At 38.8% G+C, this 60,948-nt stretch overlaps 1 protein-coding gene across 2 annotated transcripts; it reads left to right on the top strand.

Annotated features, from left to right (window-relative positions):
* Nucleotides 1–208: 208 nt before the first annotated feature.
* HTR7 (5-hydroxytryptamine receptor 7) lies at nt 209–27,646 on the top strand. 2 transcript variants are annotated; one of them, XM_049809616.1, is made up of 3 exons: nt 209–830; nt 25,292–26,038; nt 27,543–27,646. In XM_049809616.1, the coding sequence occupies exons 1-3, from the start codon at nt 304–306 to the stop codon at nt 27,547–27,549; spliced, it is 1,281 nt and encodes a 426-aa protein (XP_049665573.1). In that variant the 5' UTR covers nt 209–303; the 3' UTR covers nt 27,550–27,646. The 2 variants fall into 2 exon arrangements, with proteins under 2 accessions (XP_049665573.1, XP_049665574.1); XM_049809617.1 differs by lacking the exon at nt 27,543–27,646 and having other exon boundaries at nt 25,292–27,266.
* Nucleotides 27,647–60,948: the final 33,302 nt, after the last annotated feature.

Genomic DNA, 60,948 nt, shown 5'->3' with positions numbered 1-60,948 from the left:
TCGGAGGAAAGCGGCCGCGGGTGGGAGCGGGCGGTGGGCGCGGGTGGGCGGGGAGCGGCCGCCACCCCCGCCCGCCCGCCCCTCGCCCCGCGGGCCGGGGGCGATGGCGCCGCGCCCGCCCGCCGGCCGCCCGGGGAGCGCCGCGGGCCAGCCCGGCGGCTCCGGGGGAAGTTGAAGGCCGGGCCCCCCGGCGGGCCGCTCCGCCGGCTGCGAGGGGGCGGGCGGCGCCGGGTGCCCGAGGAGGAGCCCGGGCGGCGGGGAGAGCCGGCGGGCGGCGGGGCTTCATGGGCAGCTCACGCCAGCATGGTCCTCGCCCTCAACGGCAGCCGCCCCCACGGTAACCTCCGGCCCGCGGTCCTGGAGGACCCGCGGGCGCTGAGCGGCGGCAGGATGATCGCCGGCTCCTGGCCCCCGCGCAGCCTGGCGAAGCTGGGCCCGTCGCCCCCCCCGTCGGCGCTGCCCACGGCGAGCCCCCTCCCCGCCAACGACTCCCAGTGCGGCGAGCAGATCCTCAGCTACGGCAACGTGGAGAAAGTTGTCATCGGGGCCGTCCTCTCCCTCATCACCCTGCTGACCGTCGCCGGCAACTGCCTGGTGGTCATCTCCGTCTGCTTCGTGAAGAAGCTGCGGCAGCCCTCCAACTATCTCATCGTCTCGCTGGCCCTGGCCGACCTCTCGGTGGCCCTGGCCGTCATGCCCTTCGTCAGCGTGACCGACCTCATCGGCGGCGAGTGGATCTTCGGGCGCCTCTTCTGCAACGTCTTCATCGCCATGGACGTCATGTGCTGCACGGCCTCCATCATGACTCTCTGCGTGATAAGTATCGACAGGTGAGACCCCCGGCGCCCCGCGGCCCGCCCTGCCCTCCCGCCGTCCCCGCTCTCCGGGGGCGGGCGACCGGCACCGCGCCGCTGCCCGCCGCCCCGCCGACCGAGGGCGGCCGCCGGCGCTGGGGACCTGGCCGCCAGCGGTTCCTCCAGGGCTCCCTTTTGCCTCCTCCGGGTCCCGCGGAAATGAGCTGTAGACACGCTAGCTAACAGCGCGGAGGGAGGCGAGCGCAAGCCTCGCAGCCTCTCCTGTTCGAAGGAGCCCGCCGGAGCGGTGCGTGCTGCCCGCCGCTGCCCCGGCCCGGGTGCCCGGTTGTGCCCCCGGGTAGCTTCCCGGCTATCAGAACAAGGCTGGAGCTAGACCGTATACGTTCGCTGTGGCTCTGGACAACGAGTGGGGCCTCTGCAGCCGCTTTAAAGTCTGCAACGTGTGCCTTTAAACTGCTTTATGCAAGAGCTAGATTTGAGCTGATTCTTCCGGAGCTGGTGCCGGTGTAACCTCACTGAGTTCGGCCGAGTTTTACCAGCTCAGAGAAGGCGCAGGCATTATAGCTTATTAGGGTTTTATCATTGTTCTAGGACAAATCCCAGAACAGCTCCATTTCAACTAACAGAACCGCTTTTGACAAATAGTGTGTTGTTTGAAGGAAAAATTGCTTTCAAATATTTGCTTTTTAAAAAAAAATGTCTTCTGCCCTCTTAAAAACGAAGCCATGCTGGTTGACATTTAGTTCCTTCCGAAAGATACAGGCACTGGAGCAATAAGGAGATGTATACAGACTGCAGAAGAGGATCTTAGGCATTCCTTTCTCGTGTTAAGGCCGCACCTGAGATCCCACATTTGCCCACGTCTAAGCTCTCCTCTGCAGAGGAAGGCTAAGAGATTCCTGTATTCCGTGCAGGTCCCATTCTAAAGCAAGTTGCAGCCTGTAACTTCCCTCTTCCACGGCCTAAATCCACGCCAATAATTTTAGCATCTAGAGGGGGATTGTTTCCATTACAACTCAAGGCAATTAGCAGAAATTGAAGAACTTCCTAACTACTCTGTAGAAGTAGTTTATCAAGTCTGATATCCAACAGTAGCCTTGACCGTCTACTCCAGAAAGTTTTTGGAAAGACCTCTGCCTTAGGTTTCTGCAAAGAAACAGTCTTTCAAAAGAGTTTCCCACAATAACTGGAGGTTGTTTCGTGCCAAGGAGCGTCACAGTTTATATTAATTATTTCAGAACTATAATTTCTGTATAAGCAGCCCCTGCTCCGGTGCTCTTTATTTACTGACTTCTGTAATGGCTAGCAGTTATCTGAATGCTGCAAAGTATCTTGTAGCCATGAAATCCACAGACAGACTTTAACTGAGTATCAAAGGGTGGGATTATTTTGTTGTTGTTGTTCCTCTTGCCTTGAAATTTGCTGTCTTTTAATTTAATTCCAGTATTGTAAGAAAATATGAATAGGCTTATCTACCTTCCCAGTGTTATTCACTGGTTTTCTATCCTACTTATTTTTAGGACAGGTGATTTCATTTTTTCACTCTCTCCATATAAAGTATTTCCATTCTTTGATTGTTCTTGATGTCCATCTCTGAGCTCTGCACCTCCATTTCCATAAGCTTTTGAGGACAGGTTAACATAATTAAACTTTCTTACCCAAGTAAGGATGTGTGACTGGTTCACACTGTAGCACTGGAGTAATTTAATTTTACTTTTTTCATCTCTTAACATTTAAGGTGACTGCTATATGCTGAACAGGGGCTTTGACTGAACTGCTTACAGTGATGATTATGTCTCTTTCTCTTGCGGTCTTCTTTCCGTTCTCCCTCCACTCCCCTGTCCCCCCAAAATACCAACAAGAGATATGGCTATGTATTTAGAACAGAATATAACCTATTATAAACGAATGATTTTCATTAACAAGTTCTGGTTTAAACCAGAATTATTCTCCTCTTGTCTTTGCATTACTACTTCTATCCCTGAATGTTTTATTGAACAGGATCTCTTCATAATTAATTATATTGTTGTCTACTTCCTACTTGAAATCAAGATTCTGTGAATCACGATGCTATAACCTCTGTCACTGCAATCCGTTATATAGTTAAGATAGGTGATATCATAAACAAAAGGAGACAAGCCAGCAATTCATTAGCAAAATGTCTCTACCACTTGGCAATAAAGAATTAAAAAATCTCCATGATTTGTAATCCTATTTAAAAATAAATAAACTTATACTGTTGTAACACTGCTTAGTCAGGCCAAAGATTAGTTTGGGATGTTAACTAATCTTTGAATAGCATATATGTACAAAATATGCAAACTGGGGAGAAATGATGAAAATTAAATGTGAATGATGAAATGTTGCCAGTGGAGCATTGATTGTGATGGTGCTCTTTTACCAGCAGTTGTTCTTACACTTCTGTAGTTAGGAAAGCCTTGGATGATCAGTGAGGGAGATTTATCTCTGAAAATGAGTGCCTCTTGGTAAAGTTTTGTATGTGGTGCAGGAGCTGCAAATCACAATATATATAGTGCGTTAGAGGGCCAGACCATTTTCACAAGGACCATTTTTCCATGGGTTTGATGGAAACACTTGCATACCTTACATTATCCAGAAAGAGAAGATCTCTGATGATAGAGCACTTATTAACTCGGTGCAAAGAATACAGATACAAGATGAACCAGGAAATCCAGAAGCAGGGAAGGAGTGAATGAAATTCACCATCCTTCATCTTGGCCACTATCCTTGGTGCCATTTTGATAACTTAAACCTTGTAGAACAATTAAGTGTCCTAATGTCACACAGGAGACATTTGTTTAGGGAAAAGGGTTAAGACAGAGCAAAAAGGAACATTTTTGAATAATAATTATGAATTGCACTGCCACCTGGCTCTTTAGGACAGTTTAGGAAGCCTCTGTTGTGATCCAGTAAAGTCTCTTCTGAAGAGAAAGATGAGGCTGTCGCAGGCAGTGCAGAGACAACAAATAAGTTGGGTATTTTAAATTTTTCTTTGTTAAAGCGCTAGGTTCTTCCTGAAGCAGATATGAGAATCAGTTGAAGGTAAATAGCTGAAAGAATGTTATTGTTCAATTAGTCTTAAAAAAAAAAAGAAAAAAAAAGTTTGTTACAAAGTGTTAGGCAAGGTTTGTAAGGAGAGGTAATATCTTTGGTAAACAAACAAATAGAGCTGGTAAAAAAGAGGCTTTGAGGCCCTTCCAAACAGGATAAAATGAGTAAATTGAAGAGGCTTTTTGATTTGTTTCCCTTGCATAAATATGTGCTACTCAGCTCATGCCACTGAGAGACCTGAAATGCCAGCAGCTGGCAGGCCTATTGCACACAGAGATATTTTGCTGTACGGCCCTTAGTAGCGGATGCTTTTTCCAGCTGAATTTATCAGCTGGAAAGCTCTGAAAGATGCAGATTAGCAGGGAGTCCACAAATGGGCTGGTTTCATGCTATTGAAAAAAAGCTCATCTTTTTCTCCTAGTCAGACACATCAAGCACTACTCATGCTTTTTCAGTTGCTTCTACTCTAAGTTGTGTAAATGTTAAGACTGCAAAGTAGATGCTAGTATGCTTTTATGGGGATCTCTAACTTTGTACAGGATGCGCAAAAAAGAAGCTAGTCTGAAAAGGTCATTGTATAACCACGAAGAACTAAACTCTTGGAGATCATGAGATAATGTCCATAAGGATACCAAGTTTTAGACTATTATGCTTTTCTTCAGATCATATCTTTCCTTTTATTTCACAACATGAAAACCTTCACAGATCTTTATCAGGGTCACCTGAGGTAAGCATGTTATTTTTGAGGTATCCCTACCTTATTTAAGCCTCCACTTTGGAAGAAGACTGTCTGCTTACAGGCAGGTCTGTCAGAAGTAAAACAGATGTGATGGAGAGACAAGAGTATCTCTCCCTCTTCAAATTTCGTAAGGATTAAACAGGCTAGACAGCTTGATACCTGGACAATCAATACTACCTTCACTATACTCACCATTCATAATATGGGAGGTAGCTCTGGTGAAAGGTAGGAGTTACGGAGACTTTGGCAGGATAATTGTGCCTCGGTGAAGAGTAGCCTTCTTTAAGCATTTCTTATTAGTGTGTTTGGGTTTTTTTCTCTTAAGGCTCCACTTTTCCGGTTCTGAATGAAATAAATTATACCACATTTAGATTCCTTTACATTTAAGAGTAAGTGAACATTGGGAGTGAACTATGAGGGACGGATGCAAACCACATCTTAGTGGGTGAATGAACATATAAAGGGAATTAATTGAATTTAAACTGGTGGTGTTTGCATGCTGATTCATCATGTTCTTCTGACCCAAGATAGCTACAGAAATCCTGTTTTGGAAAGTATCCACTGCATAACTGCATAAGTAGCAATTTTTAATTCAATTTAAAAATAGCTCTTTGGCTTAGAAAGTGACGAAGTAACATAACTACTCAGATACAGTTGACGAATTATAACACTTTCCCGACACCCACACAAGTAATGAAACACTTTTTGGGGAACTTTTCCAGTCTGTATCTTAGCCAACAATTTGTGAGTATTCCAGACTTCCATTAAATTGATGAGGATTTAGAATTTGTATGCAAATGATAGCAAAGCGGGCCTTTTTCTTGATCCTGAGATTTTCATACACAAGGATCAGTTCTCTCTCTCTCCCTGTTTAGTATCTGTTGCCACACTCCAGGTAAGTATGAGTACCTATGCTTCACCTTAGAATATGTCAGTCCCTAAAAGCTCACCCATTTCCAGTGTCCTTGGTGCGTGCCTGGGAACTGAACAGGCCTCAGAGTGCCTCACAGGAAGAACTTGGGACTAAATTTAAATAAAGACTTAAGCACTTTCAGTAGAATCCAGGTGTCTAAATTCTGCCTACATCCAAAACTGATAATGTGACCTGAAAACCCTGTCAGCGATTTCCTAAACCTAATGGCACCTAAGAGCCCCAGGTATCTTCCCATTCAGTATGAAACTCTTCTTCTGCTTTCAGGCCATGGGTGGAATAGGCTGCGGTCTGTTCTGCCAGCCCTGCTCAGTTCCTTCAGAATATACATGTAGAATACACTTATAGAGATAGATATGAAAAGATCCAGTATGTAACATATTTTGGATCTAGAATAAATATAGGCACCCACCAGCAGTGCCCCCCATGAGATTTTGTTCAGAATATATATTTAAACAGAAATAACTGAGGAATTGGGAAAAACCTAAAAGGAACTATAGAAAAAGTGTGTGATGGAGTTACTGCAATTAAGGTCTATATTGCAGAAGAAAGTTTTGGAATCAGTATGGCAGCTAATTCCTAACCACCACCACCAGCACAAGAACCATTCTTTCCATTATTCAGCCTGATAAACAACTCTTTCTGAGTCTGTAAATAACTTGTCTAGCTTATGGAAAAAAAATCTGTAGATTGATTATTCTATTGCTGTTATATACTGGATGCATTTAAGTAGTGTTACTGAAAGAGAGTCATGAAGTGTGGAGATGCAGGATAATCTAGAGGTGGCAGTGAAAAGTGACTGCAATTGGTAACGTTCCAAGGTATGCATGAATGGGTAGTTCAGTCAGTACCAGGAGATTTGCAATTGCACTGCATTTACGTGAAAGCCTTTTTCTGAAATTGGATGTTGCCTTTTTCCCCCGCATTTGAAACTATCTTCTGTTTGCTCCTACCAGGATTTAACACTGGATGAGTTTTCAGAAGTGATTTTGGGGTCTCTAATTCTTGGGGGTTCATCTAGACATTTCAAAGGAGCCTGATAGTCAGAGGTAAGGGAACACTAATTCACATTTTTGCCAAGCTGGGCATTCTGGAGACATTTAAAAAGTGATTTTTTTTGCTGTCAGGGTCACAAAAATAGTTTCCATAAGTGAGGTTGGATTTGCTTCAAGATTCATAGGAAAAATACAGTTCTAGAACCACTCCTTTTAGTTTTTGAAGGGAGCTTTCAGAAATATCTCCTAATGTAAATCACAAAAATGCAAATACATATCATACTGGCATGGTGTAGTGTCACCTGTGTACATTGGTATCAAACTATATTTTCCTGGAGTGTTTTTCTTGAACTGAATGAGTATAATAGAATGAAACATCAAAGAATTTGTAGTCATTATACTGTGTTTGAAGCAAGGTTATTATATCACTGGTAGCATGCTCTCACAACCTTCTAGAGGAACAGAAATTAATCAAGGGATGTTCTTTGACTTTTCTAGAATAATTTTCTCTGAAACTTATTGATAAAAATCCCTGTAAATTATGTAGGGAGAATATCTGATTTCTTTAAAAGAAATCCAGTATTATTTTTCATATTCTTGTTGAGTTTGAAACATTTTATCAGAAACATTTGTGGCAACTTTTGGAACATAATATCCCATTTCATCTGCAGTTGATATTGTACATATGGTGCTGTCTTTCATCTACAAACACCTCTTTTTTTTCCCCTCTCAGTATATCACACAAAGATCTGGTCCTTCCTCTGTGGACTAGGAAATCTGAAGAGCGAGCTGGCCATTGTAGGCCTTGCATGAACATAAAAGAGCTTGAGAAACAGTTTAGTCTGCCAAAGCGCAGTTGTCATACAGGAAAGACTGGGGAGGAAAATTACAAGTTCTGGTATCTGAATGTACAAAGCACGAGCATCATAAAGCAATGCTCATTGCACTTTTGTCCTAATGGTCACTACTATTTGTAAGGTGAGGATAATTTCTTTCAGCTGGAAAGCTTACAAGTTTTAGTTTTCCATGTTGTACTGGATAGCCAACTATTTCTAAATGATTGACTCATAGTATATCTATTCCTATGTATACTGAAGATAGAAAAAAAAGACTAAATTTTCTGAGCAAACTCTTACAACAAAGGTTAAGTTTTCCTTTCCAAAAGACTCCAGTAATTAAATATGTCATAGGGAAAATTTGTTTCTATTCTGTTTGAACTAACACAACAATATTAAAGAGTGCAGCAGCTTTGCTTTTCTTCTTATACCTTGCTGTTTACTCAGGAGGCTTTGTATAGAACATCTAGATTATCTGATGATATGGGTGGTTCTGTACATGCTAGCATGTATACAAAACAGGTAGTGATTCACCTCTAACAGTAAACAAGTTTTTTGGGTAATGTACAGACAAGAATGAAATTTCTAATAGTGCCAGCTGTTCTAATAATATGCAGAACTGAGATGTGCAGGGAAATCAAGTCAGTACTGAGTATATTCTTTCTGTCTTTATCCTGGCCGCTGCTATCAAATTGTAAGCTAGCACAAGAGACCTCTGAGGGGGGTTAACATCATCGTGGACAGCTATTTCACTGCAAAATGGTCATGATTGTTAAAAAGCAACCCAAAACACAAACCCAAGGAGGGATGTTACAAAAATAACTTTTTTTAAAGTAAAGAGAAACCAGGGTGAAGTCTATTCTTAGAGGTACATTGTGTCTTGATGAGAAAGCTGGCAGCAAAGTTTTTTCCTGAGATACATCAAGGAAATGGGTGTTTTTTTGGTACTGTCAAAAACTTGAAACCAAGTGTTTTAGCTTGTGGAAGTGTAAGTTAAAAATATAACCACAAGGAAAGTTGGTTATCCATTTTCGTTTACAGTTTTTTATGTTCCTTTAAGGAGATTGTGGGAAGTGGAGGTAGAGCCACATGAAAGGTAAGACTTTTCTGACATTGGAAGCTATTTGTCCTGTAGGGTGTAGCAGGTTGAGGAGCAAGCAGCAGCTTGCCTTGTGTTAAGTGGTCAAAAAACTGCTCAGGGACCAAGGGAGACTGGGCAGAGTTTGTCGTATGTGAGACATTCACTGAGTTGGGTAAAATCAGAACTGGAAGCAAAGGCTTGCCTGCAAGGGCACTGTTCTTGTGGGAAAATTGTGTACAAATCTTTTTACTCCTAACTCACCATGTCATGAGTTTTCTGTATTTAAACAGCCCAATTTTCTAGTTTGCATTTAAATAAACTTTGATTTTTTTTTTGAGTTGAAAACTCTTCAGTCTTTTGGGGAGAGCTTGTTACTGGAGATCTAGGCAGACACATCATGAGGTCTCCTCCCAATAACCTGGCATACAGCTGTGCCATCTTCACTCCCACTGAAGAATACTGATCAGTAACCTTGCTGGCATTGGAATCATCATTTCTCATCAGCTATACAAGTACCTGCAATCAGAAATATGGCATATTGCTGCTGCAAGTTAAATTGAGCCACAGATACAGAGCTTTTTTAAAGTACATTATTTATAAAACTGTCTGCTTTTCATGAGAGATGTGTTAGAGACTAGGGACAATATATTTCTACATATGGTTTGCAGATCTCCAGAGAGGGACACAAAAGGCAGAAAACCCAAGTCTGTTGTCAGTAGTGTCTGTTACTAGTTAGAGGACTGTTCCCATACTAGAAAATGTAGGGATTTTAAATCAAAGTAGAGAATAGCGGCCTAGAAGATTTATTCTGGTAACATGTATTTAGAAATTGGCAATAGGCATAAAAATGAGAAGGTGAAAATGGAAGGCATGAGCACAGATAGCGGAAGTATATGCCATTATCTAAACTTATTGTAGAATTTGCAACGTAACTATCATCATGAACACAAACCATGAAAACACGTTGTGATTATCATGAAATATTTCAGATGCACAGCAACATTTGCCAGAAAAATTTTCTGTAAGTAGTTTTCCATGTGGGGTGTTAAATTTTGTTTATTTGCTGTAGAAGTTGACATTTAACAAATAGTTGAAATACTAAATCCCTGAACAAAATCAGAGTATGTTCTCTGGCCACAAATTACTTGGAAATATTTATACCCATGACCCAAAACAGCTGCTGACAAGATGCAAAGCTTTCCTTTAATAGTCTAATAAGATGTTTTGATGCTAAAAAAAGCACAGCTTTGGCTCTAAAGACTTAATTTTTGAATTGTTATGTACTGCAGTTTCCCTTTTACTTTAAGAGTCTGAATTCAGAGACCTACTTCTTAGCACAAGCAGTTTTAGCAACAATACCGATTGTAGTCTCTCAAGAGTGTATTGTCCTATATTAAAAAGCTATTTTTGCTAAATAAGTTTGGTCATTAGCAGAACACAATCTTCATTTTTTCAAAAATAACTGAAATTAAAATAGCACAGTGGACTGTTTGCCTGTGAATTAAACAACACAAGAAGGAGCTTAACACTTCCAAAGCCTGAAGCTTCTACACTGCTGCCCAAGTGTTGAATTGAAGGGAGCATCTTATCAAATATCCCAAACACCTGCAGTTTGCAGTGAGCTCCCTGAGATCTCCACAGGCTAGCTGTGGTAATTCATCTCACACTGGTGCCAAAGTTCTGCTCCTTAAATTCAAATGCATGTTTGAAATTGTCAGCCGGGCAATGAGGACTGATATTATTGGAAGCTGTACGCATAGCAATAAACCTTAGGTACTTTAGTCTTTATCCACATAAAGTTGATGCCACCACATCTCAGAAGAACCTGAGAGTTGCCATCTTGCTGCTCAGAAGGAAAGGCAAATAGGAAGGAAAGACATACTTGCTGAGAGATGAGAAGAAGGCCTTCCTTCCGCTGATCCCACTTATTTCACTGCTTTCGTGTGTAGTGTAGCACCTGTAAAATGAACAGAGAAGAGGGGTCTGGGATCCTTGATAATATCCAAATCCCGTTATCTTTAAAGACTTTGTAGGAGGAGATGGTTTATCATCAGCTCTATCTATTTCTGTTTTAGCATAAATGTGTAACTCTAAATCCTGAGGAACACGAAAAGGCATTGTAAAAGAATTGTGACAACCCCCCCCCCCAGCTGGACAATGGTCATCTGTGGATAACCAGCAGTTGAATCTGGCCTCAAATTTTGTCATTCTGTACAGAAAGCCCAGGGGAAGAGTGCCAGAAACTCCTTTCTTGACAGGAGAAAAGCAAAAGGTTTATTCTGTAGACTGGATGTACTATGTTTTCATGCCTGTGAAGCTGGTGGTAGCAGTTTGTGTTGTGTTGAAATTTGTTCTATATTTGAAAAATATTTAGTGTTGCAGATTTTGCATGATTTTAAGAAGGAGGAAAATTACGAAAGATGCTGCTGAAGGAAAAGAAACTTGTTGTGGGCAGCCCTTATTCAACAAGACAAAGAGGACACATTATCCTGGCTAATCTTTTTTTTCAGGTTTCCTGTCTAGCGATCAATAAGCTTACTTGGAGCTGCCTTTGCAAAAGTAGACCTGGTGACATCTGAAATGGGGAGTATGGACTTCTGGATTTGGATTAAATTTTACTGAAGCCGCAAGCTGGAAAAAGCCAGCTACGTGGAACCACAGCCTGGCAGGTCTGAGCAAGATCCAGGAGGTTGAAAGTTCGTTGGAGTAGAGGACTGGCTAGCTGGAAAGAAGTAGTGTCCGTTTGGCCATTACGTTCTTCATTCTCAAACCTGCTGGTAAAAAATGAATAAATGTTGACAAATGAACTATTAAATAGTGTGGTAGTGAAGGGCTGAACATACAGTTTTATCCACTGCAATTTGGGGTTTGCTGCAGTCATTTTTCATCACTAGATGTTTCTCCCCTTCAGTCTTCTCCTTTAGTTAAAGGGCAGCTGGGACTGTGTATTTAAGGATTGAGTGATTGCAAGGGGAAGAAGTATTTGTGAAGTAATATTAAATTCCTGCAAATTTTCTATTTCCAGTTTATAGAGGAGAGCTTGATCTGACCAATTTATTTATTGAAATTAAATTCCAAAATATCACTGAATGAGACATTTTCTGAGGAAAATGACAGCAGGCAGGAGGATTACATGTGAAGGGAGAACTTTGGATCTGGTGTATAAGTAAGCTGTAAATACATATGTTAGTTAAAATGAGTGCTAAGGAAATAAATGACATACGGTTAAGAGATGTATTAGCTACAGTAGACCTCACATTGATTGACATGAAAGATGATGAGACATGATAACCTCATTCTGTACCACATACTGAGCAGACAATATACTGCTAAAATACCAAGAAATGGTAAATAAATATCTGTTTGTATAAGTTACAGGGAAGGAATCACCTTATTATCTTCTGATAAGTCCCCATTCCAGAAGTTTCTGTTGGAAAGGACTGTGAATAGCAGTTTTCTAAAAGGTTCATAAACTGCAGATATAGAATTTGATCTAACCTCCTGCCTGCCTTCCTTGATACCTTCCCCTCATGCTGTCCTCTCTCCAACCCACTGCCTCCCCTTCCAAAACAGGTTATGATTTCTTCCTATGATAGGACCTATTCATATTAGGAAGCGAGACATGCTTTTACTACCGTGGAGGACAAGCAGCTCCAGAGTCTGCATCTTTAAAAAACTACTGGTATTGTAGGGGATCAGAATGGGATGTTCTGTTATAAAAATATTTTATAAAATTGAGATGATTTTGCTAGAATTTTTTTTTTTTAAGTAACGCAATTAGAGTTACTTTCCGGTGATACCCTCTTCTGATATTTCAGAAGAAACTAGTTTTGTATGTGAAAAGCAGGGTTCAGTGCACCATTGCGGTTCTAACCAGTCAATTCAAGATAAAAAAACTTTGGATTTTTCCTCCATAAAATTCAGAATTAAGGCCAGTTTTAAAGCTTTTCTGAAACACGGCGTGGCTTTTTTCATTGTTCACACAGCACTGCTAGATACCTGTCAGTATGTGACTTGGAACAGAGGTAGCTTATTCTTCTAGTGCTTTGACTAGAGTCGTACTTAGTCACTCATACTCTGGAAATTTATCACAAACTCCCTACCTCATGTTTTGGGTAGTTTGGTTGTTTGGTTGTTGTTTTTTTTTAATTGACTCAGCCTTACAAAAATTCTTTGCTTTGTTTGCTGCTATTCTCAAGTAAAGCATCACTGATCTAAGTTAGTCAGCCAGAATATACTGGTGTTTGAGGAGATAGTGTCCTCTTTCACCTTGGACTTTTTTATGAAACAGAATTACTTAGATGCTTTGGCTGCTTCAGTACCTCAGCTACAGTCCCAAACTTGCCATTTATCACTTTTATTCCTTTAGCGGGTTTTCTGTTTGCTTTCAGACCTATTTGCATTAAGCATTCCTTTGTGAGAGGATTACGTTAGTGAAAAGTGTATTTTACGCTGAACTACAATGACAATATTTAAAAAATGTTTTCCAGGAAAGGAGTGAAATTAAAATCCATGGTGCCCACTTTCTGGGAACAGTAGGTACCTCTAGCTGACGTTTCGACAGGTAATATTATAGTAAAACCCAGACTCTATACAGACTCTATACAAGATGCTTTGCACATCCCAAAGTTTTAGAAATATGACTTCTAATTAAAGCTACTTAAGACTTAGATTTTCCTGTGTCTCTAACACAGTTTATTGATATACTATGGTTTTTTTCCTGCTGAGCTTGGGCAAAAAACCTAAAACTTGAGGTGAACATTTACAATTTTTACATACTTGATCCAGCAGAACATAGCAAAATCTTTGTGTGATTTTTGAGAAATTCAGATCTGCCTTCAGGCCAATATAGTTATGGACAAAGCCAAAAACATCCAAGTAGATTAATTCTGTGTTGAGGTTCACCCATAGTGACCACAGAGGTGTTCATTAGGGCTTTTGCAATATTACTATCATGGAGAAGCAAAGAGGAGAATTTGGACCAGGTCCTTCCAGTATTTTTCCTGTCTCTTCAGAGAGGAAGAGAAAGAAGGGGGAGGAGGGAAGAGGTATTCTAGAGGGGGTTGTTCCTTATGTGCTTTGTCAGGAGATATTATGTTTAAATTGTTTGTATTCAAGGAAGGAAGAGAGGGGACATAAATATCAGCACATTTAAATAGCTATTCCCCGAAGATATTTTGTTTTAATATAGTGGTATTATCAGTTCAATGGGCTGTGATTTTTCATTTCATTCATCACTTATACTGTGGAAGTTTCTGAAATGCTTCATTTAATTGTACTAAAGACATCAGTCATGATTTTCTAGTTAAAGTTGTAGGAGGCTTTCATTTTGAAACACCATTATAACTTTCAAAATAATTCCTTTTAAGCTGATGTTTAGTGTCAATCCAAGCGTGACTCATGTAGTGAGCTGGAGAAAATCACCTTAGCCATTTCTACTTTACGGGAGTCTGACGAGGATTTTCTTTTTTAAAAAGACAGTTTTTCATAGCTCTGAGATCAAGCCCCCTCACATTTTAGTTGAAGGTATCTGTTAGCTTACCTCAAGTAGCACAAAAACCCCTGGTTGTGCAACAGAAGCACCAACCTTGGCTTGTGATGACCCAGTGATCAGGGTCTATAGGCTTATTTTGTTGTTCTGGGCAGGCCACTTAAGCTGCTTCTAAAGTGACAGCCTGGCATGCTCAGGGCAAACCCTGATATTCAGGTTCCCTCATCACCCAGAGCAGAGCTCTCTGCGGCTCCCTGTGTTTAGGCTTTCTCCTGCAAAAAGCAAGGGTCTGGGTCTTATGCCAGTGTGGTGCCAGGGAACAGCCAGAGTGCTCGGCTGGGCGCAGGGACTTGGGAGTGCTGCGGTTTTGTACTGTTGAACTGGACATCCCTGTACTGTTTTGGCAACCTCCTCCTCCTGAGAACCATCTAGAGGCCTGGTGTCCCGTCCCCGATCTGAGTCTCCACCACTTGTCCTGAGAAACTCTCCAGGCTGCCTCAGCTGCACCCACATAGGCACCCTCCCACGTGCAGGCATGTCTACAGGCGCTTCAGTACCCTTTCTGAAGGTCCCTCCTAGACTTTGCTCCGGTTCCAACTTGCTTGTAGCACATACATCCTGGGACCCACCTCGCTGCCAGATGCAAAGGAGTCATCTGGGGTGTGTGTGTGTATGTGCCCGCACACACATGGAAGAAGAGGATGGCAGACTGATATATTGGCCAAAATACAGACACAGATCCTGTGGCCTATCAGCCTGCCTCATTGCTCATCTAAGGGATATTTGTGCTGCTGTCTGGCAGAGTACAGAACTGAGAGAAAACACATTGCAATTTTTATTACAGCCTACTTTTGTGCTTGCACAGAACAGGACGGTTCCAAGACTGAGGCATGTCTGGTGGTTGTCTCCTGGCTCATCTCCTCTGGCCTGGCTGAAACCAGCAGGCTGGCCTGGAATCATGAGAGCTCGTCTTTGCCACAGGGCATGACCGGTCAGGATACGGGAGGTTGAACGATCTGAGCTCTGTTAATAAGTTGCGAGTTTGAGAACTAAAACCCTTTCTGAAGGCAGTAAGGGGGAAAAAATAATAGGTAAGAAGTACTGCAGACTCTGACAAAACCCTGAAATCTTCATTGGCTTTGGCAGTACCCCTGGGCATGAGGGAGGTAAGACAGGGGGAACCCAGAAGAGGAAAATGAGGGCTTTCCAATTCCTAATCTGCAAAATGTATTATTTTCCATTGCTCTGTTTTCTTTTGCTCAGGAACTGCCTCTGTTTAACAGAGTAGGGATTTCATCTCAGCTGGTGCTTCAAGAAACCACATCTTTTCTTAAAGTTACTCTCCCCCAGAGGAAAGGCAAAGCAGCAAATAAACCTTTTATTATCAGCAAATATTCTGCCTATCAGCTGGGCAACTTGGGTTATCCTTATGACATCCAGCTCTCATGCTTTCCTCTACTGGTTAGCCCATAGGATCAAATTAAGTTCAGGGACTTGAACCTTATCTTCAGTTGCATAGGTGGCTCAGGCCAACGAGCAAATGAGTCATCTAAGGCTTTAGATCCTCTAAACATGTAGGCATTCAGCAAAAGATTATGGTTAATGCCTGTCTTCTGACAGACTGTAATTGCCAGAAGGACAGTGAGGTTTATTGTACAGGAGATAGAAATGCTTGGGAGTAAGCATCAGAACATGAGATTAACTCCTCAGGAACTAAGGCCATCGTAAAGATGACTTCTAGTGTTAAAGCATTCCTTCCCAATTTCTTTGTTATAAAGAAGAAAGAATAGAGCTATGTAATTTCTCCTCCAGTGCCTTACCAGCACCCAGTGGTCCACTCCTTCATCCAATCCATTCACTGTTTCAGATTATCTAGACTGATAAAAGGAGGAAAAACGTAAGTAACTTCCAGTACATCTCTTTTTCTCTTGAGTCCCATGTAACACCATTAAGCAATATTTCAAGTCAAGCCTTATTCCTCCTCAGTAGCTTTTGGACTATATGCATCCATGCTCAGGGTCTCCTCTGCTGCTCCTCAAGCTCACTGCCAGTGCCACCTCCCTCCAGTCATGGCAAATTATTTACTTGTCAGCCTCAGATTAATTTTTCCTTTTCAGATTCAACCAGTTCTCTTCTACCATACATGAGATAAAACCTCTTTCCTAGCTTTCTTCCAACCTGAACTTTTTTACTGCACACCCAAACTTGAAAAAAACATTGCAATACAACCAGACAGAAATAAATGAGAATGTGACTTCTCTTTAATTCTTTTCTAGAACAAAGCTTTTCCTGTCTTCATCTTCTCAGATAGTATCAGAAGGCTAAAATATCTTTTTTTCTTCCTCAAAAAGGGGCCAGGCATCTTGTAATAACTTAATAAAATGAGATACTGCATCGTACACATAAAGATGAAAAAAAAGTTGCATCAGTGGCAGACATTAGCCTACATGTAATTAGATACTCAGACAGGTACAACAGGTGATATGATGCAAATGCACTGCATTTGTTTCTATGAGTCTAAAATATTTTGGAATAATAAAAAGGCACTCAATGAGGAATAAACTGAAATGTGAATTTTAAACAAGATAGTGTTTTCTGATATAAATCACCTTACTGAATATAGCAATTTTTGAAGATGTTTTGCTTTTCCTTTTTCTCTTTAATTGATAAAATGACTTAACTAGTGTAAATTATACCGTCAGGTATGAAGCTGTAACAGTGTACAAGGGCCTGGCCTTCTGTACTTGTGAAGCAGTTGTGTATATACTATGATGAATACTATGAAGAATTTTTCGGTGAAGCGAGACATTGCTTAAAAAGCCTGAGAAGCCCTTCTCTAGGGAATACTCCTGAATTGTTAGTAATATGCATTGTGAATTGTACTTTATCCTATATTTTGATTAATATAATTTTTTACTTTTGAAAAGAAAGAAAAATTTAGGAAGAGCCTTTTGAGTCTGTTCTCACTTCTTCTTCCACCAAAAAATTAGATCCATGTTAAATAAAGGGAACTTGCAAATCTATGGAGGGGTGAAAGGGCAGAAGTGGGTAGTGTCCCCCCTGACACAGTTACACATTTTCTTTTAGAAAAGCATGAAATTATTTTTTATTTTTCCTCAGCCTTGCACATTGTTGAACAGTGTAAAGAAAAATGGATTCTTCCTATGTGTGACTTGCCCAGATTTAGAGAGCTTTTGAAGTGTTACAGATTATCTACCAAGAAGTGGGGTGAGAAGCACTTTCGAGCTCTGTGTATAATTGATCCTATTGCACTCAGTAAGCAAACTACACTTATATACAGGAAACCAGAGATGACAAAACCCACAAAGATGGAGTTCAGACATTTTGAAAAAATTTAAAAATAGGAAGTCTTGCATTACAGTGTGCAACTTAATTCTAAATATTTTGTTGCCAAAACCTTTTCAGTTTTCAAATGCATTTAGATTCTAGGAGGCTGGTGAAGGATGGAATGGGCTGAAATCCATTTCCCTTCTTATGTGTCCTACCTTTACGTCACTGGTGAAGATAGAAGAAAGGAAAATATACAGGTACTGTTTTCTTCAAAGGCAGTTAATGAGAGTGTTTAGTCTATAATATAAAATATTTATTTGGGTAATTACAAAATATTGGCTAGGAAATACATATTATCTAACATTCAGGCAGTGTTGCAAGACAAACATCAGCAACTGCATGTTTCTTCCAAAAACCATATTATTTGCAGTGGAATACTAAAGGCTACTAAACTGTTTTGTCAGGAAGCTAAGAACAAGGCAGTGACCAGTGACAAATAATTTGACAGTCATGCAGGGGTAAAATGAAAGACAAAGGATGAGGACAGGTAAAAGAAATTTGCCAAGGTCTGAAAGGAAAGAGGACTATGGTTTCAGAAATTATGACTAACGTAATAGAAGTTGAATGGAAAGACATTGCACGCCTCTTTCTGGCAATACAGTTGTTATGTATTTCTTAGAATGAGAGCAGAATACATCTCCCCATCTATGGGATGGATGTCTTAGATCGGTAGGCAAAAAAAACAAGAGAGAAAAATACAGAGCTAAGAGAGAAATAGAAATAAGGCAGGGCAAGAAAGTGAAGTAAAAATAGAATGAGTTAAATACAAGAATGAAAAATGAGCTAAAATAAATAAGAAAGATATGAAGCTGTAGAGTTACGCAATATGAGAGGAAGAATGTCCATGGAACTACAGAGAACTAGAAAGAAACATAAGAGAGGAGAGCATAATCTTCTACTATGCAAATTACATTCCTTTAGAATGAACAGATATTTAATTTTGATTGACTTAATCCTCCCTCACTGCCAGAAAAGCCTACACTTCTTGAGTTCCATCAAAAATAAACCCCTACAATGATTTCTGAGAAAAAGAAAAATCAAATCAGAACACTTACTATGTACAACAGAAGTATAGTAGTGTATTCAATATGTATCCACGGTAACAGTGGGAATGAATGTCTTCCTCTTGTAAAGAGAATTTAAGGAATTACCTTTAATTGAGAGCAAGAAGGGGGATAATGGAAAGTGTTAACCTTGCTGAAAGCAAAACAAATATTTCATTCTTATTCTTCCAAGTATCAAAATTAAAGTATCACTGTTTCAATAATAAGAATAATGTTGAAACTGTATGAAACATGAAGCATAAGCATCTAAAACAACAGATACCAAAACACACTTTTAAGATCTTTCACATTACCACATTCACCATCAGCTGAGAAGGATGAAGCTTTAACCTTTTCTAGCAAATGTAATTAAGATGTAGAAGCTGGCCACTGCGTTAAGACTTTTTATAAACTATACACTAATTCACTACATAGAAAAGATACAAAGTTTAACTAGATGGAGCACAGAACTAGTTGAACAGTCTTCTTTTCTCCACTGCGTAATAATTTGATTTTGTTAGTTCTGCTGCCTCACTCTAACATTGCACAATATTTAATGTTTAGGTTTTAAAGTGATCTAATTCATATTCTGAAAGCTGTCATATATGCAATGAAATCAGTAACTTTGTTCACTTCTGGGAAGGAGAAAAGTATTTTACTCCCTCTGAAATATCCTCCTCTTCCCAGACAATAAACTGGCAGTTATCATGATGTGGTTATGAGGCCAGTCTAACGCAGAAAGGCAGGTACCAATACTGTCATACAATAATTAACAAGGTAAGTCTTCATATTATAACACCATAGTTGTGCACTATAATGCTCATGTCTCAGCACTTCATTTCTTTATGTTTCTATCCCTTTCCTTCCATCTCAGTTACTGAAATATGTGATGGGAATAGTATTTCCCTGATCAGTTTGTATACCTTACTCTATTTAAAAGCACGTCTGTGGACAGAGCATCTCCTGCTTAGCGTAAACACAGTATCTTTGAAAAGAAGAGAACAATTTCTGTTAAGCGGTTTGACATAGCTATAACAGAAATAATACATTTGATCACTGTTTCAGTATGCTACATTTACATTTAATTTGCTGTTTAACGCATCAAAGTATAAGAAAAAAAATCTAGATTGATCACTATACTAGGGAGAATGTTTCTGAGCGCTGGTTAGCTTTTAGGAATGGCATCATGCTCCTATTCTTGTGAAGCATCTCTTAGTGTTGCACTGAATTAAACAGAGAAATTATGAAAGATCATGAAAGAGTCACAGCCACTGAAGGAAGATCAGTAGATTAGCATCATTCTTCAGAATAAGTTATTGCAGGTGAATCATTAGACAGGATTCTATAGCTGTGGGTTGGCAAAGAAACTAATACAAGGAGATATGTATCAAAGCTGGAAAGCTGCTGTAGAAAAAGAGCACAAAAGCAAAGAAGTAAGCATTTTTATGTCTTTGAAATAAAACAGTTTTATGACACTCTTAAAATACAATAATAGGAAGAACTGAAAGAACCTCAGGTCAAGCACAACTCCTAGCCAAATTGTAAGTGGTAACAGAACAATATGTTGAGACTCCTGGTTGAAATAGCTATACTTCACATCTATATCATTTCCAGTGTAATGTTTCTAGTTCTATTCCCTAGTAATCCAATCTTTGTAAAAGCAAAGTCAGACAGTGAAAGATGCTAATCTGATTTTGGAATAATAGTCTGTTAGATCAGGTCAGTGAATTCTGAGAAAGAATTGTGGACTAATTAGAATGGAATTCTATCTGCCTGAATTTGTTATTGGGTTGAGCAGGAGGCTTCAAAACCATTTTAATGCTTTTAGCTGTTAGGATTTCTATTACTCTGTGACTTTGCTCACAGTGAGAAGCAAGTCCTTTTACTTTTTTTCTTTATCTTTTAGCCATATAACAGAGGTAATAAAGAAAGATTTTGGACACAGGATGCCAAATTGGACCTTGCTATTACTATTTTCTTTCTGTTGTTGAAGTTGATGTAGCTGTTAAGTCTCAGTTTGCTTTCTAGATATTTCAAAAGGTGTGAGGACTAGACCCATCTCAAAGTTTCCAATGTAGCTATGAACAATTCACCATTTTTACAGCTTAAGAATTACAGCTATGTTTAGCTTCCTCAGGAAAAAAAACCCAAACAAACAACAAAACCCACAAAGAAAAGGAAATGAACTTTTCTGCTAATGAAAAAAAAAAAAAAGTCGGGTTCACACCACAAAAAAAAAGTCATGCCTGGTTAACCTGAAATACTACCATGCCTGGTACTGCTGATATATTTTTTTTTTCTTGGGAGAAAACCTGTTATCTTCTAATACATTTGTAGAATTACTAATCAATTCAGCTACAAATGGAGAGTTATTCATGTGAAGGTGATGAGAAAGATCTTCCTGAAAAGTTCTTCTAGTAGATGCTAAGTAGATGGCTATGTGAACTTGCTTCACGGTAGTGCAGATAAAGAAAACTACTCTTCACGACTTCCTAGATTAGAGTATGAAATAAATATATTTACAAGAAAAGAAACCATATCAAACTTTTCATATTTTTAAATATAGTAAAATCTAGTGGGACACAGTGGCAGTCCAGTTTCCAGTTTGATAATCACTGTGCAAGCAGTAACATATGACAGCTATCACAACAAGAAAATAGCTAAGGCAAACATGAATGGGAAGAGGGAATACAAATTGTCACAGAGAGATAAAATGATGTGCCAGAAACAGACACCAGGGTCTGTGGATGCCTGTTTTTCCTCTGACATATACCATTCTACTTTCCATATGCATTACATCTCAACACTTGCTGTAACATTTTATATATTGAGCACACTGTAATAAGAAATGTCTGTGTGATCTACAGTTCAAGTGGCAAAGGAGACTTTTCTTAGCCCTATAGAATAAAAAGTATTCTCTGTGGTCATTGTAATGCATCAGTATCAACAAAGCCAGAATGAAAAAACCCACAAACTGAATGATCCCAGAAGCAGTCCTATATAGTTTTAATGGTTTTACATTAAGTTGTCTGTAACGGTTGCCTGTCATTAAATGGTAACAATTTAGAGGTAGTGGGAAAGAATACTGGATCACAGGGAGTCAGATTTTTATTAAGCAAAAGGAAAGAAAGGACTTACTAATTTACCTTTTCCATTGTTGGTGGTCATTGGATGAAAGTGGCGACCGGCAATTGTGTATGATAGCTGATGACAGCACCCCAAGAAGGAGCGAGCTCTTTACCCCCCACCCACGTTTGAACAGAGCTCCAGAAATCGGTCAGCAAAGGATAATTTTTCCTCCCTGGAGCTGAGCACCCTGTGCGTGCCTCACACCTGAATGGGACTGTGGCATAGGATTCAATTTCTGGTCCTCCCACATGGAAGAGGAGACACTGAAGAAATCATAAGAAACCAACCTGGAATGGGGACATGCTTGTATGTTTACACACATCCATTTTAAAAGAAATTTACTTTGTCCCTCGCCATTTGCCTAGTTTTTGGTCTCTGCTGTCTGCTCTTATTTTGAGTTCTTCAAGCAAGGGCCTGCTTTCCAGATTTCAGTGATGTAGTATAAAAAAAGTTCCCATCACCTTTGTTGTTGTTGTTGTTGTTGTATAGATACTAGTGCCAGGTTCTCCCTTCTCATTTTTCTCCACTCACCCAGCAGCCTTTCCTCTTGGAATGGCAGCAGGACCATGGCTGGAGTTTGCGTTGTGCTTCTCATAGCCTTGCCTGACAGTCGTTTGCTCCTGCACTTTGATGTTCCACATACAGCATCAGGCACCACTGAATAAGAAATGCCATGACCAGTTTATAAGAAATAAGGGCTGTGCGTCTGCAGTACTGTGCTTTTGGGGAGTAACCTAAATGTAGTCCTCACTGTGCTGAGTGTAATATGGATAGATGCCCTGTCTGGCAGAAGCAAGAAACTGGTCAAGAAACTCAGAGAAGGAAGAATAGGAAATAGCATTGCCCTTCTTTTTTTATAAGTGAGAACTGGGGCACAGTTTCTTCCCCACCAAGGTCAAAATGAACATCTGTGGCACGGAAAGGAAACAAATCTCAGAATAACAAGTCTGAGACACTTCTTTCTTGTGGGGGATAGCTGAGAGACATGAAATGGGCTTTTTAGGGAATTTGACTTCATTCTTTCCCAGCAGTTAGGCCTTGAGGTGTTAGGTATTTTTGAATGAGATATGAAGTTCAGCTGATTTACCTTTAGTCTTTTTTTTTTGTTTTTGGAAGATAGCAATTAAAGGTTAAGCATTACAAAGCATATTTTTGCAATGAACTTGACACAATACTTTTGAAGTTCATGAATCTATTAAGTCTTGGACACTCTCTAGTGTATTAGACAACAGTAGTGAATTACATTATTTTGAAGTTGCAAGTAAGTTGTCAAGGGTAATGGATTTCATATATAGAGATAAAAAGATAATGTTCCTTCATTTATACCTGCTGACTTCTTTCCCTATCATACTACGTTTAGCAAAATGGATAAGGCAGAAAAGATGCTGGTGCATTTTTATGTTAATTAATGTATTTTAATTTCAAATAGCATTTTTGAAGCTCAGATAACTTCCAAAAAAGTGGTGCCAGGGCAAAACTAATGAATTTTAATTCTTTTCAGTATACTTCTGCTTTCATGAATTCTTTTTGTAACATTCTGATGCATGAGAACACATCAGAATAGGCATTCCGAGCATGCAACCAACAGATCTGATTTTTACAGAAATCCCATTTAACTTTTTTAGCTACATAATAAAGCTCATCTCATAAGTGTGTTATTTTTAATGACCAATTGGGTCGTAGCTAGAAGAATACATACTTCAGGAAGGTGGACCAACTTTTAAAAGATTTTTTTAAAACAACAAGTCATCTTTCTGCACAAAGGATGTGTTTAACTGTTTTGTAGCTAAATCATGCTATTCAGACAAATTTTAAGGGCGTGCCACTCTTGTCCCAGAAGGGCTGCAGGTAATAACTTAGCTTTGCTGCAGTTATGTTACTTAAAGCAGTACGATATATCCCTTAGGTAGTTAAACTCTTGAAACTTCACTGCATTAACCCTGCTCTTCTACATCATGGAGTGCCTCCGAAATCTCTCAGCTCCTTGGGAGCGCAGTTTCGGCCATGATACTGTAAAGCAGAAATCTCCGTGGACTCTACAGTACACCCACGGTCGCCGGAGCTGGTCTGGTGACTATATTTTAATGATGATGGTGGGGGGCAGAAGAAACAGTCTTTTTTTAATAGCATGGTCCATGTATTGCACTGCTCTAATCCCAGACAATTTTAATAACAGTTCTTAGCTCATGGCCCCACCAGGCACAGCTTCACTGGCAAGATACTGGCCTGCTGTAATTCACTTCTGCACGGTGTAGAGAATAGGGCACAATAAACCAGTTCTGTCCTTTGTGTAACACTTGCCATAGCAGTAATATAAAATCAATGACATTGTTGAGAGGGGTTGTTGCTGCTCATCAGAACAGATCATGAAACGATGCTTCTTTTTACTTCCAGAACTGTAGCATACCTGGGTGCTTGTATAAAGCAGCAGCACTGGCCATAATTTACTGCATTGCAGTAAAATCAACAATGCAGCATTCTGCAGAGCCAGGGAAATACTCATATTTGATTTGCTAGGTGAATAGAGAAAGAAAAAATGCTCCCCCAAAATATTTTTAATCATGTTATTATATTTCTTGTTTGTGACCCTCCAAAACCTTCACTGTGTAACTAAACACTGGTACCTCTTTAAACCATAATGTTTTTCTGAAACCTCATTTGAAACCATTTCTTTTATGAGTAACAAAGTGAATCACGCTGATTTTTCTCGAAATTCTTTCTTTTGGGGGGAGGAAAAAAGAACAATTTGAGAAGTTAGCAGTGACTTATAGGTAAGTTCCAGTTGAAGAGAAACCAAATTTCAAAGTGAAAATGTTAGATGTAAAAAAAAAAGCATCTAATTCCTTCTAAGAGAAACTTCCCATAGCTAGAGAGGAAATAAATTTTCTGTAATTGAGAGTAAACACAAACTTAGGATATTGCTGTCCAGCTTTATAGGGCCACAGTAATATTTTTTTTAATTAGAAAAAAAAAATATCACTTATGCTATGAGAACGTGGGAAGTGTAGAAGTTGTCAACAGACTTTTTTTTTTTTTTTATGAAAGCTTAACACATTATAAACACTTTTCTTGTCTGTTTAAAATTTACCACCCTAAACTTAGCTTCTGGTAAAACTATGGTTTTTCCCCCCACAGGCTTCTTGAACTGACACTGTGATAGATTGTTATTTTCTTCAGTAAAAGTTAGGGCATTGAATAAATATAATTTCTTTCTAATTAAATAATGATGAAAAGAATTATTGTAGTATTGAAATAATCTACTCTTGGCATAAGTTTGCAGTTTGTTGTTCCCATCCAAAACATGAAGGTAAGAAAGACAACTCATCATCTCAGTTTAGTGGCAAGGATCTTCATAACTGCTGAACATAGAAGAAGAATGAATACTTGCTTGTTTTAACTTAACCATGCACTCAATAGAAAAAGTGGTAGGCTTTGTGGAATAAGCATTCATCTATACTCCAAGATTTCATAAGTTAGATAAATAAAATTTAGGCTTCAGAATTTCCTTAAAAGCCAAAAAATGAGTTATCTTCATGAAGATTGTACAAATTCATTAAAATCACACTCTGTTATGGCTAATGGGAGATTTCCTTCTAGAATAAAAGAACTTTTATACAGAATATCAGCACTATACATTTTAATGTGAAAGACACATAAATTTACAAGTTTGAAATAAATGCAGAGAGAGGACTGAAAAACGTAAAATAGAAACCTTAGCCAAAGATGTTTTCCTTTAGGGCAGACTACATGAAATAACTGTTATCAGTTAACCACTGCACTATATAGTAACTCTACGTTATCATTCTAGGTACCTGGGAATAACGAGACCTCTTACGTACCCTGTAAGGCAGAATGGGAAGTGTATGGCCAAAATGATCCTGTGTGTATGGCTCTTATCTGCCTCTATCACTATACCACCGCTCTTCGGTTGGGCCCAAAATGTAAATGATGAAAAAGTTTGTTTGATCAGTCAGGACTTTGGCTACACTATTTACTCCACAGCAGTTGCATTTTATATTCCAATGTCAGTGATGCTTTTCATGTACTATCAGATTTACAAAGCTGCCAGGAGGAGTGCTGCTAAACACAAGTTTGCTGGTTTTCCCCGGCTGGAAGAAATGGAAGGGATTTCTATGAACGGAACTGTAAAACTGCACAAGGAATCTGAAGAATGTACTAATTTTTCGCGGCTCCTAAAGCATGACAAGAAAAACATTTCCATCTTTAAAAGAGAACAGAAAGCTGCCACTACACTTGGGATTATTGTTGGGGCTTTCACTGTCTGCTGGCTGCCCTTCTTCCTCCTCTCAACTGCCAGGCCCTTCATCTGTGGTACAGCATGCAGCTGTATCCCACTGTGGGTTGAGAGAACATTTCTATGGTTGGGTTATGCAAACTCTCTCATTAACCCTTTTATATATGCCTTCTTCAATCGGGACCTGAGGACAACTTATCGCAACCTCCTGCAATGCAGATATAGGAACATCAACCGGAAACTATCAGCTGCAGGGATGCACGAGGCTCTGAAGCTTGCAGAAAAGCCGGAATTTGTTCTGTAAGGTCACTCATCCTGTACTATGATAATTTATTGTTTTATCACATTAGTTTTTTTCCCTGCAGATTTGAAAGAAGAGTTATGGGACAAACCAGGCTTCTTGAGCACTGTTAACACAGTTATCAAGAAACTGGGAGGTAGCAAGGCTGATTCTTGTACAGCCCACCAGTCCTAGCAAGCCTGGAGAAGCAAGACTACCATCTAAAGAATTTGGGTGTAAGAGGAATACTGGAAAGGGGGAGGATTAAAGGTGGTGCGGGATGTTTGAGTTGCTAGTGAGGAAAGAGCAAAGTTGGCCCAACCCATTTGTTTGGCCCTTGGCCCCAACCAACTTTTAGTAGGTCTGAATGTTGGATGCATCTTGTATCCTAGAGATTTTTTTCTGTAATAAACACCTGAGAATGGTGAAAAGTTTGGTATAATTCATTGCTTTCCACTTTGTTATTATGAAAATAAACCATTTAAGAAGAAACTGGATCAAAGAAGCTATATTGCTTAGAAATACTCTTTATTATAAAAAACATAGGTCCATTAAATGTTAATTTACTGGATTGCCTGGAAATAAACTGCTTTATGAAATTTAATGTTGCCTTTGCACAGCAACTAGGGCACTGAAAGAATACGTTACACTTCCAATATGAATACAAAAGTTTGAGTAAAGTCACATGGACCAACATCTACTGCTGCATACAGTCATGCAGCACAGCTAGCTGCAGTGCTGCTATACCGATTATACCAGGTAAAGATCTTGTCCTATATTTCTAACATAACAAATATGTCTTATTACAGTTTATTTCAGGAGCTGTGTGGTCTTTGTCCAACTTTTCTTTCTTTAATTCTCTTGGCTTTGTCAGTTGAGCCCTTCCTTAATCTAAATGGAGACCCTGCCTGTGCTCAAGTCATTTCTGTTGATGTATGACTAGTCTTGTTCCACTTCAGTAGTTAATTTATTGCCTAATTGAAAGCTCTTCTAGCTTCCTGGGATTTCTTTCCTTTCTGAAGTCAGTAAGGAAAAAATAAATGTAAGACATTATGACGTTCAGAGACATCTAGACAATCCTTACAAACTGATTTTGGTCATCACTTCTGCTTAAAATGATTTAAAGCTTTGCCTTGTGTAAGAATCAAGATAATTTACTGTTTCTAGTTCTAGTTGTTTTCTTCATCACTGCAGCTCATCCAAATACGTGATTCTACTTCTCCTGACTTTGGTAACAAAGATCTTCTCTCACTGGAGCAGGGTCAAATATTATAAGAATATTTGTATTTAAATTTTAATAAATGCATTAATTATATTAATATATTAGTAGTAATGTATTAATATAAAATGCACTGATTGTGTAATATATTACTATAATAACCTAAAATAATAATAAACTTAAAACAACTCATAAGAACAAGATGCATTTTCTGGACCAAGTTTGCACTGCACACCATGGTCTGGATGAAGCACAGGGTACATTAATGAACGAAGACTGTTTCAGAGCTCGATCTGCTTTTTCAGATATTGAGACATCGATGAGGAGACAACATGTTCATCATCAAATTGCCTCAGCAGCAAGTTACACTTCAGGCTAACTTCTGTCCCTGTTTTCTCAAGTATGAAGCCAAAATGACTTAAATGAATTCAGTGATGTTAATTTGGACTAAGTAGTGAGAAGTTTGTGCCAGATCCCTTGCTCAAAGCATACAGACATCACTGCAAACACTTGAGCTTCTAAGTGGCAGATACACAAGGCCTGGATCTATGTGCTGAGCTGTGTGTACTGAAAGAAGCTTAAGCCATTTTAAATGGATTTATACACTAGGATAGATACAGTAGGAAGTATATTTTGGCCTCATTTTTAGAGAAGAATCATGGGTTTGTAATAGTAAGAGGTAGGCTATATCCCAGCTTCAAAAAAGTTTTCTAAAGAAGTTTCAGTTTCATTTAGAACAGCCAGATTTATTTTAAACATTCCAGAAGTATTAGGGGCAGAAAGACAAGAAGAGATTTTGGCCCAGAATATCCACAAGCTCTGTATTATGGAGTAGAGCTCATGTTAATTCAAGCATATTTTCCATATTTGACATGAAATTAATGATGTTCCTGACTTTGTTAGCTATCAGAGTAGCAATTTTTGAGTTCCTAGCATAACAGGAGCTTTCACAGGCCTTCTGTAAATTTTTTCCCTATATGAGGATATATAGGAGAATATACAAATAAACGTATCTGTGAAGATTCTAAGTGGTATTATAAAACTCTGAAGCTGATTTCAGAATTCTGGGCAGAAGTTTCAGCCATCTTTATTCTGCAGGAAAGCCTGAGAAGTTGTGTTTCCTCCAAATAAGATTTTTTTTTTTTTTTTCTCCAAATGAGATATATGTCTTACAAGTCAGAAATTGACATTTGCCCAACTGTCACTAAAGGCAATTGCTTTCCTCAGGGAAAGCATCCTGCAGGATTCCACCTCTCCTCTGCCATCTGTTTCAGGTAATGAGAGCCCAGGAAAAAAAAAAAAAAAAAAAAGAGTTGTTAAGGGTTGTGTGTCAATCCTTGAGGTTTTTGGAGATAAACAGCCACCTTTCATATCTGGATATGTTTGGAAAGAAAAGAAAAATAAAAGAAAAACCCAAGTTTCTTCATACAGCCAAACCAAAACAGAGCTATGTGGAAAATGGAAGCTGTTGTTAGATGGAGCTGTATTTGACGGAAAAAGTAAAGAAGTTGAGAATATTAGAAGAATGTCCCATTACCCAAGGACACAGGTTACACAACACTGACAAGAGGAGAAAGTTTTCACAGACAGAATTCTAACTGAAAGAGGTTTAGATAAGGAGCACAAGGAAACAAGTGCTTGGGTTCAAGAACAGGAGTTTTTACTTTTAAAAAAAGATAAATAAATAGAACTGCATCAAAATACCTAACTGCAGCAGTAGTATTTTTTTTTTTAATTAGATAATTCACCACTCATCTGACAAAGGGGTAATACATGAATGGGTGAATGAGAAGTCTGCATCATCACATGTGCAGCCTGGTATGTGCTAGTACCAAACCCTAGAAGAGATTGCACTCTTGGTCTGTGTGCCCCTCCACATGTTTCTAGGATAGAATCAGATAGATGGGGTTGTAAAAAAAAAAAAAAAAAAAAAAAAAAAAAAAAAAAAAAAAAAAAAGGGGGGGGGGGTAATAAAAAAATTCCCCAAACCAGCCAGAGCACAGGGACACCAGCATAACACTAACTGCGTGAAGACAGAGAAAGAGAAAGGTGAGACATCAGAAGCAAGACATGGAAGCCATTCTAAGGTTCAGGCTTGTGATTGGGTAGTTACTTTTGGGAAAACATGCAAAAATGTAGAGGCAACAAGGGTACATACCCAAGATTTTGAGGCTAAAGATGGAAACTTTTCTAAAATATGCTTGTACAATCCCAGTGAAAAGACTGTTGCTACCTCATTGCTTAAAGGGGAGCTGGGCTGTGCAGGTCAGCACTGCTCTGGATTTATCAAAAGTCTGTTTTTTTAAAAAGAAATTTTTAATAGCAGCATGAAGTGAATCTTGAGTTCACGTAAGGACTCTTGAGATGTAAAAGCAATGAAATCTAAGCCAATCTTTCTTTTTAAGCAGTGCATATTGTCCAAATCCACACACTGTAGTCGCAGAAGGATGTGGACAACAGTGACAGCTAACCCTGTAACCCCACTCCTGGGAGGTTTGGCAGATTTCAGCCATCTCATCCTTAAGTCACAGTCTGAGATGTGAGAAGTCCCATGTTAGCTACAGAGCGTGAAAGACTTGAAATATTGGGCAATCTCAGGTTTTCTCTGAAGGAAGCTGTCACTTTGTGTAATTCTGACTGTTTGACAGGAAAGGTTGGAGTTGGTCCTTAGGTGTACAGGGCAGCACAGTCTGGAAAACAAACAAGTGTGGAAAAAGCTATCCTAGAGAATAGGACTGCGCATTAACTATAGTGCAGTTGGATTTTCCTGAGGAAATCCCAGCCGGATTTCCCTGAGAAAACGCAGTGCAGCATTTACTATTAGCTGTAGTACCCACATGCAGCATCTCCAATTAGAAAGTGTAGTCATATTGCTGTACACCCTAGACCATCCATCTTTCTGCCAGCCACTAGTTCTGAAATTGGTTTCTAGCCACTATGTGATTTCTGGATAGTGATGGTGGCAGGAAAATGGAACCAAATTTTGCTTCCATTTACTAGACTGACAAGTGTTTTAAACAGTTGCGCTTAGTTTATGCCCATGTTGCACTTATGTTTGCTTTTCAGGATCTCATGAGGCTGTTCAACATTTTTGCTTCCTCTATAGCTCTCAAGTGGGAATTTACCTCTCCTTATTCAGGGAGGGAAGGAGTCACCACAATGCATTTTTAGGTTAGAGCTTTTTTTGCTTTTCTGGTTGGCGTTTCTGGGGAAAGGTAGCCAGCTATATTGGCTCGGGGGATGATCGCTCAGCTATACCATGCCTAAACACTGGAATTAACAAGGTGATACTGGGAAATGCTCAGTCAGCAGTTTCAGAGTGATTACCATAGTCTGTGCTAGGAGCTGAGGAAATCGGGAAGCAGCTGTTCAGCTGCTGACAGCATTTGGACCACCTCTTCATCCAGCACAAGCAGTCACTTGGCCACAGCCTTCAATTGCAGCCCAAGATCTTCAATTGCTGCCAGAATTACCTAGGTACCAACACAGAGGGGTGCCAGTCAGACCTTCTTTACTCTATACGTCTCTTTGTTCACCTCTAAAGCGTATGTAAAGGTCCTCAGGAGCAGCCACTGAGTGAGGCAGTTTCCTAAAAGTTTTAGTCACAGCTGTGCCTGAGATCTTTTCCTGAGCTCTCCTTTCAATATCACAAACACATTTCATCTAAGATAAACGTCAGCTGTGGCCAAAATAAAAGCCAAAGAGCAAAGCTCTGAAAGGGACCTCCCCCCCCAACCTCTTACACAGCTCATTATATGCTATTAATCCATAAAGGTAACACTAGCTCTCAATGGATCCCAGGAGAGGGGGTCCTGGATGAGCTTTCTCTACTTGAAACAGTCTTTCCATAGCATGCCTCATGCCAGTAATATAGCAGCCAATGTACAGGTTGTACTTTACCAGGAAGACCCTTACATCCTGCTAGTCTCATCCTTCTCGGATGCACCATATTTATGTCATATTTCCTGAATAAGCAGGGTGCAAAGCATCTTACTGCAAGGGCTCTAGACGAATAGACTTAGACTGAACAATTCTCCTCAGTGTAAGCAATACCCTTGGAGCAGAATTTGAGATAATGGTTTTGTGAAGGGTTTAGTTTGGCTAGTTTTGCAGCCTTCCTTGCCCACCTTGCACCCTCCCATCTCTGTTTCTTTCTATTGAGTTAATTACCCAGAGTCAAATCAATAACTGTTGCTCGGAGATTCTCAAGTGTCACATACAACTGTATTTCTTCATTGCCATTCCTGCTGACAACTGCCATTGTAAATGTGCTGCTAGCCTACTGTAAACCACTCTCCCATTTTGCAGTAGCAGTTAATCTACAGTAGAACCAAGCACTAACAACATACAGCATTCCCCATTGTATTTTTCCTCCTCATTCAAATAAAACTCAAGGTTTTGTTGTAGTATCAATACATTGTGAAGACTCTGCTCCCCTTGCTCATTCAGTACTGCTTTTTTTGAGGGAGACCACCTGTGATAGAAGCCTTATTCCTAACATTTTCTCCCAGCTCCCGCAGTCTACCAGCCTGTAGGTTTAATACTATAGCACAGTATTGGCACTTACCAAACTCCTCTGTTTAGCAAGAGTCTAGCAGAGTAGTAAAGCATGTGAATATATGATAATATCTCATTATTATATGTCTATTGGCTTATACTTCAGTTTCATGAAAAGAAAAGCAATGTTTTTTATGCTCTGTTCAGATGATTTACTAGCTAGCACCACCGGCAGAAAGATATGTCAAACAGTGGGAAATAAATCTACTACAATGAGATATAGAAAAGAGAAATATTTATCAAATTAATACTATAAATAATGCAGACAGAATCCATGCAGTCCCCACCCGCTTCATGGCAGGAAAATGGATTTCCAGGCAGTCCCTGCTCCCGGCACTGGGGTCAGCACAGCAGCATTAGAAAAATGTTATTGAGGTAAGATTTGGGATCGCTGACCAGGATGCTGCAGGTACAGAACTGGATGGTGTTTTGAAGCAATGCCATTTGTTCTGTTGCTTTCCGCTAGCTATCAACTTAGCTTTCCCTTTTATTTTTCTTATCTTTCAGGAAAAACTATTCAAAGTGTAATACTCTGAGAAAATGCACAAGATCAGTGTATCATCAAAATCGGTTCACAGTTTGCTTAAGAATAATTTCTTGTCTTTTAAAACAATGTTTCTCAGGAAGACACAGGGAGAGAGAAGGGTGAAAATTCAGAGACACGGGGAATAGTCTTAATGTGCAAAATTATTAATATCCTGGAACAGAAGACACCCCTTATTTCAAAGAGTGAGGAGCTAGGAATGGTGAGGACGGGATTTTTTTTTTTTTTTTTTTAAGAGGGCTCGAGTAAATAAATAAAAAAATAGCCTAAGAAACATTGTATTAGAAGAGCAATCTTTGCAATGTGCAAGAAATAGAAACTTACATCCCTCTTTACTGTTTTCAATCTTTTAAGTAGTTACTGCCACTAAAGAGTGGGTTCAGCATGAGTCTGAAGTGAATTAATACTGTTTTCCATACCTGCTTTCTAAACAGGCCTGTCATTCTCCACACCCTCTATTCTGGCACCCCTTTCAGCTGCCCTGCTGCATTGCCAAACCCATTCTCACATAGTGATGTTTCCAATAGGGCAGAATGGCTTTTACTTACTGAAAACTGGAAGATGCTTATGGTTCGCAGATTAATTTTTCTCTCCTGCAAGCAAAAAAACCCCCCACTGAGATACTGTGTTTTCTTAAAGATATCAATATATGGTTACTGTAGGAGATAATATTTTGATGATTTGCAACTTCGTGACTTTACTGATTGAAATAATTATTTCTGTCATTTGTGATCTTTCCCATAGACCTAGTCAAGTTACTTCAGAAAAAAAAGGCATATTGATGTATCAACATTTCCAGAAGAGACCAACACAATTTTATAAACCAACATACCAGACTGAATAAATATTTTGCTTTTCGCTTTCTATCTACTCAGTCAAAACCAACAATATTTCATTAATTCAGTAGCTGTGTGGTCTTGCCTGTTCCAGAAAATTGTCTTTACAGTATACTCGTTTTTACTTTCTGCGAAAGAAGAGAAAGCAAGCCACTGTAGTATACTTAGATCAGCCCTTCTAGAGAATCTGTGTTTTAAAGCGTGGAAAAATATACCAGAATGCATCTGGAGCAAGTCACTAATGCGTCAGAAAACTTTGCATCTTTGGCTAATCTAACCAGGATTTCAGCAGGTCTGTGGATAAAACAGCAGAGATTCTCCAGTCAAATCTACTTGGTTTGCAAGGAAAAAATAAAATCAGGCAAAATAAATGAACATTTACTTCCCAACAACAGTTGCAAAAGCAAAACTACCCCACCCAGTAAGTAAAAACAATGATATTTTTGTAATCTCAACACTTAAACAGCACAATGACAAAATATTACAGCTGCTTCATAGAAATACAGAAATTAATACCTTAATGGTATGTGTTTCCAAACTGAGTAAGAGCTACTTACCAACCACTTTAGAGACTGTTTCCCCTGCATATTTAATTAACGGAGACTTTCACTAAGGAATGCTGGAGCAGGTTGCTGTGGTTTTGCAGTCTAGTAAAATAATTTTACCTTAGCTTTTGTTTGCTGTAAGAAGGATGTACACCACCTGTATACTGATGTCCTATCAGGGACCTATTCAAGGTACCTATTGCCTGTCCAAGCTAAAGGCATTAAGAAGCCCAGATGTTTATCCTGATAGAGAAGAAATAACATAAATAATTAAAAAGTAACATGGGCAGCAAACAAGCACAGAGAACTTAGAAATCCTTTGGATATTTCATTGTGAACATTCAGAGAGCCTATCTGTTCTTTACAGAATACTTATAGAGTTTTTCTTAGCTTGTATACAGTAAGTATTTTTGACAAATCCATGTATTATATTTCTCTCTTCAAACAAAGCAGTAAATAGAGCAAGTGAAAATCATGTTGAGGACTCTTAACTTGCAATTACAAAAAAATAATAATCAGATGTCCAATTAGACAGATGAAGTTAATGCTAGAAAACAACTATTTTTTTTAAGATTAGTCTTCTCTTTCCAAAATAATCCCGTCATCCCAGAAAACAACAAAGATCATCAGCACCAGAATGGTTTGGAATTACAAAGATATATAAAAGCAAACTTCTAGCCATAATAATGAAATAACTAATTGCCTTTTATTCACATATTTTCTTTAAAATTTTTCCTCCAATGAATCCAATACACGAACAGAAAATAACACTTCCTAAGGCAAATTATACAAAGTCCAGGATTTTATTCTGGTTTAAAAACCACCTACAATTAGCTATAACATATCATTTAAAAAAATCCTTGCTTTCCTTTATATCTAGTTTCGAACTTGGCTATAATTACCTGGTCAGTTCTCAAAAGTTCCTTCCTACCTGCCTGCCTTTAATTTGGATCCATTTCTGCTAAGATGTGTTTTCACATAACAAAATATTTGAAATGAGTGAGAATGCAGGTTTTTCTGTAAAAATGCCTCCTCCTGATACATTTACTGAAGTGAATAATTCAATGATTTCAGCAGGGAGGCTATAATGAAACAAAGGACTACCATGCTGCATGCCATAGCCAGGCAGAACTGGAGTTGGGATGGCCTGAAAACCTGTTTTGTAATCTCACAGATGTTTCGGTTACAACATTTCAGTCCGGTTACTGTAGAGGATTGGTTCTTCCCCTCACCAAACCTGAGAAGAGAGACAGGAATTTGCCCTAATTATAATTAGAGTGTTGGTGCTACAGTTTGGATAAAATACAATGCCATTGGTGCTAAAGATGTATATTCCGTGCAAAGCTTTTACAGTAATTATTTGGCTAGAGACAATTTTATGAAATTGAGGGAGAAGTCTTCACTATTGCTCTCGCTCCTTTCTCCCTCCCTTGCACGCATGAGGTCTCCACGAGCAGTGACATGCGCAGGCTTGTGCTACCGTCAGAGGCTGGAAGGCTGGGCTAGATGTGGGACTCTCAGTAAAACCAGCTACATTTTCTGAAGTAATTTTGGGCTTTTGCCACCAAATTGTGTAAAATGGACTGGGAGCTTCCTCAGTTCTCACAGCAACCCAAAATGTGTTGAGTACAAAGGACTTAAAACCCACCAGAATCTTCTGCTTTCCCCTAGCTTCCTCCTTTTTATGGGACCTCTGAGAATTATCTCATTAGCCATGATCTAATTGCCTCTTAAGAAATGTTTCCATTTATTTCAGTGGTATCTGGATCAGGACATTTAGTTGCTCCAGGAGATTTCTCATCTAATTCATCCACTTTTTTAAAAACAGGAGAAGTTCTGATTTCTCCAGGGAAAAAGAGTCATGACCAAATGTACATCAAAGCAGCTAGAAAAAGCCAAGCCAGAACTGGAAGAAGAAAAATGAAGAGTTGGCTTCTGAAAAACTGGATAGATTTATGAAATGTACTTCATCATCTTTTGATGGGAATGTGCTAAAAATACTGAATGAGCTCAATACATTACATTAAATACATTTCTATTGGAAGTAGTCACATCTTGTTTGTTAAGGAGAAAAGTGCTGCTATATACAAATGAAAATAGTTTTCTGCCTGAGAAAGCCAAAGCATTTGAGCAATAAGAGTTTGGCACATAGGGTGGGGAGAAACAAATGCAACTAAAACTCAAAGATAAAGCACTGTACAGATTTCCAGCACATTAAACAATGTAGAAGAGCATTCATTTATGTTTACCATGCTTGTGGATCGTAACATTGGTATTAATATCCAGGGATCATCAGTGATACCAAATGTATTTTGTTGTACTACAAAAAGAGGTTTTCAGGCAAGTGGTGGCTCTGTGGATGTTTGCAGGGCTTGTGTTAAAGAGATGCTACGCACCTGGAATGGGTTTGAGAAAAGCAACAATAAAAGACCAATTTTTGCAAAAGCATTCTGTGGTACTAAGTAAATGTCTGCTTACTTGTTAACATACACATTTTTTTCTCCCTGACCTTTTGAAAAAGCTGCCTTCAGTTACACTGACAGAAGGGACAGAATTAGAACACACATGTATTGCATCACAGTTAATTTACAAATACGATTGCTTTGCTTTAATGTAATTTTTGTGATCTGCCAATTTATAAGAAACAATTTTCTCTCATTTTAACTCAACTATAAAAGGATGGATAATTTCCATAGCACTTTGCTTTTTGTCTTACTGGCTAGCCAGACTAGACTGAGAATTACAATATTTGTTATTTTTTAAAATTTGTTTAAGAAGTGTTATTTCTGCCAATGTTTGGTTATAATTAAAATAAACTCCTTTCACTTGACAAAAATTAAATAGGCACGTGTTAATGATCATTTTTCCCAGGGAAAATTGATTCAAGGGATCATTCCTTAAATATGCATTTGAACATATTTTTTGAGCTTTTCCTATTCATTTGCCCTCAGTGTTTCTAAACTATGGGTGGTTATACAATCCACAACACAGCAGGATATATCATTCCTGAAGGCTATCGTCTTTAAAGGTACATCTTGATGAACACTTACCTTATTTCCATAGTCATATGATTTGTGGTAACTTAGTCTCCTACTTGTAGTTTAACCATAATGCTGGTAGATCATCCACTGACTCCACATGCCATTACAGCTTTGATTTCCTTTGTTTAAATTAATATACAAGTTCACAACAGTTATCTAAAAAAGGACCCAGGCATACCAGCACAGGCCAATTCATTACTTATTAGCAAGAGATAAATATGGAGTGCAAATCAATCCATGTTAAGCCTATGTAAAACCTGGGACAGAACCTAACCCTCCTTCTCCTCGCTGTCCTGACACTCTAAGCTAACTCCTGTAGTTACACAAGAAAGCACTGGAGTCATATATTTTTACTGTACTAGGTCAGCAAGACTCTTTTCAGTACTTCACTGGTAAAACTGATCACTGTGAACTCTGCATTTGGAACAAAACAAGTCTTATAATTTGCTTAATTTCCCAAAGGGAATGACACAGCAATGCTTTTTACTTGGTTAGCCTAAAGTATTTAACAGGAAACGGGACATGATTTGTCAATAGACCAGTTCTAGTTCACTTACATGAGAATACATTCAAAGAAACTCAGCTGAGGTCAAAATTACACTGGCAAATAATATTATAACTGGGCCTAATGAGAAGGGCAGATGATAGATCCATAAATATAACAGTAAAAAGAAAAAAACCTCTGTTTCTTCTTTTAAAAAATCCAAACCTTAAAATAAAAGGCAGTGGTCATGCTCTGAAACTCATTTTTAAGCTTTATGGTCTCACTTGCAAGTCCATTTCACAAAGGCAATGAAATGATTTTACTTAGATGAATTAGACCATCACTTTCCTTGTGCATGATGTTGTGTCAAAAACTTAACTTCAAGTGAAATGGAAAAATTATACATCATATGATCAATTTAAATGATTTTAAAAAAAACCCTAAATAAACAAACACTACCAGTGACACCCTTCTGTGAAAATTCATGGGTTTTTTTAATGCTGTTATTTTAAGCTTAAGTGAAAGTGTATGTTTTAGGAGAAATATAACGGAGGGCAAAAGAGTTGGAAAGAGCTGTTAGAGATCTACAATTCTAGATAGATATATGTATACATATATATAACACACACATCCATCCCTTATATTTTAGAATGGTACTACCTAATGAAAAAAGTCAACAAATATATTATTACGTAATAAACATGTTTCTTTTAATATCTATTAAATTCCCAGAATCTTGTAGAAATTATGAGAATATTTTACAATAAGCTGCTGCATCACAGACCTATAAAGTTGCAGTTCTTCCTAATTTTTTTTTTGTGAAGAGTTTTTCATCCAGGAGTTTTCAGACACATAAACAACACAAAGAACATTGGGAACTGCAGAATACTGGTATTTTGTCATATAAGATGAAACTCATTTTTTTCCTACTGTAACTGTCAGGTCTGTCACCTCTCTCAAACCAACGCATAAACCCACACAGTAACTAGAAGAGTCATTCAAGGCTAAGTACATATTCAAGGCTAACAAATAATGCATAAAATATTTTAGAGGATTACAGAAAAAGTAGGGCTGATCAAAAGAAGTCAAGAGATTAGATGGCATACTGGGATAACAGGTTGAGCTTTCAATAGTTTCTGTAGCCAGTAGTACGAAAGCAGCACATGGACCTGCCTTACACTGAGATAATCCAAGTCCCCAGGCTGTAGATACAAGCTTGGCAGAGTGAATAGTGCCAGAAACAAGGCTCAGACTCACAGTTCTGGATCTATAGAAGATGGCTTTCTAGCTCTGTCACCAAATCTGTTCCAGGATGTGACAGTGAGCAGTTTGCATTTTCACAGGGCTGCCTTATGGTAGTTATCACTGGTAGTTATTATTGCATAATAAATAATTAATAATTTCCCCAAAGTTTTGCAAAACTTTTGATCTTTCACTGCGCACCCCAGCCTGTCTTGTTCTCCACATGTATTCTTGGTGTCAACAGACAGCTGAGATATTTGGTGGGCCAACCTATTACACCTTTATTATATCTCTCCTGTCCTTCCCTCATCATCTGTTTCTTGTCCAGGTCAATCTGTTCTTTACAAACTTAAAGCATTTTCCTAGCTGCCCCCTTGATTCTGGTGTAAAGTTCTTGCTAAATTAGCTGGTTTTATTCATATGACAAAGTGATTAATTTGCTTCAGACCTGAGCAAAAAATAAATACAATAAAAGAAGAAAGTTTTTCTTATTATCACAAGATGCAGTGTTGAAAAATTTATGTAAAAGCACAAAACCCCATATCTATCTATAATATGAAAACAGTCAGATGTTCTTGGTAATTTTAATACATAAAATTGAATTTTATATATTATTTCTGTCAGCTGGGAGTTCTAATATGCAAAAGTCACCAGGGGATTGAGCTGGAGCTCTATATAGTTTGTCATATATTTTTCCTTGATGAGATCTAGTAAAACATAAAGATGGTTAACATAAGAGACTATTTCCCACAAATAGCTTGCCAAGAAATACAAATACAAGGAAATTAAGCTCTTCATGTTGTAAATGGCCTGCGCTGAAAAAGCTGAGTGTCTTTGGTTGTAATATGAATCTTATTTGTAAAAAAAAATAAATTACTGTCCCTTGCATTGCAAATGATTCAAATTTACACAGCAGACTAATTGAGTAGAGAAGGAAGTAAGGTTCTTCTGTATTAGGTACTGAGTTATATTATGCTTTTAAAAAGTACAAGCCCAGAGGGATATTAAAATATTAATTTGAATAGTATTTAAAAGGTAATTACTTTTATACAATAATAAGAAGTCTACTGAATGCTAATCCCTGTGTCATGTGCTTTCTCTGAACTAATGCTACAGAAAATAGAGAATCCATTTGTTTAAGTGATTTTAATTTAGATTCATGGAAAACATTCTCATCAACAAAAAAAGTCTTATTTTTTTCAGCTTGACTCATTTAAAATCCTTACTGTATCAAAATTAAAGAAAGGTACCTACACCTGTTGGATATCACTGAACTGAAAGAATGAGAGGTGAGAAGTTCTAACGACTCTCCTGATGAAAGATGGTTTGGCTTGTTCAGCACAAGCACTGCTACAGAGAACACTGGCTCAGGCCCTACTGAACAGGTTGAGATTAATAGCTCCTAAGCAAAAGCTGATTTTGTCTCTTCAAGCTTTTCAATGGAAGGGCAAACGCTCAAAAATTTTAGTTGTATTTTAGTCCAGAGAAGATTGCTCAGACCAGAGAGGATATTTTGTCCAATTTTTTGAATAACAGTCTAACTATGGGTTTGGATTTGCTTCTAGTTCTATTTAAAGAAGTCATGTAACATATTGTCTAGGAAATCCTGTGACGTTAATCTTGTTTATTAAAAATGGATGACCCAACATTTCTTTTTAAAAAAATCTAAAGATCTTGGCTAGTGTAGTCAAAATTATTTTCATTTACAAACAAATCATTTTAAATGTTTGTATCTTACCTTTATTCACACCCATTTCCTTGCATGGGTGCATATATGAATACTATATGGGTTTGCTCTTTTCTTTCAAACATTTTTTTCCCATAATTTGCAGACCATTTTCAGAGTTTTTACTGATAGTGATAGTTCAAAGGCCACAGTCTAGGTAACACTGATCTACAGCATCTCAACTGAAACAAGCTTTAGACAAACCAGACCTTTAGAGTACATACTTGACATCTGTATTATGCCTCTAATGACCTATTCAATGCACAGAGGGCATCCATCTTGGTAAAACAATATTCAGACATTTTATGATATGTTTTGTTTATGCAAGTGTTTTCTTCCTTTTTCCTCTGTGTATCAATGCTTATTTCTTTAGCTAACATCATCTCCTATAGCTGACTACCTATCTGAATTCTTTTGTTAAAAATACCATGTATCTCTGTATTTACTCAATTAAGAAGAGATGATTTCCAGCTGAATCAAAATAAACCAATAAATGAAACAGCCACATATGACCATTTGATTGCTTTTTTCAGCATATCATAAAAGGCATTTTTAGAAGAGAGAGTATTTTGAAAGTGCTCTCGAAAAATCAGTTTTACATGGAACCATGTGAGTTGTTCTTAGCAAACCCTTACAGTTTCAATTATCAGATTCATAAAAGATGAAAGACACAAACAGCAACACAAACCATGATGGGAAATCACACCAGAGAAAAGCAGGTAATAGAAATACTTGAGACAGTAAACGTATATACGCGGTTCTCCAGAACAAATAGAAACCAAACAAATGGGTTATACCTGCATTCTCAGTCTAGGGTTACTTCCCAGTGTCTGAACCCAGATGGACATCCAGGGTGCGTACCCCAAGACTTGAGTGCGCGTTTCCTCCCCAGCACTGTTCTCCCCACCACGTCGATGGGGAGGGGAGCAGGGCATGTGGGCACTGAGGGGCACGGGCCACGTGCCAACGTGCCTCCTGCTCCGGTCAGCTCTAGAGCATGCCACAGGGCACATCTGCCCCCCCCAGTGCACAAATTGCCGAGGAACAAGAGCTTGGTGAGGCCTACAGACCCACTCCCAAGGTCAGGTCACCAAACTTTTTCCCAAGGCACATCAGGTCACAATTAACCCTCTCTTCCTGGAGAAGTGTCCCCTGTGAAAGGTCTCATCCAGCTCCCTCTGAGGAGGTAGTTGGTGGGAATGGAGCAGAGCCAAAAAGGCTTACCTTTCCAGTTCCCATCTTTCTGAGTCTAGCTGTCATTTCACTGAATGGAAAGGAACCTTTGTGCTATCCCAGTTCTTAATTTATTCTTGCCAAGCTGGACATCTATTAACCATTACTTAATTTTTAGCAAGAATATGAAACCCTTCTTAAATGATTTCTGTTGAAGTTACAGCGAGGGCAGATGAACTCTGTAAGTTTCTTTCACACAGTGAAACTTAGGTTGATCTATGCTTGAAATGAGAAATGTCAAGAACCAATCTGCTCTCCTAGGCCATTTACATATGCCCACTCTATATTCATTAGTTTGACATTAACTACTCTTATTCTGTCAGCAGAGTGTTGATTTGATTTTCACTCTCGCTCTTACAATGTCACAGGTATAATAGCCCTATGAATGGTGCAATAGATTTACAGATTGAATAAAATATGATTTCTGAGGAGTAGCTACTGGTAGGAAACAAAATTTTAATAACAACTTACAACCGGATAACAATTAGCTAAATAAAATTATTTTATTCCTCATCATGATTTATAGATGAATCACTAAAGAAAAATACCCAACTACAAGCTCATGTCTCATTTAAAATGTTATTAAGATGTGGAAACTGATCAGTTCCTTGAAAAGGGCAGCAAGGGCAAGAAGAAAGCAAAGAGAAAAACAGCAGAAAAGCTGCTGCCTGTTTCAAATCACTAAGAACCCCCACACTGGAAAACCTTGCTTTCAAATTTGAGTGTGATAACAAAGTGAAACCAAGCTCTAGTTTTGCCACACATGTGACCAAAAAATAGTAATATTTGAACAGGAATGCAGTATATCGAATAAAAACTTACCCTAAAGGAAAAGTGTGGTGGGATTGAATGAAGTACTTCTGGAATTGTGATCCAATAACGCTCCAGCTAGCTGCTACCACAGCATGGACATCTCTAAACAGCCACTCTCTGACTGTAAGCTCCTGCAAGGCACACGGGTCTGCTCCTGAGCCAGAGGACTGCAGAGTCAGAGCCAGCCCATATGAACAGGAGATCCTCTGCCCAAGCTGCCAATCCAACAAGCACAGACCGAGAACACGGACTGTGAACCCACCAGAACTGGAGCTCTACATGCCACAGACCTGGCCACCTCCTTTAGAGATGGTTGTGACAGTGGTAGTATCTATGTTTCTTATAAAAATGTCAGAGGGCTTACTTAGCACGTGGAAAATCTGGCATCAAGGCTCACATCAAATCCACAACCTCCTTAGTCCCAGAGAGCTCCAGCCAGCAGGCTATTCAAAGTGACAGAAGCACTGTTTGTCCCTTCTGGTGAAGACCCTTTGCAGAAAGCAATTCAATGTTAATGGGACCAAAATAGAACTGAAGGAGTACATGACTCCATAGCCTAGCACTTAAGATGTTATTTTATATTTAAGGAGTTTTTATCCAGTGGATGTATTGTAAAAGTACAAAGTTCTGGATAAAATTCTGGGAGCAGAGACTGGGACTCAAGTTTACTGTTTCCCAGATGAACTTCATCACCCCATCCTACAGAATCACGCCTCTAGAGATTCTGTCTGGCACACAGATCTCAAATATTTTTCCCCATAAAAGAGCATTAGTTCAATAGCAGAAAAGCAAACCATTCCACCACCAAGTCAAACGACCTCGGTAATTTGGTGCTTTATCGAGAGACAGCTGACAATCAGCTCTCTTAGGGTAAGGATCACTGTCCATAGAAAGCGTTAGAAACACTAACTTTTCTCTATAAAATGCCCACAATATAAGTGCCCTTTCCATGAAAATAGAGAGCTTCACTGAGATCCTTGAAAGAAAAGAGCATAGACACCCATCTCTAGGAATGAACCCAATAAATAGTAGGCATATCCCAGTTCCAGAAAGTAGTTTCAAGTATAACACAGAGTATTATACTGGCTGGTTGAAGGAAGCTTTATTGCTCTCAGGTCCCACCCCGAGGCTCCCAGCCCCTCCTCAGACACTGCAGAAGAATCGTATATACGTAGCACAGGCATTAGCATTTCATTTTGGACATCAGGCACCTGAGAAGTTAAGCCCTACATTGGATTTGATACAATTATTTTCAAAGTATGCTGGCACAAACGTGGATGAAGTCATGGATATTATATTACCAGCTTTAATTAACTAAAAGAAAACATATACTGTTCTCTCTGAGGATCGACTAAGATGTAATGAAAATTATTAAGTCTGTAGAGCCGCTGTGCAGCTAGCACAGGGATAAAAATGTTATTTTACAGTGAATGATTATATTCATTAATATGGCTTACCAGAGAGTGACTTAAACCTTCATTTGCAACTTTTCATTTTTGTGTATTTGAAGACATGTTTCTATTAGCAACAGTAGTAATTCCTTTGTTATGATGCATTTTGAAGTTACAGTAAATAAGAAAAATCCCCAGTGTTACTGGTAATTTGCATATATATAGTGAACTTCTGTAAGATGAAAACCAAAATCAACCAATATGTATATTTAAGTAATTTATCTAAAGCCTTTAATTCTGTGTTCATCTTGCTGCTTGAATTACTAGTTCATATTTACTTTTCAAAGGCTTTAATGCTATGCATCCATTAGCTCTTCATATAAAGTACTCACTGCATACAAAAGTTTTGATCCATTATGGATATTTTGATCCATTATTGATTATTCACTTAAAACCTGACAAAATTAATTTATTCAAAATTGTGCTGAGATAATCAGCAGCTATTTGTTGCTACACACATTACTCTGCATCTCAGAGCTGCCAACAGATGATAATAAATGTCTTTTTTCATATCATTTCATCCTATGTGGATGCATATATTCCACTCAGAAAACTAACTGTCTTAACAGGTCATTTCTTCATGTCTCTCAATGTGGTTTTGCAAGATTATTTTCTAACCCTATAAAATATTGATGTTTCTTATCAAAGTCTCCTATCTTTTAGGACTCTCCTGGAAACCCTTTATCTAAATTTATTGCTATGCTTTACTTCCAAGTTCTCCTTGCACGCACTCCCAAGGCCCTCTTTTCTGGACCAACCCAAATACCCAGTTTGAAATCGCTACTATAAAGCCAGAGCCTGTAAGCTTAGACATTTTCCCTTATGCTGCAGTTGAATCACTCTGTCTTTGACCTTGTTCAGCAGTTGACATTTGCTATACAAAAGTAACCACTTATTTATTTTAAAGATGATCTTACTTAATATTATTTATTAGTTCAGTTTTACCTCAACAAGACTAGGATCTCTATGACCTATATGCTTTATGAAAATGCAGGACAGCTAATTTCCCACTAAAACCAGGCAGCATGGGAAGTGAATTTGCTGTAGCAAGGTCTGTAAGGAGGAAGGCAGGCCAGATCAACCCAAAGAGGGAGCCCAGAGAGGAAGACCTGTTTAGAGAGGGCTGAGACATTATGATTGTGCTCTGATTGTTTAGTACAGCACAAGTCTGTGCTACAATTAACAAATATACTCTCAAAATGCAAAAGTGAAGTTCCCTCACATCTAAGTGACAGCTGAAACGTCACAAGACTTTAATAAGAAAGCACTGATATTTTGCCCATTAATGAAAAACAGAGCAGGTACTATGAATATGCATTAAGTGCAACTTGAAAAATATAACTCACAGGGAGGGTTTTGGACCAGAGGCACTTATTCAGCCATTACATTAATACTGATGTGCTATTACTTGCTTCAGTGAGGGCTTATGAAGAATGTTCTGCATCCTAACACTCAGCATTTGGAACTCAGAAATTGGGCAAGCTCCGTTATTTGGATTTGTCCTAGTGAGTTTATCCCCAATTCCTAGCTATCTACAAAAGTTTAGGTTGCAAAAATACTTTCACAGAGCGTAACTGAAGTTAACAAAGTACCTGCTGCATATTATATATTAATATTTTACATAGTATAAGCTTGGATTTGGCAGGGTAAGCCTAGGTAACAGCTCCAAAAATATCAAAAAACAATATTGAAAACTTGAGAATTGAGAGCAACTTTTACAATGTGCTGCCTCTTATTCTTCTGCTCCAGTATGATTTTTCTGAGTGAAAGATCTTCAGACTGTTAAACATAAAAGCTTTTATATCAAAGCAAGTTTTAAAACATTATTAAAAATTATTCTATTGCCACAAAGAAATATTATAGCCTTTAAAATGCTCCCTTTAGAACTGTCCCAGATAACTGACAGGGTGAAAGAACATTGTTTAGTTTAATTAACACATAGAAGAAGCTGTAAATAGATCAAATTTTCTCCATTTCCATGAATTGGCCTACCTAATTAACTGGTTAAACAGCACAGCATGTTGCAAAATGCATACCTAGAAGAAAAATAACCTGAATGAGCTCCAAAAATGTATTTCTCTTTATCTGCTATAGTTCCATAAACTGCAACTCACACAGGTATAACTTTTTTCATTTAGACTTCAAACTCTTATCTGCAAGTTACACTCTGTAGAGCCTAAACTGTGGTTTAGTGAACAAAGTAGTAGAAAAGACTGACTAGTTCTGATAAAACACAGAGAGAGATTAAGCCTTTATTTGAGAAAATGGTCCTGAGATTACTTGGGGTACAAACTCATAGAAGTATCGCTGTCCTCTAACTAACGTTTGGTAAATATTACAATCTTTTTCTTTGTAGTACAGAATTTTACTTCTTGGCTAGCAAAGGCTTTGAAAGAAACTGGAGCACATCAACCCTTTGTGGATTATAGTGGAAACAAACAGCTGTATCTTTTGTTGGTGCCATACAAATACACCCGCTGGCTGGGTATTTTGAATCCACAAGGACCCATGAAGCAAACTTGTTCCAGTTATTGTTTACTAGAACATATAGGATTCATTTGCCCCCTCTTATAGGAAGAGACAACTGGAGCACACTTTTTTTATGATGGATTTTTTTTCAGCGCACTCAAGATAGAATCATAGAACTGTTTAGGTTGGAAATTACCTTCAAGATCATCGAGTCCAACCATCAACCATGCCCACTAAACCATGTCCTGAAGTACCTTGTCTATGCGCTTTTTGAATATCTCTGGGGATGGTGACTCAACCACTTCCCTGGGAAGCCTGTTCCAATGCCTGACAACCCTTTCAGTGAAGAAATTTTTCCTAATGTCCAATCTAAACCTCCCCTGGTGCAATTTGAGGCCATTTCCTCTCGTCCTACTTCCAGCTACCTGACAGAAGAGACCAGCACCCACCTCACTACAACCCCCCTTCAGGTAGTTGTAGAGAGCGATAAGGTCTCCCCTCAGCCTCCTCTTCTCCAGACTAAACAGCCCCAGCTCCCTCAGCTGTTCCTCACAAGACTTGTGCTCCAGGCCCCTCACCAGCTTTGTTGCCCTTCTCTGGACACACTCCAGCACCTCAAATGTCTTTCCTGTAGTGAGGGGCCCAAAACTGAACACAGCACTCAAGGTGTGGCCTCACCAGTGCCAAATACAGGGGGACAATCACCTCCCTGCTCCTGCTGGCCATGCTATTTCTGATGCAGGCCAGGATGCCGTTGGCCTTCGTGGCCACCTGGGCACACTGCCGGCTCACGTTCAGCCGGCTGTCCACCAGCACGCCCAGGTCTTTCTGTGCCGGGCAGCTTTCCAGCCACTCTTCCCCAAGCCCGTAGCGGCTGCATGGGGTTGTTGTGATCCAAGTCCAGGACCGGGCACTTGGCCTTGTTGAACCTCATACAGTTGGCCTTGGCCCATTGATCCAGCCTGCCCAGATCCCTCTGCAGAGCCTTCCTACCCTCAAGGAGATCAACCCTCCCTCCCAACTTGTTGTCATCCACAAACTTGCTGAGGGTGCACTCTTTCCCCTCGTCCAGGTCATTGATAAAGACATTTAGCAGAACTGGCCCCAGTACTGAGCCCTGGGGAACGCCACTTGTGACCCGCTGCCAGCTGGGTTTAACTCCATTCACCACAACCCTCTGGGCTCGTCCAAGCAGCCAGTTTTTCACCCAGTGAGAAGTACACTTGTCTAAGCCATGAACTGCCAGATAGGTCTGTAATTTATAAAATATGCTATAGGTTGCCTAGTTGAGTCTGGGTGCATGTCTCTGCATCCCTGTATCCTGTACATCATGTTAGCAGCCATTAGTAAGTTCTAGTTTGTGCTGGCTATGAAAGGTCACAAAGGACCAAAATACAGAAAAGTTTCTCCTTCTATACTTCCTTTGATCTGCCATGATGATGATTGAGCATAAAAAAATTATACTTTCAGAAGTTCACTTTCTCTTCAAAATGATTCTAAAAATTGGCAGTTAAACCAAGTTGTGCAATACTGTTAAACTGGAATTCTTAAATTGCCTTTTTGCTTAAGATTTAAACCAGCAAGCAAAAAAATCTTGGATAAAAAGATCAGTTTTAGTCTTTGCACTTGTACTTTCTGCTACCTGTCAAAAGGAGTAATTAAGTCTCATGAATTAGAAATTATTGACATGTACAGATTCACAGCTAAATATAGCCTTTGCTTTAAACTTGATACTTGCATTTGCTGACCAAAAGGATATGATGTAGGTGTTCAAGAAGTTATATAGTTTAATGCACATGTATTCAGAATCTTAAAATTTAAATTTTGTAACAGATGAATGACAGTTCTAATTAAAGATTAACAGAACTGAGCTACAGATTAAACCTGCTTTAACTGGTGTTATATGTCAAACTGTTTTAGAATGGAAACTAAAATTTAATGAATTTGAAGAAACCCACTATTTTATAATTGACTCATTATGTAACACAAAGGAGAAAGGATTGTGTTTTGCACTTCAAAAACTAACTGATTTATTAACCTAAGGTAATAGGATATGTATTTAATAAGCTGAATTAATGGTTTCCTGGTTCCTCTGTCCTTCAGTGTTTCAGAACTCACTGGTAACAATTAATTGCACACTTTATCCATGGATTCAAAGAGGAAAAGAAGCTTTCCTGGGTTTACAGTGAATTAAACTGAGAACACTCAAAACAGAGCATCTTGTCTGAGATCATATTTACTAAAAGCTGGCCTGGCAGTTAAAAACACTGTGGTGTCAGATTTGTAGCCTGAGACTTCAGCTAACTCAATAATATGACCCTCTGTAATGCAAAGTGGCATTAAACATACACCACAGGCTGCGACTGATAAAATTGTAATTTCATTCATTTTAAAGGAATGTTCTTGCCTAATACATGGTCTTACCTAACACTGTAGGTTTCAGACAAAGGATTCACTCCATCATCATTCTTTTGTTTCAAGCATTGTTTAGGATATAAGAGTATCAGAACAAGTTCTTCATAGCCTGTTGAGGCTGACAGATAGATTACCTTAAACGTTTTTTTTGCCATACAACTACCATAAATGAATCCCCCAATGATGTTATCTACTTAACAGAGTCATGCTATGTATTGCAAAGTTAGCAGTAAGTTGTGAATGAGGGCTATGTTAAATCTAAACTCAGTTGTCTGCAAGAAACATCCGTGGGGGCAAAAACCTCCACATTTATAACAGCAGGGAAAATATGGAATTTGTACATAAATCGGTAGAAGTCAGAAAATTCACAGATAAATCAAAATCTGCCTCAGTACGCTCCACTGTTCTTGAAAGTAAAATACAGAGCCATATAAACTGATAAGACTATGTTCCAGAGGTTTCTGCACTACTGGAACAAAATAAGGGTCCTCTGGCCTTATGCTTAAGCTTTCTAACTTACATCAGCAATAAAGCAGGATCTTCAATGTAGGTATGTAATAATAGCATAAGTTACTTTGAAAGATAACACCAAACTGAATTTTCTACAAGCTACTTAATTATTCCATTTGGGAATGAACAGCATTGTGGAAAAACAGCTTTCAAAAGGGTTAGTTTCTTAACAAGTACATTTGTTGTTTTCTTAACTCCACTGTGTTTTATACCACATTATGAAACTATTTTTCAATAAAGGGTAAGTATTTGTTATTTGTTACTGAAGGTGCAGGAAGTAATATTAAGAACTGGTGCTTCAAGTTCCAGTCAGCATAGATAATTTAACATCTATGGGTTAATTATCAACCCCCTTGCATCTCCAAGCATAATTATTAAGGCTTTTTTTTTCTTACAGTCATAAAGAGCTGTCTTGCGTCAAAACCGTGATTACATCAAATGCTTTTCTAGCTCAGTACCACAAAAAAAATCCTTGTTCACTTCCTCTTGCACTGAGCATGTTGTGTCTTTTGCTGTTGGTACTTCAGCTTAGAAGTTAGAACTGCAGTTCTTGACCTTTTTGTGCTGACAATCTCAGATTCAAACTTCACCGTCAGCCCAAGTGCGATGCCTCCTGACTGGCTAAATGTGTAGAAGGGGTCAGACCACGAAAAGCAGGTAAAGATAGAGGTTGAAAACAACAAATACACCAAGTAGTTTTTAGAAAAGCTTTTCTTGATGAGAGCCTGGGTGCAATCAAATGAGTTCATTGTGAAGGTGCTCACAATATGCAACACTGAGGAATTAAAACTCAAACGTGACATTCCTGCGCGGCGAGGCATGTACTAGTGGCAGGATAAAGCCGTGCCAGCATGGTCACCTGCCGCGGTAGCAGAAGCCAGTGCTCCTCCCAGACAGCTTCAGCCTCCTCCTCAGCTAGGCTGAGCAGCGTTTTGTTCCTACTACTGAGTAGCATGTAGCTGCTCGGGGGTTATGTACACATAGAGCTGTGTCCACAAAGACATAATCTGGGCAAAACTGATCCACCAGATTTCTTAACTCTGAAGGACTTGTGAAAAATAAGCAGTGCCTGGGGTAAAATGGAACAAGAGAATGCGGCATAAGCTGAATATCAAATTCACCTCCTTCATTCAGTTAATAGCATAGACTACAAGGTGTAATAAATCCTTGAATATGAACGCTATAGGGCCCTACAGATGGCTATATGTATGCTACAGCTTGTACTTTAAGTACCATATATGATTGATCAATGGGATAAAGTAAGTGAGGCTTGAAATTAAAAAATGTGCATGGAAGAGTATAACTCTCAATGGAAGCAAGGAAACAAATGCAGTCTGAACTAAAAAGAGACCAGACACTAAAAGATAAAGATGGCTGAAAAACAGGAGCATATGGTGAAACCGGAAGGGCAAAATCAGTGATGTAAAAGGTATGAAGACTGATGCAGAGTACCAGGAACCTGGAGATTTAGAGGTGAGAGGATAACTAAAATAAAATTGCAACCCTTCCCAAAATGGAGACAGCAGGTCTGCCAGGGAATTCTCCTATATTTTCTCAGGACTGTTGAATACATTTAGATATTGGGCATCAAATAAGCCTGAAAATGAGATGACATCTGATTACCATGTCAAACAGGGTAAAGTTTGACACCATTATTACAGTTCCTTCCACCTGCCACAAAATCTGGACAACAACAGAACTCACTGTATTTTATTTTTTATCCAATGTGACTGTTAGGCCTGACTGAGAGAGAAAGTGTTAGGAAATTGTCCTCTCTAGAGGGTCTGGCATGCACCACACTTACATAATGCAAAGGTCCATACTGCAAAGGTCTGGTGAGGGACAGCTCCAGTCCTGAGACAACTTGGCTCTGAGAAATTTTTGAATACATTTATTGCTCTGCTGGCTAGGCACCGGAGCAGTATTGTGCATTATGTGTGTATTTATGTATGTGGGTATATTTATAGTTATGAATATACACCCCACCCCCCCCCCCCTTATTTACAAGGCAAAGAACATTGTTCTTCATTAAACTATTTAAGCACACATTTAATTCCCTCATTAGTGAGCAAAGCATACAAGCATGCATTTAATCATGTGTCAGTCTCATTGAAATCAGTAGGCCTAAGTGGACCTCAAGTGGTCTGATGAAACAGAGCCCCATTAGGCAAAAATGAGGAAAGAGAGGGGAATTAACATAGCTATATCTAAGATAACTGCCGTTTGTTTGGTATTTTTGCTGAGAATCTTATCTTAACAGCATAAATAAATATTAAAAAATATGTGTGAGACCATAACCATGGAGTGTTCTCTGCATAAACACAGCAAAACCAAGTTGGCAGCTATTTCTGATCGAAGAAACACTTCTGGTATTTAGAGTGTCTGTAATGAAGGTATTGACGGGAGATGGTGAAAGAGGGTGACCTCCAGTTTAGTGATATACTTTGAGCTTTGATCCTAGACTAAGGGATTTTTAGGAAGCAATTTTGAAAAAAGATTTTTATCTATTTTTTTGTTGTTGTTTTATTTTTATAATTTTAAATAATATTTTTCTTTCTCTGTTATCTTTTTGCATATATCAGTTCACTCTAGAAAAGCTTCCTTTTGTAGTTTAAACTGTTAAGTTATTCAGGTTTGTCATTCAACCTGTGGTGTAACATCCCTGCATATAGTTTAACTGCTAGTCAAATTATTTTAAAAATTAAGTTAAATAAAATACAAAATATATATATAAAAGTGAACTTAATCATATACATGAATCTTATCAGCATTATTATAATAAAATTGATAGTCTTAAATATTCTGTAAATATTTGAGAATAATGGATATACAAACAGGAAGATGTAAAGGAAATTGTAAAAGCAAAGAAGCCCACACGTTGTTTAGCCATTTAGGCAGGAGTGACCATCAAGTGACGTAACTTTGCACTGATAGTGCTAGCTGTCAGGATACGATAACCATGACTGGGAAACTGATTCTTGCATTTATCCTAGGAAAGCTTTTCTGTTGAGAAATAATTTCTAACCAAGGTGACAAGGTGATGCATTGCTATCGACACATTCCCGAAAATGTTTCACAATTAGATATGTTTGAAGTCAGCTTGCATGTGCTAAAATTAAATAGCCTCAGATAAAGTATTTCAGATAAACTGCTTTTTGTTTGATTTTGTAAACTACAGCTACAGTCTGCTCTTCTCACAACAGTCTTAATGATATTTCACTGGTAGGTGATTAGTTAGGTGAAACAGCTTTTAGATCTTTGAAATAAATTCATTTATATATGTCACGATTTAGACAAAAAATTCTTCTGATAAGGAGACTACATCACAAATGATCAGCTCTGGGCATTTTATGACCCAACTGCACCAGTTCAGATGAAGAAAAATCTTACTATTGTCACAAATATTTTATAATAGTCCTGGAATTTCTAGATTACTCTCCACTTAATTCATAACTTCAACAATCTCTCTGGATCTGCACTTTTAGGCTTTTTCCAGATTTTGCTAGTTTTCTTTACCTAGATATCTCAAAAGACTGCATCATCTTTTCTGTCATTCCACTCATGTCTCCAAGACCTTAACATATTATGCTTAAACTTACTTTTTTTAAACATTGACTCTAGCAACTTTTTTCTCTCTATTCAATACAATGCCACTGAAACAATTTTTGCAAACCCTCTACTGCTCCATTTAATCCCTGTGCTGGTTGCCCTTTTGTCCCTGCAAGTCTTCTCACTGCCCATTAAGTCATTCTATCATTTAGTCCACCCGAGTCGTAACTGAGTATCCCATTGTGATGGTCACGTCTAACCGCCATGCCAGCATCCTTCGTCTTTATTGACCACCCATCAGCTTCAACCCTTGGCTTCTCTCATTGGAGAAACTTTATGACTTTTCTCCTGATGTTTTTTCTGCCTGAGAAGAGCACTCTCAAAAACATCCTTGACAGTCTCTTATACTGAGTTCACCTACACACACTGCAGAGATGAAACCCCGCCGTTTCCTACTTGACAAGAAGATGGGGTTGTTATATTGATCTTCTGTAAGAATGCAAGGAGCCGCTCAGAGCACAAACCACGTAAAATCCTAGGCAAAAACTGTAACTTGTTTTCTTCCCCCAGGGACTCTCTGTCAACTTACAAGGAAATAGCTCTGATGCTCCTTTAAAGGTCAAAAATCTAGTGCTAGGACACTCATCATGCTGCCCCAATGCAGAGGGTGAACTGGTGGCCTTTAAACCAGAGCAACAATATCACAGAATCACAGAACAGCCCAGTCAGCTTCCTAGGGAGGAGAGTAGAGCACCAGCAAGGAGGTGCGAAAACAATTTTAGTGTGACAGCAGAAAATTGGAGGAAGAACAAAGCTGTTAATCTTCATTAGCTCACTTTTCATCAATTTGTACTTCTGATTTTCTACCTGAATGAGTCTAATTATATAAAATATCAGTTTCTATTTTCCATAAGTCAGAGTCTTCAGCATACTAAGTAGACAGCTGAGGACATCCTCTCCTACATAATCAGCACTCTTTCTCAAACCATACTTCTGGGCATTAATGTTTTACCCACTCTAGATTAATCCTATTGATAAAATCTGACATATCCATGAAACTGTGGGTGTTCCCCAATATACACTAATATTCCTTACGTGACCAATTGGTAAACAGCATTTGTAGGAAAATAAGCTATGATATATGGGATTCTTGTTATGGAGAACACAACCTATAAAATTACAGCATTTCCAATATAATATAGCAAGTACATTCAGTATTATACTATAAACACACATTTAATCTAAACACAAGTAATGAGGATTTCTAGCCTGACATTTGGCTACTCCCAATATTTGGTAGAATGTGGTATAATGTGGTAGGAGTGGTATCACATTGTTCATACATTCATCTCATCTTGCATAAGCCAAAATCTATGGGGTCTAAATTTGCAACAGCCTTACACAAACAACCCTTGCACTTAATAAAGGGACCAGGGAGCACAAGAGGAAAAGCTGCATTCTGCGTTGTATACAAGCAGTAGTGGAGGATTCATTATGAGGACACAGACCTTACTTTACAATTTGCATAAAACTTAATTTCTTTAAAAAAAACCCACCTGTATAGAAAGCAAATGATAAATATATATTACTATTCCACCTGGCATTTGACACGTAACTATCACACTTTGATGTGTACTTTGCCCCCAAAAGGCATATAAATGCAACTGTAGATGCTACCGTGTCTGAAAAGACACATTAGCATTCATTAATAGGAAACACTAAAGAAAGACTACTTTAATGTTTATCTCTGCTCATTGTTATTCAGCTCAGTGCATAGTTACCTTGCAAAGCAGATTTAAAGTTCCTTTTTACAATGTTTAATTAGAATTTAGACTTGAAATAAGAAATTTAGATACAGAGAAGAAGTTGCACAGAATGAAAATTTTATCAAGTGTACTAAAACTTAACTCCTGCTTGTGATTATTCTGTGCTATACTAAAGATCTATGCTGAAATGCCAATATTAATTGATGGCACCAGAATACTGACAAACGTAAGTGGAAAAATAAACTGTGCATGCAACGGATGTGATGCTGAATGGACATAAAGGTCTGGAAGAGGACCCCAAAATATATGTAGGTAATTCAAAGGGGGAGAAATAAGAAAGATCTGTAGTCACAGGCTGTCAGGTAAGGAAAAGATGTATCCATTATCTTACAAGCCTTTGTGGTTTTTCCCCCTTGTTTTCCCACAAGATTCCCTTATTAGGGAAATCTGCATTGCTCAGTGCAAAAATGAAGCCAGTTAACAAATTCTCCCTCTTCATTTGGTCCTTCTATATGGGGATAGCAGCAGTATCCATTGAATCAACCACCCCTCAAACTCTTCACTGGAATTACTTATCTAAAAGCAATTTTATCCTTTCTCTATTTTAAGAGGCTCAGTGAACCTTAGAAAAAAGTTACAAGAGATGGCTGAGCTGATCCAAGAGCTCATTACTGCCCGAGTGGGAGGTTTCCCTCCTACCTCTCTTGGCCAGAGCCCATCCTGCGCCACGGCCACCCTCCCATGCTTGCTGGGGCTCGCCGCAAGCGGCAGCAACAGCCGGCCGAGAGCTGGTCTGGCCTGAAGGAAGAGCCTGCCTCCACGCGTGGCTGTCCGAGGGAAGGCAACGGCTCATGACTGGGTCAGTCATTGAACTGTTTCGGTGCAAGATCCAGCAAGGTCTAGAGCCTCCCTTCTGCCAACAGGTTGAGTGGTTAGATCAGCTCACACCATCTCACACAACTCTAAAGCAAACATTTCTACGTGGCATTCGTTCTCATGTTTTTTACTCTGAGTTTCTCTCTCTCTCTCAACTTTACAAAGTGTCAACTATTGCTGATGAAATGCCTCAAATACCCTCCTCTCGAAGTGCTGTAGATGCTCACCTCCATTGCATGTAGCCTGTCCCTACACTGACAGTCAAACACCTGTGTCCCTCTTCCACCAGGAAAAGTCAGCGAGAACCTCATTCATGGGTCTGCTCTCCACTCCAGCTGGTTTGCTGCAGTTCTGCTGTGGCATACACAGAAAATGTCATTCAGCCTTTTAGAAAGTAGTATCAGAATAAGTCATCACTTTTTCCACCTTGGAGGAAAAAAGAGGGAAAAGAGGCTCAACCCTAAAGCCATTGCCTTTGAGTTTCATCTGTTGGAGCAAAGGATGCCGTAATTTTTCAAGGACAAACTCCATTCTGTGTGCTTTATCTCTCTTTTTGTGTTCAGAAACACGGGAATAGTACAAAACCCACACTGCTGCCTAAGAGAAGGACACAGCACGCTGTCAGCATTAGAAGAATTTCACCCTGCAGCTTCAAGTCAAAATGATTTTTAACACTAACGTCCACTGATTAAACAACCACTTTAAATTGTTCATTCTTGTTACATTCAGCAAAAGCTCATTTTAAAAATAAAAAAGGCCACACATAAAAATGTTTAAATACCTTAAAAAAATCAGTATTATTTATTCTTCACGGGTACATATTTTACAAGAATGGTGCAGTACTAGAAAAGGTTCCAAGTTTAAAAACCTACATTGCTTGCTTTGGCTTCACTTACGCAACTTTCTGTGACCATTAATACCAAGGGGTGCTTTTTCTTTTCTTTTTCAATTAAAAGAAAACAAAAGTGTTATTTCCCTCTGTTAGCCGTATTTTCAGCGATAAAGGAATTGCTGGCTAATGTAAATGGCAATAGACCCAGCATTACTATTTAAACAACGAGCAGCTGTAAAAGAGAGGAAAACTACATAGAAAAACTAGGCCACAGCTACCAGAGGATAAATTTTTTGTCATGTAACCATCGGTTTCTGTTTCTATTATCACTGCAAAAGTCACTATAAAATATTTGAGGGATAAAGTATAACAAATTAAACTAGATTTGCGATTTGCATCTTAATTAAATTAAGTCCCAGAGCGTGATAATTTCACGAGCTCCCCAACTGAAGGAAGGGATGTCCTGCACATCACTAACAACACCCAGCTCCAGACAAAGCACAGCAGCCAACTCGGCCACGATTGACGAAGGCTCTGCTGGTGGCTGCCTCTCCTGTTCCCAGCCACAGGTTGCTTTAGAACCACAGATGTCTTCTTTCAACGCATGTATAGTTAATTTTTAGGTTTCAGTACGTGTCCTCCTTTCCTGTTCTCAGGGCTAACAGCGCTGTCAGAGCAGGCTTGTGCGCTGGACCATGAAATTCCCAGAAGAGTTACTTAATGTGGAGCTAATTGCAGCAACAACAAAACCAGGAAAACAATGCTTTATGCATAATCCATATGCAGCACATCTAAAATTAATCCAGCAACAAAAAGTACAATGGAAAAAGAGTCCAACCATTGCTACTCTGATGCTGACACAGCTTTCAAAAGAATATCAGGTTTTCTTTAAAATCATCCTGTCTCTTTTGATTGGAAAGCATTTTCAGGCACTATCTGACCCTCTGCAATGTGATTAAAGTGGGTAAACGTTGGTATTTCAGTGCAGAACACATTTCTGCCTTCCATCTAATGAAGGTGCACTATTAAGACTTCGAGTATGTAACGTGCTACAGCTTTGATTTTCAAAAGTAGAAGAGCACTTCTGTTCCCAGCTCATCAATTTTTCCAGTATAGATGAAACAGCTGGGAAATTTGAGACATACCAACCACTAGCTCTGTCCTGCTCTGTTCAGCCAACCTTACCAACCCCTGCTTTAGGATGTAAAAATTGTGAGTAGTTAGGAAAGCCAGTAACAAGGAATTACGTGGCTGTGCCTGTCTTAGATCCATGTAAGATGTAACAGAATGTTGATTATTTGTCAGGTACTCGCATCAAGCTTTGACGCAATGCTTAGAGCATGTATTTGTTTAACATATTAAAGCTACACTGCAAAAGCTAGGATAGAACATGCAAAGAAATACAACTGGAAAAAAAAACCAGTTGCAAAATAATTATACTTCTGGAAAAGAAAGGCAAAAATAGAGAGAATGACTCATGGGAGAAAGTGACAAAGGCAAGAGTCATTAGCTTTGCACTTACTGCTTATTCCATATGAGGAAAAAGTAGAGAATACACATAAAACAAAATAATAATAATAATAAAAATAAATCCCACACTTTACAACAGTCCACAAATGCAAAGATTTCCCCTTTACACCCTTTTCCCAGCGGCTCATTCTGAAACCAGGGCGAAACATTCCAATGCCCCAAGCTCCTCTCAGCACAGCAGAGGACAGATAGCAAACCATACACTTCTTTCTGTCTGACACAGTTCCAGATCAGGTTAGTACAAACCAGCAGCCTCTCCACCACCTGTCAACCACAGGAGCACAAACCAGTTCTGCTCCATGTATCCCCCCAATTCCTTCGCATAATCTAAATGCAAGGGCAACATGGGATATGTGCTAAGACTGACAGGAAGGAATAAGAGCTGTCTTCTGCTCTTCCCCATGATTCCTTAAGATCACTTCTGCTTCTTCAAACATTTGAATTCAGAAATGTTGCTGTGATACCTCCTGAGTAACACAGCTGGGTGCCTTCTGCTTTTTATCCTGGGGGTGCTGAGTCTTTATGCAGGTTATGTTTCCATGCACTTGGTGAGGGAAGAATGATGCATCTGGGAACGTCTGTCTAAGCATTTGTCAGCTACATGGGCCATAAAACCCCTGAGACACAAGGTAAGTAAAAGACAGCTCCTACCAGGCTTTACCTCAGCATACTTCACAGAATCAGAGGAGCCTTTTGCCTGTACAGTAAGAAGCACTGGTTGAGAAGGAAAAACAGCCAGAAAAATACGGTTAAAGGCACTACACAGAAACAGTTCTCCACTTACTGGAGGTCACCTGGATGCTCCGCAGGAATCCACAGCAAGGGAGCTACAACCGATTTCTCTTTTGGTTTCACAGTGCAGAGGAGTATTGAAAGCGGGCCGCTTACGGGAGGCTACCATCAGTTCTCGTATTGCTGTGTATTTAACCAGGAAATGCTGAACCTGAGAGGAGCCCAAGTCATTTGGACTTCAGTTCATCTCCTTCATACTTTGGAAATTCGGGTGAAGTCTAACCACTTAAGCAAGCATAGTCCTTCTGAGTATATGTACTTCTAAATCCCACTTCTATTTGCATACATATCACTAGACTGAATGAATAATATGTTAACAACAGCAATCAAAGTTAATATGAAAAGGCTGCAACCGAGTAATTTGTTTTCTTTTAGTGCTTCTTCATTGTGACTAGTACTCATGTATAAAATGTGAACCACTATATGGCCTACCGGTATTGTATACACCTACAGTGAGCCACATATAGTTTGAACATGTTTTTTACAGGCAGCAGACTGCTTATCTTAGAGACCTCTGGTTTTTGCAGAAAGGCTGACTTCAAATGTTGCCTGTAAATCACCAAACTTTCAAAACGAAGCTCATTTACAGGATTCACAGTGATCAACACTATCTAATCTAAGATGCTGGCATCGAAAATAACTTACTTTCAAAATAAATGCTTTCAAAAATAATCAACAAGCAATCTGCAATCATTTCCTTGTCTGCAAAACTAAAAAAAATGAAGTCTAAAGTTAAAAAAAAAAAGTATTCAGATATAAGAAGCACTTTTCTTTACCGTTACTGTAATTTATCATAAGGGTATTTCCCGCTTAAGCCTGTCTCCAAAGAAGACAAGCATCATAACTATTCTTGAGTAGAATTTAAATGGCTTTAATACAAAAACACATGCAGTATGTAAATAGAGTTTAAATCCATTCATCTTACTCCATTTAACTGTTTTTCCAGTTATGGAAATGCAGATACACTTTGTTGCATGTCTGTTTGGTACCAGAAAATGATGGCAAACATGAGCATGGCTCTGAAGCTCACTAGTTAGGGCACTCTTTCCAGAAGAGTACTAGTTTATTGTTTCTGTTCTAGGAATGTTCCATTTAATTTCTAAAAACGTACTCAGAGAATGAACTGGAACCATGGACTCGTCTGTCCAAGTAAAATACCCTAAACAGCTGGTCTATAATGTTCTGATCTGACTTGACTGCACTTTCAGTCCATTGAATCATTTTTTGCACAAGAGAGCAGATGAAAGTGGAGAAGGAAGGTGCTTCCACCCTTACTATAGCATGTGACCTGGTATATTAGCACAGTTGTCTTAGAAGAAGGGAGTTTAATTCTCTTTGATTTATTTAAGAATTAAACTTCTCTATCCTACATCTAAGCTCTCTAAATGCCACATTAATAGATTTTCCAATAAGGAGGCAAGAAGGGAGAAGCTATTGCCATATTATTTTGAGAGAAGCTGAGTTCTGTCTGTGAAAAGGCATTTTCTGGGAATGGTGCACAGAAAGATTTTCAGTAGCTGAAAAGCTCACTGTCCACTTAAAACATTTCAAAAATCAAGTAAAATTATTAATTAATTACAAGGCAATTTGATTTGGGAAGGGGAGGGAGGGAGGGAGGGAGAGTTAGATGAGACATGGCTGGAATTGCTGTTGATGAATAAAAACACCGCTCCAGAAAAGTTTCACTTACAGAGCAGCTCAGAAGCATTAAATTGGCAGTCAGGAGCACTCATTGACATCCCCAGGTCAGTTTTCTATGAAATGAAATGTCCTTTGTAATATACTAAACTGTCAAATAAAAGCCAATGTACCAGTTTTCCCTAATGTTCAGAACTCTTCTTTCTAAAATATTAAGTAAATAAGTGTGAATAAGCCGCATTTGTGAGACTTCACGGAGATACAGAACACTTTAACAAACAATCCTTGTAAATGCAAGCTCTGCTAAGTGGAAAAGTTTGTAGCTTAGAGCTCAAAGGTGAGGTATTATTTTTCTCATTTCATCAGCTGTACTAAATATTTCTGTCAATCCTACAGTCCTCAGGAGGGACTAGGAGGTGGATCTAGCCCTGACATTGTTCTCATTTCTTTTGTATGACTGTATTGTTACAATCTCATTTGCAATCAGGAGTCAAAGACAGTAATCAAGTGAATGAGCTCAGTCAGAGCACAATGCTAGTTGCAATGTTATTCTCACAGAGATTGCAGTCAACGCTGATAATCAGATGTTCCTGTGGACAGGAGCAAAAGATGAAACCAAAAATTTATGTAAGAAATGGCAAAAATGTTATTTTAAGTTGAGCTGAAAGAACTATTTACGGAATAGGCTCAAGTAATCATTCCATGTGGGAAACAACTGCAGAAATGCTAAATCTGTAACAATATTACACATCACCATCCAAGTCTTTCAAAACAATACTGAATCACAAAATTCCCTCTGTTTTCTACGATTTTTGTCTGTGTTGCAAATTCACCTGAACTCTTCAAAGGTCTATCAGTTTTT

The sequence above is a fragment of the Accipiter gentilis genome, chromosome 9 (genome assembly GCF_929443795.1).
Source record: "Accipiter gentilis chromosome 9, bAccGen1.1, whole genome shotgun sequence".
Taxonomy (NCBI): Eukaryota; Metazoa; Chordata; class Aves; order Accipitriformes; family Accipitridae; genus Astur; species Astur gentilis.
The sequence above is the reverse complement of the archived record's forward strand: the minus strand, read 5'-3'. Positions and strand labels throughout refer to the sequence as shown.

Coding starts and splice junctions, on each gene's coding strand:
- HTR7 (XM_049809616.1), top strand. CDS start 304: ATGGTCCTCGCCCTCAACGGCAGCCGCCCCCACGGTAACCTCCGGCCC. Junction 831..25,291: donor TGCGTGATAAGTATCGACAG/GTGAGACCCCCG, acceptor TTATCATTCTAG/GTACCTGGGAATAACGAGAC.